Source organism: Nicotiana tabacum, chromosome 15 (genome assembly GCF_000715075.1).
Source record: "Nicotiana tabacum cultivar K326 chromosome 15, ASM71507v2, whole genome shotgun sequence".
In the NCBI taxonomy this organism is placed as follows: Eukaryota; Viridiplantae; Streptophyta; class Magnoliopsida; order Solanales; family Solanaceae; genus Nicotiana; species Nicotiana tabacum.
The window spans coordinates 52,351,417-52,423,505 of NC_134094.1; the positions used below are offsets into that span (position 1 = coordinate 52,351,417).

The window sequence follows — 72,089 nt, forward strand, 5'->3', positions numbered from 1 at the left end:
AGGTTTGATGTTAATTAAGGCTTTCATTGATATTATGATAATCTTGTTTGTATTATTTGTCATTCTATTAAGAGGGTGTTTAGTTATACATACTAGTGCTATTCGACAGTACTAACGTCCCTTTTGCCGGGGGCGCTGCATCTTTCAATGGATGCAGGTGGTTCCACAGCAGGAGATATTGGTCAGTGATAGCAGTGCACCTTCTTCCCAGCTGACTTGGTGAGCCCCACTTCATTCCGGGGTCATGAATCTTTTGTACTTTGTGTATTCTGTTTGAGGTATAGCCGGGGCCTTGTTGCCGGCATTATCATTGTACTCTTCTTTATCTATAGAGGCTCCGTAGACATAGTGTGGGTTGTGTATTGGTGCTGGAAAAGACAAATTATGCTATGTTGTGGTTGTATTACTGGTCCATTTGAAACTTTAAAAATGGTGAAATTTATGGTAAGAAATTGGTAATTGCAGACATGACCACTTTATTGTTTAATTAAGAAAAACATATATTCTCTTTATTCATGAATGAGTTTGGGTAGAAGGAATCTAACAGGCTTGCTCGGTCGGGTTCACTTGGTTGAGCGTCGGTCGCTCTCCTCGGTTTTGGGGCGTGACAAACTTGGTATCAGAGCCTAAGGTTTTAAAGTTTCCTAGGATGTCTCGGAGCTGTGTCTAGTAGAGTCCTTATTATCGGTGTGTTGTCGACCACATCTATAATTAGGATGCTACATGGACATTTAGGAATAATACCCTTCTTTCATGAACATTGTCTCCTTTAACTCCTGAGTTGCTCTCATTTTAAGTACATGGCACCTAAGAAGAAGGCAAGAACTGGCCAAAGAGACAATGTCACCCTAGGAGTGACAGTTGATCCTATATTTGATGATGCGGGTGAGCACCCGAGGGGTGAGGATATTCCCCTAGTTACTACACTACCTGACTATACTACAGCTGATCAGACTGCACCTGTCCCTACACCTACTAAAGGTGCAACAGTTCCTCTAACTAATATGCCAGTTCCACCTCCAGTTCCAACTTCTGATTTTGGTGTTTCTGATGTTGATATTAGGGGATTCATATAGATGTTGGCTCAAATAGTGGCATCCCAGGCCCAGAGATCAAATCTTGCACCCACTTCTTCCAGTCAGCCAGGGGATTTTACTAGTTCCAGGGTGAACAGGTTTCTCCAGTTGGATCCTCCGGCGTTCACAGGTACTAACTGATAGCATCCTAGGAAGCTCAAATCTATTCAAGGACAAGAATGAAGCTTTGGAATCTCAAAGAGGGCCTTTAACAAGATGTCACGCTAAAGAGTTTCAATACAAGGTCATTAGACTTCAAGTGCAAATAAAAAAGTTGTTAACTGGGATGGAGAGCTCAAGGATAAAGGATATGAGTTGTCTAGGTATTATAATTATTTTATGTTCCAAATTCATGTCCAAGAAAAGGTGGATTAGATCCCAAGAGACATCCTCTAAAGAAGGTCCAAATCAGTCCACTATTGGGCCTATTTGGTACCTAAAAAATGTGTCCAAACTTGCAGCCCAATAAGTTCTACATGAAGCCACATTTTTATAACATAAAAAGGACTTACTTGCTGCCCAAGAAAGGTTCAATAGGCGTGATAGAAGTTGGGTACAAGTTGGTGCCAAGTTGCTTGCAAGTTGCCTTCAAGATTTCCAAGATCCTATCCATGATTGGTTTGCGACTTTCAAGATTTTATCCAAGATTGGTTTTTAACTTATTTTCATATATTTTGATACTAGATTTATTGCGTTCCTAGGTAGTTAAGGTTATGTTTTCCTTTTCCTAAGATTGTTGGAATTACTTTCCAAGATTGACTTGGTTTTTATTTCCTAGTGTTTTTCCTTTTCCTAATGTATTTGGACTTATTGTCCAAAGTAGTTTAGGACTTTATTTCCTTGTTTTTAGGTAGGAATTTTGTGACCCCCTCTCTATATAAAGGGGTGTCGTCTTTGTTTTTAGATTTTACATTATAGACTATTATCAATAAAAATTGTGAGATTTTTCTTGCACTCTTGTGTGTGGCTACACTTGGATTTATTCTTCAACCTTCAAGACTCAACTTAAGGTGGTAAGATTAAACTATTTCGAAATCTTAGATCACTTCTAGGTATTCAAGAAAGGTGATAAGTTTAGGCTTATTGTTGTTCTTGTTATTCTAAAGGGCCGGGTTTCACAATCTATCTCTTGTTTTTAATTCTCTACCAAAGGTGATTAGTTCTTTGTTAGCTAATTATTGTTGTTAGGATTCAACTTCAAGAATAGACTTCTTGAATTCAAGAAAGAGTTTCTTGAATTCAATCTATCTTTAATTTTCCGTCGTTTTTTTGTTTCTTTATTTTCTTTTAGCTTCCGCACGTTTTTTGATTTTCTTTAGTAATTCTTGGACCCCTATCGTGTTGTTATCAAGTGGTATCAGAGTATAGGCTAATCAAGATTTCAATCTTGATAAATCTTGGGAGGTTCTTGGGCAAAAAACAAAAAAAAAGAAAAAAAAAGCCCAAAAAAACAAAAATCAGCCAAAAGAAAAGCATTATGGCTCATTATTATTTGTAAAATTCAAGTGTTATTTGGTTTTCAAGTCGAGAAAGGAAACAAGAAGAGGGGATCCTAGTTCTTGAAGATTAAGGTAACTTCTTTCCTTATTCTTGTGGGTTTTGGGTTTCCTAAATTCTTTCCTTATTTTTTCTACATAACCAGTTCCTATTCTTCCAAGGTTTGGTCCTTCACTTTCTTTTTCTTTTTCTAACTTCACATTCTTATCACTAAGGGTTGTGACTAGTAAGGTTTATTAATAAATCTAAAGTTTAACGACCAAGAGTTGCTTTGAGTGGAAAAAGGCAAGAGAGGCGAGAACATTAGAGGAAAAAGCCAAAATTTGAGAGATACATAATTCTTCTAATCTTTATTCAAGATGTTTCAAACAGGTAGTTGTAGTGAAAAGAGGCGAGCTATGACTCAACAACTTGAAAAGTCAAACTTATAGTATACTGAATGGAAGGAAGATAATGGTAAAATTATATTTCAAACAAGAGCCAAAGTGATGTCTGCGATTTGTGCCCTTGGAATTGACAAAGAGTTTGGCTATAACTCAATTAGCACTTATATGGTTGAAAAATTGAACTTGCCTTGTGTTGAGCATATTGAACCCTACATGTTGAGAGGAGTAAAGGTAGATAAAAGAGTGTTATTACTATTCTCTATTGGAAGGTATGAGGATGCGATCTGGTGTGATGTGATTCTCATGAATAATTATCATATCTTGTTGGGAAAGCCATGGTATACCTATAGAAGAGATTCATATAAAATGGAAAAAATAAATACTCTTTTGAGGTTAACGGGAAGAAACTTATTCTTAGACCTTTGACTCCCTCACAAATTTATAAAGATGAAAAGACTGTTAAAGAGAATGTGAAAAAATATGAGAGAGAAAAGAATGAGAGGAGTAAGGGAGTACATGTTGATATCCCAAGAGAGAAAAAAGGAGAGGTTGTACTGAGTGAAGAGAATAGGATGTCAATTGAGAAAAAAAAGTGAGCTTGAGGGAAAAGAAAAGAGAGAAGGTAATGAGATAAGAAAAGTCTTTGAGGTAGAGAGAGAGAGAGAGAAAAACAAGAGGGTTTGAGTAAAGAAGAAGAAAAAAAACTTTAGTGAGAGAAAAGAGGCTAAGGGTGAGGGAAAAGTTCGTTTTGTGATAAAAGCCAAAGAGAGTGTAACCAAGAATAAAATTTCTTTACTTCCTAACCCATTAACTCATTCTTGTTTTAGTTCTTGAGATTTTGTGCAACCACGTGTTGAAAGACCTTTTAAAAGGAGAGGTGAGGCCCGAGAAATGGTGGTAAAGGTTCCAATTGGATTCCAACATGAATTAGGCGAAATTAATTCTTGTTGGATGGTGGAAGATTTGCTTGGTTAAATTCTTTGTTATTGAACCTTTTGACTATTTTAATTCTTATTTACAGGTTTATGACATGGAGTTTCCTAAAGCCATTGCTAAGCTGGAATCATTGCACAAAAGAATACAAGGTGATGTTGTTCCATTAGTAAATAAGTCCAAGTATGATATGTATAATTGGTTCATTCACATTCTTGGCCTTCCTAGAACACCTAAGGTATTTTTGGAGGTAATGAACTATACTCTTATTTCTTATGTTGGTGACTTTATAATTTTTGTGGATGATGATATTTTGATGCATATCAAGTCATTAACTGTAATATCTAAGTTAAAGTGCAAGAGTAATTTGCTTCCTTTTGAAATTGAGTATGACATAGATGATTATGCATTCCAACTTGGTGGAAAGAGGCATGAAATTTATGAGAAGAGGCTTGCTAATGAGTTAAATATTCTTTCTTCTCTTATTCAAGTGTCTAATGAGTTTTCATGTGATAAATTGCTAGAATGTGAGTTTTGTTGTTTGATGGGAAGTCATTCCTCTAGGCATGTTGATTGTGAGCCTGTAAAAGTGTTTGCTACTATTAAAGAGGATATGCATGATTATTGTGACGTTAGTGATCAAATACTCTTTCATGAACCTATCTATGACTCTTTCTGTGACAGTTTGAGCAATTATGTAGAATCCATTGATGTTGCGAATATTATTGGGGAAAGTTATAATCATGAGCTTGAATGTATTGAAATTTGTGTTTTGGAATTTATGGGTTCTTCTGACCTTTCTGAGAATTTATATGCTTCTTTGTATAACTTACATGTAGAAGAATCCATGGGATTTATAATTGATACTTGGCTATATCATAAGAGTGTCTTATTTGATACATGTGGCAGAGATACTTGTGTTAAATGGATGCATGGCCAATATTTTGTAATTTCTTTGGCATGCACATGTTTGGACTACCTTATTGACAAGATCGCATTGCAAATTTCATTACATAGTGCATCAAAGAGAGGTTTTTATTGGACAACTCTAAGTAGGCATAAATTTTATTGGGATGATGATGTCCATATGCTTTATAAAGGAGTATTTACACCTATTAGGCTTAATTGGGTTAAGTGGACACATGGTCACTATCTTGTTTTATTCCTACCATTTTTTCAGATTAGTGGATGCCATTTACTGGTGCGTGACTTCTTTTTCTTGCAAGGTCAAAATTCGAGGACGAATTTTCATCAAGAAGATGGGAATGATATCATCCTAGGAAGCTCAAATCTATTCAAGGGCAAGAATGAAGCTTTGGAATCTCAAAGAGGGCCTTTAACAAGATGTCAAGCTAAAGAGTTGCAAAACAAGGTCATTAGACTTCAAGTGCAAATAAAGAAGTTGTTAATTGGGATGGAGAGCACAAGGATAAAGGATATGAGTTGTCTAGGTATTATAATTATTTTATGGTCCAAATTCATGTCCAATAAAAGGTGGATTAGATCCCAAGAGACATCCTCTGAAGAAGGTCCAAATCAGGCCATTATTGGACCTATTTGGCACCTAAAAATGTGTCCAAACTTGCAGACAATAAGTCCTACATGAAGCCAAGTTTTTATAACATAAAAGGACTTACTTGGTGCCCAAGAAAGGTTCAATAGGCGTGATAGAAGTTGGGTACAAGTTGGTGCCAAGTTGCTTGCAAGTTGCCTCCAAGATTTCCAAGATCCTATCCATGATTGGTTTGCGACTTTCAAGATTCTATCCAAGATTGGTTTTAACTTATTTCCATATATTTTGGTACTAGATTTATTGCTTTCCTAGGTAGTTAAGGTTATGTTTTCCTTTTCCTAAGATTGTTGGAGTTACTTTCCAAGATTGACTTGGTTTTTGTTTCCTAGTATTTTTCCTTTTCCTAATGTATTTGGACTTGTTGTCCAAAGTAGTTTAGGACTTTATTTCCTTGTTTTTAGGTAGGAATTTTGTGACCCCCCTTTCTATATAAAGGGGTGTCGTCTTTGTTTTTAGATTTTAGATTATAGACTATTATCAATAAAAATTGTGAGATTTTTCTTGCACTCTTGTGTGTGGCTACTCTTGGATTTATTCTTCAACCTTCAAGACTCAACTTAAGGTGGTAAGATTAAACTCTTTCGAAATCTTAGATCACTTCTAGGTATTCAAAAAAGGTGATAAGTTTAGGCTTATTGTTGTTCTTGTTATTCTAAAGGGCCGGGTTTCACAATCTATCTCTTATTTTTAATTCTCTACCAAAGGTGATTAGTTCTTTGTTAGCTAATTATTGTTGTTAGGATTCAACTTGAAGAATAGACTTCTTGAATTCAAGAAACTCTTTCTTGAATTCAATCTATCTTTTATTTTCCGTCGTTTTTTTGTTTCTTTATTTTCTTTTAGCTTCCGCATGTTTCTTGATTTTCTTTAGTAATTCTTGGACCCCTATCGTGTTGTTATCACTAACCCAGAGGAAGATCCCCAGGATTTCATTGATGAGATGCATAAGACTCTTCGAGTTATGCGTGCTACTGAGATAGAGGCAGTGGAATTGGCCTCATACCGCCTGAAAGAGGTGGCATATTCTTGGTTTGAACTATGGGGCGAGTTTGCTAATGCCTTCATTGATCATTTCTTGCTTGCAGAGACTAAGGCAGCCCGTGCTGCTGAGTTTGAGAACGTGAGGCAAGGTAGCCTAAGTGTGTGGGATTACCATATGAGATTCGCGTACCTGTCTAAGTATGCTATTTATATGCTGCTCACTATGGAGGCTAGAGTGCGCCGATTTGTACAGGTCCTTAGTCCCTTGGTAATTAATAAGGCTGCTACAGTTGCCTTGAATGCTGATATGAACTGTGGAAAGATGGTGGCATTCGCTCAAGCCACAGAGACCCACAAATTAAGGAACAGAATAGAGCGAGAGGGTAGTAATAAGGCCCGGTCTACGGGTAACTTTGGTGGTTCTTCTGGCGGCGGCAGGTCAGCCTTCAGAGGAGGGTCGTCAGAGCCATCACAGTCCTTTGCTCAGTCTTCGGCTAGTGCACCGCCATCAGGGCCTAGTCAGCAGTAGCAGTGGAGCCGTTTTAGGCCCAGTCAGGGCAACAAGGGCTCACATCAGCAGGGTCGTCATGGTGGTAGATTCCAGCAGCAGAGGGCCCCCATGCCCTAGGTGTGGAAAGATGCACCTAGGAATATGCTACATGGACTTACCCATATGCTACGGATGCGGATTGAGGGGTCAAATTCAGAGGGATTGTCGTTCGTCCCACCAGGGTGCGGGCACGGGCACGGCATAGCCAACATGTTCTGCAGCTACTACATCCGCAACACCTCCTCCAGCTCGAGGCACTCCAACACCCGCAGGACGTGGTTAAGCTAGGGGTGGAGCATAGAGTTCAGGAGGATCCGGCTATTTCTATACTATGAGGGGTCGCCAAAATTCAGAGGCTTCTCCAGATATTGTTACAGGTATATTTCCTGTCCAATCTCATGATGTATATGCTCTTATTGATCCCGGTTCCACTTCGTCATATGTCACACCTTATGTTGCTATGGAATTTGGGATAGAACTAGAACAGCTTTATGAGCCGTTCTCTGTATCTACTCCGGTTGGTGAGTTTTTTTTGGCCACACGGGTTTATAGGGATTGTGTTGTCACGTTGCGTGGTCGGGACACCGTGGCCGATCTTATTGAATTAAGAATGTTCGATTTTGATGTGATAATGGGGATGGATTGGCTTTATTCTTGTTTCGCCAAGCTTGATTGCCGAACCAGAACTGTTAGGTTCGAATTTCCAAATGAGCCAGTTATTGAGTGGAAGGGTAATGATGTAGTGTTGAAGGGTAGGCTTATTTCTTACCTTAAGGCCATGAAAATGATCAACAAGGGATGTATTTACAATTTGGTCAGGGTTACGGACATCGATGCTGAGGCACCTACACTTGAGTCTGTGCCTGTTGTGAATGAATTTCCGGGAGTCTTTCCAGATGAACTCCCTGGGATCCCACCAGATAGGGAGATTGATTTTGGTATTGATGTAATGCCAGACACGCATCCTATATCTATTCCACCCTACAGAATGGCACCGGCAGAATTGAAAGAGCTAAAGGAGCAATTGAGAGATTTGTTAGAAAAGGGTATTATCCGGCCAAGTGTGTCGCCTTGGGGCGCACCGGTCCTTTTTGTAAGAAAGAAAGATGGGTCGCTGAGAATGTGTATTGACTATCAGCAGCTTAATAAGGTCACAATCAAGAATAAGTACCCACTGCCAAGGATAGATGACTTGTTTGATCAATTGCAAGGTGCCAGGTACTTCTCCAAAATTGATTTACAATCCAGGTATCACCAATTGAAGATCATGGAGCGGGATATTCCGAAAACAACTTTCAGAACCCGATATGGGCACTTTGAATTTTTGGTGATGTCTTTTGGGCTAACACATTCCCCAACAACCATCATGGATCTTATGAATCGAGTTTTTAAGACATTCCTCGACTCTTTTGTGATAGTGTTTATTGACGATATTCTTGTATATTCACGAAGTCGAGAAGACCATGTCGATTATCTCAGGGTAGTTCTGCAAACCCTACATCAGCACCAGTTATATGCAAAGTTTTCAAAGTGTGAATTTTGGCTTGAATCAGTCATATTCTTGGGTCATGTAGTTTCTAGTGAAGGAATTAAGGTTGATCCTCAGAAAATTTCAGCTGTGAAGAATTGGCCGAGGCCTACAACTCCAACAGAGATTCGCAGTTTCTTAGGCCTAGCTAGATATTACAGGAAGTTTGTGGAGGGGTTTTCTACTTTTGCCTCTCCATTGACTAAATTGACGCAGAAGGCAATTAAGTTCCAATGGTCAGATGTTTGTGAAAAGAGTTTCCGAGAATTGAAAGCAAGATTTACTACGGCACCAGTGTTGACTCTACCAGAGGATATAGATGGATTTGTGGTATATTGTTATGCTTCAAGAATCGGGCTTGGATGTGTATTAATGCAACATGGAAAGGTGACAACTTATGCTTCTAGGCAACTAAGGAATCATGAAAAGAACTATCCAACACATGATTTAGAACTTGCGGCGGTGGTATTTGAATTGAAAATTTGGTGTCATTATTTATATGGGGTCCATGTGGATATTCACGGACCATAAGAGCCTTCAATATATTTTCAAACAAAAGGAATTGAATCTGAGGCAGAGAAGATGGCTTGAATTACTCAAGGATTATGACATTGATATTTTATACCATCCGGGGAAGGCTAATGTTGTGGCAGATGCTCTTAGCCAAAAATCTATGGGTAGCTTAGCACACTTGGAGGCATATCAAAAGCCATTGGCCAAAGAAGTTCACTGATTGGCTAGTTTGGGAGTTCGTCTTGCGGACTCTAGTGAAGGAGGGATAATTTTGCAAAATAGGGCTGAATCATCGCTTGTTGTGGAAGTCAAAGAAAAACAATACAACGATCCATTGTTGGTGCAATTGAAAGAGGGGATTCATAAACATAAGACCATGGCCTTTTCTCTTGGCATGGATGATGGTACACTAAGGTACCAAGGGCGACTATGTGTTCCAAATGTGGATGGTCTCCGTGAAAGAATTTTGACTGAAGCTCACACTTCTAGGTATTCCGTGCACCCAGGTTCTACAAAAATGTATCATGATCTTAAGGAAGTCTATTGGTGGAATAATATGAAGAGGAATGTGGCGGACTTTGTGGCAAGATGTCCGAATTGTCAGCAAATGAAGGCTGAACACAAAGGCTTGGTGGGTTGGCACAAAACATAGAAATTCCAATGTGGAAGTGGGAAATGACTAATATGGACTTTGTGGTAGGATTACCGCGCACTTCGCGCAAGTTTGACTCAATTTGGGTGATTGTGGATTGACTCACGAAGTCATCGCACTTTTTGCCGGTTAAGTCTATCGTCACAGCGGAGCAGTATGCTCAGTTGTATATCAAAGAAATAGACAGGCTGCATGGCACCCCAGTTTCCATCATTTCTGATCGGGGGGCATAATTCACTGCTAATTTTTGGAAGAAATTTCAGCAAGGTTTGGGTACTCAGGTGAATCTTAGTACATCCTTTCACCCGCAGACTGACGGGCAGGCAGAGCAGACTATTTAGACGCTTGAGGATATGTTGCGTGCTTGCGTTCTAGACTTCAAAGGTAGTTGGGATGATCTTTTACCACTCATAGAATTTGCGTACAACAATAGCTATAACGCTAGCATTCAAATGGCACCGTTCGAGGCTTTATATGGTAGAAGATGTAGATCTCCCATTGGGTGGTTTAAAATTGGGGAAGCAGAGTTGATAATGCCAGACCTCGTTCATCAGGCCATAGAAGAAGTTAAAATCATTAAGGAGCGGTTGAAGACTGCTTAGAGTCGTCAGAAATCCTATTCGGATATTCATCGTAGGGATTTGGAGTTCAAAGAAGATGATTGGGTATTCTTGAAAGTTTCCCCCATAAAAGGGGTAATGCAATTTGGTAAGAAAGGGAAATTGAGTCTGAGGTATGTCGGACCGTACAAAATCATTCAGAGGATCGGTGAGGTGGCGTACAAGGTTGAGCTACCACCTGAGATGTCATTAGTACACCCGGTGTTTCATGTGTCTATGTTGAAGAAAGTAGTTAGAGATCCGACACTCATTATTATGGTTGAGACTATTGAGGTAAATGAAAAATTGACTTATGAAGAGATTCCGGTTTCTATTATTGATCGGCTAGTCCGAAAATTGAGAAATAAAAAAATTGCCTACGTGAAAGTGTTGTGGCGAAACTAACAGGTTGAAGAGGCTACTTGGGAGGCCGAGAAAGAAATGAAGAAAAAGTATCCTTATTTGTTTGAATAACTATGTATTTATAAAGTTATGATCTAGGAAAATTATAAGACTTACTTTCTATGAATTTTGTATCAACTATACAATTGGCGTTAAGAGTGTTCCTTTCTGGAAATACATTGCTTGTGAGGCCACAATTGGTGTTGTTTTGTATTATGTTACATTTTTAGATTACCTATATGTTGTTAGGATGTGTTTCCGAGGCTCTCTAATAGGTAGATAGGCCTAGTTACAAAGGAAACTCTGGCGAAAGTTTTGGAAATTTAGGGAGTTAGTCAAATTTGGGGCTGCTGGTGTGTGGTATGAAAAACTGAGTTGCATAAGATGCTAATAACAGATTTTGACCCTCATCGAGGACGAATGATCCTAAGTGGGGGATAATGTAAGGCCCCGTAAAATTTTGCAAAAGAAAATAATATTTCGTGGTGCCGAATTGGTTTTACGTGTTGAGTATTATAGGAAAATAAAGGAAAACTTTTGGCGGAAAAGTGCATTTCTGCGGCCCATTATGCGACCGCAGAATCACTCTGCGAACCGCATAATGGCCGCAGAGTGAGGTAGTTAATTGGGTCAGTTGGAAGCAATTATGCGGTCGACTATGCGACCACATAACTGTTATGCGGTGCACTATGCGACCGCAGAATAGTTATGTGGACCGCAGACTCAGGCAGATTTTTGGTCATTTTGGACACCAATTATGCGACCGATATGCGGTCCGCATAACCATTATGCGATCGCAGAACCTGTTCCGGAGCTTCATTTTTGGATTTTTAAAACCCGACCCCACTTCATTAAATACACGTTTTGGGCCATATTTGAGATATAATCTGACACTTTTGAGTGAGAGAGAGTACCCTAGAGTGAGAAGGTGTTCTTCAATAATTGCTCTTCAATTCTTGCTCAAGTTTTGGAAGATTAAGAAGGCAAGCTCACTAGGTTTTCATCCTAGAGGTAAGATTCTACACCCTAAACCCTAATTTCGAAATCATCTAAAAATGGGTAATTAGCAAGATAATTTTTGGATATGAGAGTTGATTATTTTACATGCATGTGATATCAAGGGGTGTAGGAAGATTGTTGAACTAAGAATGGTAAAGATTGGGTTGTGGGATGATAGAATCCTCCATAAAAGGACCTAGAAACCTTGTGCACACCTAGTGTTTGATAAAATGCTCAAATGAGCTTGAACCATGATCATCTTCCTAATTTTGATTCAATTGTTATATTTCTAAAATAGATTGAAGTTGCTAAGAATTCCGGAACATTTTAGAGTTTAAAGAAGCTCAATTGAGGTATGTTGGCTAAACTCTTCTCTTAGAATTGAATCCCATGATATTCATGTAAATTATGTAAGTCCCGAGTGATTCATTATGAAATTGGCTATTCCGAGTAAGATTGGGTTGAAAGATATATGTTCAACAAGCATCCCAAATGCTCTATTCGTGTTATGTTACCAATTGAGGATGTGTTAAAATATGGGTTGTGCATTAATAATGTTTCGACTTTAAGTCAAGTTCAAATGAAGGCTATTATGCCTCTTTTATGTGCATTAGACTCTATGTGCATTAGACTCTAAATTGCTCACATGTGTACTACACACTTTGATTTGAATTGTGTTTGTTGTTGATGATGAGGATGATATTTGAAAGTGATAAGATGAGCATGAAATACTGAATATGGTTAACGTGCCAAGAATGATCTTATAATTATGGCTACTAGTGCCAATGAAATGAAAAGATGTGAAAGTATTATGAAATGCGATGGTTGATATAAAAAGGTTGATGTCTCAAATAAGACAACCTAGCCGATCGGGTCGTGATCGGACACCATGCCGTACACATGGTGGTGATTGTGCTGGAAATTGTAATTGAAATTGTGATTGTGGTCGATGTCCCTAATGGATAGCCTAGCCGATCGGGTCGTAATCGGACTCCGTGTTAAAAACGGTGGTATTGATATTGAGAGTAATTGTGGTTGATGTCTCTAATGAGATAACCTAGCCGATCGGGTCGTGATCGGACTCCGTACTGAGAATATGGTGGTACTGGTATTGTGGACAATGGTATATCGATACTAAAAATCTCCTAATGTGAGATATGAAAATTAATTTGAATATTGTCTTGATCCTAAATTGAGGTTTGATGTTAATTAAGGCTTTCATTGATATTATGATAATCTTGTTTGTATTATTTGTCATTCTATTGAGAGGGTGTTTAGTTATACATACTAGTGCTATTCGACAGTACTAACGTCCCTTTTGCCGGGGGCGCTGCATCTTTCAATGGATGCAGGTGGTTCCACAGCAGGAGATATTGGTCAGTGATAGCAGTGCACCTTCTTCGCAGCTGACTTGGTGAGCCCGACTTCATTCCGGGGTCATGAATCTTTTGTACTTTGTGTATTTTGTTTGAGGTATAGCCGGGGCCTTATTGCCAGCATTATCATTGTACTCTTCTTTATCTATAGAGGCTCCGTAGAGGCATTATCATTGTGTACTCTTCTTGTTGTAGGTTGTGTATTGGTGCCGGGAAAGACAAACTATGCTATATTGTGGTTGTATTACTTGTCCATTTGAGACTTTAAAAATGGTGAAACTTATAGTAAGAAATTAGTAATTGCAGACATGACCACTTTATTATTTAATTAAGGAAAACATTTATTCTCTTTATTCATGAATGAGTTTGGGTAGAAGGAATCTAACAGACTTGCTCGGTCGGATTTTCTCGGTTGAGCGCCGGTCGCGCTCCTCAATTTTGGGGCATGACAATTAGCACCCGTGAATATCGGAGGATCCAACTGCAGAAACCTGCTCACCCAAGAACTAATGGAATCCCCTAGTTGGCTAGAAGATGTGGGTGCAACATTCGATCTTTGGGCCTGAGAAGCCACTATCTGAGTCAGCATTTGAATAGCTCCCCTAAGATCCCCATCAGAAATACCAGAACCGGAAGCTGGGGTTGGAGGTAGAACGGGAATATTAGATGGAGGAACCGTCCCACCCTCAGTAGGTGTAGGGACTGGTGTGGCCTGGACAGGTGCAGTGGAATCAGGTAGTGTAGTAGTCCGAGGATTATCCTCACCCCTCAGGTATTCACCCGCCTCACCAAGTAAAGGGTCAACTGCCACTCCTAAGGCGGCATAGGCTCCTTGGCCAGTTCTTGCTCTCTTTTTAGGTGCCATGTACTGAAAGTAAAAGGAATGCACGAGTTAGAGGAGGAACAGTTTCACAATCAGTTTCATCGCACGATCTAGAATATCAAAGAAGGGTATTATTCCTAAATGTCCAAGTAGCCTCGAACTTATAGATGTGGTCGACAACACACCAATAAGAAGGACTCTACTAGACACGGCTCTAAGACATCCTAGGACACTTTAAAACCTTAGGCTATGATACCAAGTTTGTCACGCCCCAACCTTGGGGAGCACGACCGGCGCTCAACCGAGTGAACCCGGTTGAGCAAGCCTATTAAATACTTTCTACCCAACTCGCTTATGATAAGAGAAGGCATGTTTTTATTAGCTAAACAGTAGAAGGACCATATAAGACATTACTAAACCATTTAATTTTTTTGCTACTTCCCTGTTATGTTCCAAAATACATACATTTTGTGATTTAGTGGAACAAAAATCCAAAATATAACATAATCTGTTTAACCTTTCTAGCACCCATATACAACCCACATAGCGTCTACGGAGCCTCTAAAGATACAAAAGAGTGTAAAGAAGGTGCCGGCAACAAGGCCCCGACTATACCTCAAAAAGTACAACAATATAAACAAAAGATATATTACATGACCCCGAAATGAAATGGGGCTCACCGAGTCCGCTGAGAAGAGGATGCAGCACCTATCTGTGATCAACACTGTCTGCTATGGAATCACTTGTATCCATTTAAAGATGCAGCACCCCCGGCAAAAGGGACGTTAGTATTGTCGAATAGTACTAGTGTGAAAACTAAACACCATTTCAATAAAATGAATAATTATACAAGGGGAACAGTCAAGGATACAATACGCGCTTCAAATAACATTAAAACATCAAGTTAAGGATCATATAGATTTTTAAGTCAACTCCCGCATTATTAGGTTGGATGGTTTTTTGTGTCAATATACCACAGTCCACAATACCACAGTGTTCTTACACGGAGTCTGATCTCGGCCCAATCGGCTAAGCCATCTCATTTGAGACATCAACCATATTCACTATTTCACTCACAATACCACAGGGTTTTTTAACCTCTACGCCTATTTGGCATCATGGAACCCGGGTTTTTTTAGGAATTTTTTTTTACGGGGCCTTACATCCTCCCCCACTTAAGATCATTCATTCTCGAATGAGGATCAGAGTCCATTATTAGCACCTTGTGCAACTCAGTTAACATATCCTACACTAGCAACCCCAAATTTAACTAACTCTCTAAATTCTCAAAAATTTTGCCAGAGTTTCGTTTTGTAAATAGGCCTATCCACCTGTCAGAGAGTCCTAGAAACACATCTTACAAACATGTATAGAACCCAATGATGTAACATAACTCATAACAACACCAACTGTGGCCTAATGTAAACAACATATAAACAAAAGGAACACCTTTACATTAACTGAACAAGTGATACAAAATTCTTAGGCGACAGGTTCATAAAAGAAAGGATTACACAACTATTCAAACAAGTGAGGATACTTCTTCTTCATCTCTTCCTCGGTCTCCCACGTGGCCTCTTCAAACTGCCGGTTTCGCCATAACACTTTCACGGAAGCAATTTCTTTATTCCTCAACTTTCGGATTTGCCTACCAAGAATGGCAACTGGAATCTCTTCATATGACAATGTTTCATTAACCTCAATGGTCTCAACTGGCACAATAGCTGACGGATCTCCAACTACCTTCTTCAACATAGACACATGGAATACCGGGTGTACTAATGACATCTCAGGTGGTAGCTCAAGCTTGTACGCCTCCTCACCGATCCTCTAAATGATTTTGTACGGCCCAACATAACTCGGACTCAATTTCCCCTTTTTCCCAAACCGCATAATACCCTTCATGGGGAAACCTTCAAGAACACCCAATCATCTTCTTTGAACTCTAAGTCTCTGCGACGAACATCTGAATAGGTTTTCTGATGACTCTAAGCAGTTTTCAACTGCTCCTTTATGATTTTAACTTTTTCCATAGCCTGATGTACAAGGTCTGGCCCTATCAACTCTGCTTTCCTAATCTCAAACCACTCAATGGGAGATCTATATCTCCTACCATATAATGCCTCAAACGGTGCCATCTGGATACTTGCATGAAAGCTGTTGTTATAAGCAAACTCTATGAGTGGAAAATGATCATCCCAGCTACCCTTGAAATCAAGAACACAAGCACGCAACATATCCTCGAGTGTCTGAATAGTCCGCTCTGCTTGCCCGTCGGTCTGTGGATGGAAAGTTGTACTAAGATTCACCTGAGTACCCAAACCTTGCTGAAATTTCCTCCAAAAATTGGCCGCGAACTAAGCCCGTCGATCGAAAAGGATAGAAACTGGAGTGTCATGTAGCCTGACTATTTCCTTGATATACAACTGAGCATATTGTTCCGCTGTGTCGGTAGATTTAACTAGCAAAAAGTGTGCTGATTTCGTGAGTCAGTCCACGATCACCCAAATTGAGTCAAACTTGCACGGAGTGCGTGGTAATCCTACCACAAAATCCATATTAATCATCTCCCACTTCCATATTGGAATTTCTATGTTCTGTGCCAACCCACCAGGCCGTTGATGTTCGGCCTTCACTTGCTAACAGTTCGGACACCTTGCCACAAAGTCCGCCACATTCCTTTTCATGTCATTCCACCAATAGACTTCCTTGAGGTCGTGATACATCTTCGTAGAACCTGGATGCACGAAATACCTAGAAGCGTGAGCTTCGATCATGATTCTTTCCCGGAGACCATCTACATTCGAAACACATAGTCGCCCTTGGTACCTTAGTGTACTATCATCCATCCTAAGAGCAAAAGCCGTAGTCTTATGTTTTTGAATCCCCTCTTTCAATTGCACCAAAAATGGATCGTTGTATTACTTCTCTTTGACTTCCACAACAAGCGATGATTCGGCCCTATTTTGCACAATTACCCCTCCTTCATTTAGAGTCCGTAAGACGAACTCCCAAACTAGCCAATCGATAGACTTCCTTGGCCAATGGCCTTTGATATACTTTCAAGTGTGCTAAACTACCCATAGATTCCCGGCTAAGAGCATCAGCCACAACATTGGCTTTGCCCGGGTGATATAGAATATCGATGTCGTAATCCTTGAGTAACTCAAGCCATCTTCTCTACCTTAGATTCAGCTCCTTTTATTTGAAAATATATTGAAGAATCTTGTGGTCCGTGAATACATCCATATGGACCCCATACAAATGACACCAAATTTTCAATGAAAAAACCACCGCCACAAGTTCTAAGTCATGTGTTGGATAATTCTTTTCATGATTCTTGAGTTGCCTTGAAGCATATGCTATAACTTTGCCGTGTTGCATTAATACACACCCAAGCCCAATTCTTGAAGCATCGCAATATACCATAAACCCTTCTGTACACTCTGGCAGGATCAACACCGCGCCGTAGTCAATTTCGATTTCAACTCCTGGAAGCTTCTTTTACAAGTATCGGACCATTGGAACTGTCACGACCCAAACCGATGGGCCGCGATGGGCACCCGGTACCTTACTCATCCGAGTACCAACATAACGTATCTTTCTTATTACATCATCATAGGTAAGTGGGCCAGAAGGGGCATCATGAGATAAATAGAGTAAACATGAGGGAATTACCCGATATAGAATGACCCAATCTGATATAAAAACCCATACACATGACATACGGGCCTATAAGGCCAACATGATCATTTATAAACACAGAACATAGGCAGACAAGGCCATACAAATACCCGTACTCATGACATCAGTCTACAAGCCTCTAAGAATACATAATTGTCATAAAGGTCGGGACAGAGCTCCACCATACCAAACAATACACATCTAAATCATACTAACCAAACAAGCAACTCCGGAGCAAATGGAGTGCACCAATATCTTCCGCTGAGCTGATCGCCTACTGGGAGGACTCTCGACCTGCCTATCGAGACCTGCGGGCATGAAACACAACGTCCCCAGACAAAAGAGACGTCAGTACAAATAATGTACCGAGTATGTAAGGAATAAAAATTAGTAAATAATAGACATGAGAGAAACATGGAGTAAAAGACTCGACATGTATGTCTGCATAGCTCTGTGAATCATTTCATTTTTATAACGTCATGCATATGCATATAAATGTCATACCATACATAGGTATATGTGTTCATAACATCATCAAGCCTCTGAGGGCATTCCATCATATCATTTCGGCCACTGTGGGCAAATCATCAACGTATACCAGCTGATCAGGTGGTGGTGCATATATAATGCCATAACCTTTTCCCATATCCCATATACATATAATATATGCGTATATAACGTCATCTGATCATGGGTCAATGTACATGTATAAATGCATGTAATGCATAAGAAATACGTTAATAAGATTTCTCGGAATGTCATAAAATCAATATGTCTTTCGGATAAACTTTATCAAATATGTATTTTTTTGAGACCCATGAACAGAAGATATAATAATAATTCACATGGGGAATCAAGAATATAGACACCCCTAGTATTTCTATGAATAGAGTCATTTATGAAAGTTGTGTATTTTGCTCATTTCATTTGTATCATTTGGACCATGCCAAAAGAAAGAAGGGATAGCCTTAACATACCTGAACCGATTCTCTTAGAATTTGCAATTCAAGCTTTACTGAATCAACAACCAACGTTATCTAATTTTGGTATGGAATTGTTTTGTTCTTTGAAGAACTCACGGCCAGCCACTCTCTAAAGCGTGAATTGCACACATGAAGAACTCATTTGATTTATAATGTACAAATGAATTCATTTTAAGAAACTCGCGTTCTTATGACTTAAAATTGCTCTCTTTCATTAGATGTATACGTAACTCATATGCTTAAGACTTGCCAAATATCACCTCTCTAATCTTGCCACATAACATAATAACTTAAGAGTCACACTTCCTTGGGATGGCTTGTTGCCACGTGGGGGAGGGTCTTATCTTACCCAATTCTTTAATTTATTGTTAATCTCCCACTAAAATTAATAATTACCCGATTATCCACATAATTAAGAACTATCTCAAATTACTTAAAATACTACTCACTTTTAACATAGCTTATACACCTCACTATCATAGTCATATGGTACCTTGTATGGCACTAGTCCATAAATACCGGGTATTTTAGCTCGGGCCGTATTTTATCCCAACAAGTTAAACTTTGACGAAAATTTATTTTCTTTGATTTGCTTACCCTCTCACCTTAACGAATTTACTCATCACTGGTTTGAAATAGTATAATGCTTATAATCTCAAAATAATCTCATTCTTGAACTTACGTCGATTAGCTTATGACGAAATTTTAACATATGAAAATGCGGGATGTACCATCTCATTTCCGAGCTTCTATCAATTTACTTATGGCGTACTTTCACGTACGAAAATATGGGGTGTAACATGAACTTAACTGCTTTATGAGTCAATTTAGTCAACGGAGAGGCAAGAGTAGAGAACCCCTCCACAAACTTTTTGTAATACCCTGCTAAGCCCAAGAAACTGCGAATCTCGGTGGGCGTTGTAGGTCTAGGCCAATTCTTTACTGCTGAAATCTTTTGAGGATCAACCTTGATTCCTTCTCTAGAGACAACATGACCCAAGAATGTGACAGATTTGAGCCAAAATTCACACTTTAAAAATTTCGTATACAATTAGTGCTGATAAAGAGTCTGCAACACTGCCCTGAGATGATCGACATGGTCCTCCCGACCTCGTGAATACACAAGAATGTCGTCAATGAACACTATCACAAAGGAGTCAAGGAAAGGCTTGAAAACCCAATTCATAATATCCATGAAAGCTGCTGGGGCATTTGTTAGCCCAAAAGATATCATCAGAAATTCAAAATGCCCATACCAGGTCCTAAAAACTATTTTCGAAATATCCTGCTCCCTGATCTTCAATTGGTGATACCTGGATCGTAAATCAATTTTGGAGAAGTATTTAGTACCCTGTAATTGATCAAACAAATCATATTTTCTTGGTAGTGGGTATTTTTTTTTGATTGTGACTTTGTTGAGCTGCCGGCAGTCAATGCACATCCTCAATGATCCATATTTCTTCCTCACGAAGAGAACCGGTGCGCCCCATGTCGACACACCCGGTCAGATGAAAACCTTCTCTAACAAATCCTTTAACTGTTCCTTTAGTTCCTTGAATTCTGCTGGTGCCATTCTATAGGGCGGAATAGATATAGGATACGTGTCTGGCATCACATCAATCTCAAAATCAATCTCCATGTCTGGCGGAATCCCAGGGAGCTCATCAGGAAAGACCTCCGGAAATTCTTTCACAATTGGCACTGACACGAGTGTAGGTGCCTCAGCATCGGTGTCTGTAACCCAGACCAAGTGATAGATACATCCTTTGTTAATCATCTTCGTGGCCTTAAGGTAAGAAATAAACCTACCCTTTGGCACCACATTATCCCCCTTCCACTCAACAACTGGCTCACTTGGAAATTCAAGCCTCACAGTTCTAGTTCAGCAGTCGAGTTTAGCAAAACATGAATAAAGCCAATCCATCCCCATAATTACATCAAAATCAACCATCCCCAATTCAATGAGATCGGCCATGATGTCCCGACCATGCACTGTGACAACACAACCCCTATAAACTCGTGCGGCTACAATAGACTCGCCAACCAGAGTAGATACAGAGAACGGCTCAGGAAGTTATTCCGGTTCTATCCCAAATTCCATAGCAACATAAGGGGTAACATAGGATAAGGTAGAACCAGGATCAATAAGAGCATATACATCAAGAGTCTGGACAGTTAATATACCTGTAACAATATCTGGAGAAGCCCCTGCATTCTGGCGACCGCTTATAGCATAGAAATGGCCGGGTCCTCCTGAACTCTGTACACCACCCCTAGATGCACCACGCCCTGCTGGTGCCGGAGGGCCTCAAGCTGGAGGGGGTGCGAAAGATGTAGCAGCTGCAGAACTGGATGGCTGTGCTGTGCCCCTGCCTGCACCCTGGCGGGATGAACGACACTCCCTTTGAATATGACCCCTCAATCCACACCCGTAACATATAGGTAAGTCAATGTAGCAAATCCCCGAGTGCATCTTCCCACACCTGGGGCATGGGAGCCTCCGCTGCTATGGGAATCTCCCTCCTGATCGGCCCTGATGGTGGGGTCCCCTGCTGCCCTGATTGGGCATGAAGCGTGTCACGTCCCAAAATCGAGGAGCGCGACCGGCGCTCAACCGAGTGAACCCGACCGAGAAAGCCTGTTACATTTCCTTCTACCCAAACTCATCCACAAATGAAAATAATACATATATTCATAAGTTAGACAAAAACGTGATCGTGTCTACAATACCAATTCATTACCAATAGTTTTCATCATTTTTAAAGTCTCAAATGGAACAAGTAATACAACCACAACATGACATAGTTTGTCTTTCCTAGCACCAATAGACAACCCACACTATGTCTACGGAGCCTCTATAGATAAAGAAGAGTACAATGATAATGCCGGCAACAAGGCCCCGGCTATATCTCAAACAAAATACACAATGAACAAAAGGTACATGACCCCGGGATGAAGTGGGGCTCACCAAGTCAACTGGGAAGAAGGTGTACTGCTATCACTGATTAATACCTCCTGTTGTGGAACCACCTACATCTATTTAAAGATGCAGCACCCCTGACAAAAGGGGCGTTAGTACCGTCGAATAGTACTAGTATGAAAATCAAACTCCAATTTAAGAATTTAGAAATACAATATGAATATGATGAACCAGGGCGGCAATAGAATAATATAGATAACTGTTTAAACCAGAGCAAGCTTATTAAAAGCTATCAATAACATTATAGGATTTAAGATGAGATCCTCTGTAACCATCTTCACACAAAGCGGCCCTGCTGCCTCACCCGATGTATGCAGGTGGAGGTGTACGTACAATACCACAACTCTACTCAATCGGCCATGCTGCCTCACCCCAATGTATGCGGGTGGATGTATAACCACAGTACCAAGAACCTACACAAAGCGTCTATGCCGCCTCACCCCAATGTATGCGGGTGGAAATACATCAACGATACCAATACCAACACAAAGCGGCTATCCCGCCTCACCCCAATGTATGAGGGTGGAAATGCATCAACGATACCAATACCAATACAAAGTGGCTATGCCACCTCACCCCAATATATGCGGGTGGAAATGCATCAACGATACTAATACCAACACAAAGTGGCTATGCCGCCTCACCCCAATATATATATGCCGCCTCACCCCAATGTATGCGGGTGGAAATGCATCAACGATACCAATACCAACACAAAATGGCTATGCCGCCTCACCCCAATGTATGCGGGTGAAAATGCATCAACGATACCAATACCAACACAAAGCGGCTATGCCGCCTCACCCCAATATATATATGTGGGTGGTGGTGCAACATATATGGGTGGTGGTGTCACAAGAATACCAAAACTATACACAAAGCGGTCGTACCGCCTCACCCCAATATAAGTGGGTGGAGGTGCAGTCCCACAATACCATAATCCCTACACAAAGCGGTCATACCGCCTCACCCCAATGTATGTATGTGGGTGGTGGTGCCACAATAATACCAATACTATACACAAAGCGGTCATACCACCTCACCCCAATGTAAGCGGGTGGAGGTGTATCACAATCACAATCTCTACACATCTTGGCATAAATAACCTTCGCATAAATCATGACTTAAAATTATAACATGTGGATACACAATCCATAGTTTAGAACACATCCCCAATTTATAATGCAATATGATAAGAGCATTTGAAACACAAATTGAACATATATCTTTATCACAAGACTTATCGGAATACTCGATTTGTAATCAACATCTTGGAACTTACAAGGATAATGGGAATTCCAATTCTTAAATAAGAGTTTAGCCAATATACCTCACTTGAGCTTCCTTACACTCTAAATGTTCTGGAATTCTTAGCTACTTCAATCTATTTTAGAAATATAACAAGTTAAACCAAAATTAGGAAGATGATCATGGTTCTAGCTCATTTGAGCATTTTATCAAACACTAGGCGTGCATAAGGTTTCAAGGTCCTTTTATGGAGAATTCCATCATCCCACAATCCAATCTTTACCATGCCTAGTTCAACAATCTTCCTACACCCCTTTATATCACATGCATGTAAAATAAACAACTCTCATGCCCAAATATTATCTTGCTAATTACCCATTTTCAGAAAATCTCAAAATTAGGGGTTAGGGTGTATAATCTTACCTCTAGGATGAAAACCTAGTGAGTTTTCCTTCTTAATCTTCCAAAAGTTGAGCAAGAATTGAAGAACAATTATTGAAGAACACCTTCTCACTCTAGGGCACTCTATCTCACTCTAAAATGTCAGATTTTAGGCCAAAATGACTTAACCCCTCTCTCTACCCGGCCTTGGGGTTATTTAATAAGTTCCTACGTGTGCGGCCGCGCACCTGGGCAAGTACCACGCACCTGAGGCAGAAACTCTCAAATATGCACGGTCGCGCATCCGGGCACGCATATGACACAGGTCCAGTAAAATTATCATAACTTTCTGTATACATATCCAAATGACAAACGGTTTGATGCGTTGGAAATTAGACTCAAAGAGCTTTAATTTGATAGGTTATACACCATATAAAGCTTCATATGTTGAGAGTTATGCTCGTTTGAAGTTAAGTCTTGTGCGAACTCACTTGAAACTTTATCCCATCATATAATTTTCGACTTGACTAAACCATTCTTAATATACCACATACATATATTATCATGATAAATTGATATCATTCAAATTATTAGTCTTGTTCATACTTGAATTAATATAATTAGCACTCGCCAATCTTCTTAATGGTCTTAAAACACTTCAAAACTTTTCGGGGTGTTATAAAATGACTCCCCAGCTACTGACTATGCCCCGCTGGCAGTGCACTCGCTCCATCATATTCTTTAACTTTCGGGCGTCTGTAGCTTGAGCAAATGCCACCATCTTACCATAGTTCATATTAGAATTTAAGGCAGTTGTGGCAGCCTCATTAATAACCAAAAGGTTAAGGCCCTGCACAAATCGATGCATTCTGGCTTCCATCGTGGGTACCATGTGAATAACATATTTCGACAGGCGCGCGAACTCCATTTGATACTCCCACACACTCTTACTCCTTTGCTTAAGATTCTCAAACTCCGCAGCACGGGCTGCCCTAGTCTCGGTAGGCAAGAAATGGTCTATAAAGGCATCAGCAAACTCACTCCACCTCGCTGGAGGGCTCCCCTCCTCCCGATAGTCCTCCCACAGCTCAAACCAAGAATATGCCACCCCTTTCAGGCGGTAGGCGGCCAACTCCACTCCCTCCATCTCAGTAGAGCGCATAACTCGGAGAGTCTTATGCATCTCATCAATGAAGTCCTGTGGGTCCTCCTCAGGATTAGCACCCGTGAACACCGGAGGATCCAACTACAGAAACCTGCTCACCCTAGAACTAGTGGAATCCCCTGGTTGGCTAGAAGATGTGGATGCAACATTCGACCTTTGGGCCTGAGAAGCCACTATCTGAGTCAGCATTTGAATAGCTCCCCTAAGATCCCCATCAAAAATACCAGAACCAGAAGTTGGGGCTGGAGGTGGAACTGGAATATTAGATAGAGGAACCGTCCCACCCTCAGTAGGTGTAGGGACTGGTGTGGCTTGGACAGGTGTAGTGGAATCAAGTAGTCTAGCAGTCCGGGGATTATCCTCATCCCTCGGGTATTCACCCGCCTCACCAAGTAAAGGGTCAACTGCCACTCCTAAGGCGGCATTGGCTCCTTGGCCAGTTCTTGTTCTCTTTTTAGGTGCCATGTACTGAAAGTTAAAGGAATGCACATGTTAGAGGAGGAACAGTTTCACAATCAGTTTCATCACACGATCCAGAATATCAAAGATGGGTATTATTCCTAAATGTCCAAGTAGCCTCCAACTTATAAATGTGGTCGACAACACAGCGATAAAAAGGACTCTACTAGACACGGCTACGAGACATCCTAGGACACTTTAAAACCTTAGGCTCTGATACCAAGTTTTTCATGCCCCAACCTTGGGGAGCGCGACTGGCTCTCAACCGAGGGAACCCAGTCGAGCAAGCCTATTAAATACTTTCTACCCAACTCACTTATGATAAGAGAAGGCATGTTTTTATTAGCTAAACAGTAGAAGGACCATATATCTAGACATTACTAAACCATTTCATTTTTTACTACTTCCCTGTTAAGTTCCAAAATACATACATTTTGTGATTTAGTGGAACAAAAATCCAAAATACAACATAATCCGTTTGACCTTTCTAGCACCCATATACAACCCACATAGTGTCTACGGAGCCTCTAAAGATACAAAAGAGTGTAAAGAAGGTGCCGGCAACAAGGCCCCGTCTATACCTCAAAAAGTACAACAATATTAGCAAAAGATATATTACATGACCCCGGAATGAAATGGGGCTCACCGAGTCCGCTGAGAAGAGGATGCAACACCTATCTGTGCTCAACACTATTTGCTATGGAACCACCTGTATCCACTTAAAGATGCAGCACCCCCAGCAAAAGGGACATTAGTACTGTCGAATAGTACTAGTATGAAAACTAAACACCATTTCAATAAAATGAATAATAATACAAGGGGAACAGTCAAGGATACAATACGAGCTTCAAATAACATTAAAACATCAAGTTAAGGATCACATAAATTTTTAATTAAACTCTCGCATTATTAGGTTGGATGGTTTTTAGTGCCAATATACCACAATCCACAATACCACAGTGTTCTTATACGGAGTCCGATCTCGGCCCGATCGGCTAAGCCATCTTATTTGAGACATCAACCATATTCACTATTTCACTCAAATACCACAGTGTCATTGCACGGAGTCCGATCTTGGCCTGATCGGCTAAGCCATCTCATTCGAGACGTCAACCATTTCAATCGATCATCTTACTTCATGTTTCTTTTCCATCTTTTCCGCACATTGGCACAAGTGGCTTTAATTATAAAGTCGTTCTTGGTACTTGGCCTTATTTCATAATTCAAGTTCTTTTCCACAATCCAACATTATTACTTCATCAATAACAACACGATTTTCATTCATGACTTCTTGATTCCACATGTGAGCAATTTTAGAATTCAAGGCACATAGAGGCTTTTTACACAATTTGGCATAACAGTCTTTAATCGAATTTGACTTGAAGTCTAGGCATATTAGCACATATTCTAAGTCTTGAACATTTCCTCAGATGACGAGATAACATGATGAAAGCATGGGAATACATTTTACACATATATTTGCCAAGCAAGCACATTCGGGATAGCAATTTCTAGGACGTTCAATTGGGACATACGTCGATTGCATGAATACCGTGGGATTCAATTCTAAGAACATGGGGTTTAGCCAACATACCTCAATTGAGCCTCTTAAAACTCTAAGATGTTCCGGAATATTAGCAACTTCAATCTATTTTAGCAATATAGCAAAATTGAACCCAAAATTAGGAAAATGATAATAATACTAGCTCACTTGAGCATTCTATCAAGCACTATGTGTGTATTAAGGTTTCATGCCCTTTTTATGAAAGACTCCACCAACCCACACCCCATTCTCTTCTCTCTTTAACTCATAACCTCCCCACATACCTTAGGAACACATGCATGCAAGGTAAGCACTCCCATCCCATGAATTTCCTTACTAATGGCCCATTCTAGTTACATTTTGAAATTAAGAGTTTGGGTGATAGAATCTTACCTCTTAGGAAGAAGACCTAGGTGCCTCTCTTGATAATCTTCAAGGTTTTAAGTGAGAATTGAAGAGCAATTTGATGAAGATCACTTCCTCCCTCTAGGACCCTCTCTCTCATTCTAAAAATACCAGAAAATAGGTTCAAAATAACCCAAGGTAGGTATTTTAACGGAATATGGTCGGGTTTAAAAACCACAAAAATGAAGCTCCGAAACAGGTTCTACGATCGCATAATTGATATGCGGTCCGCATATCGGCCGCATAATTTGGCCTCCAAAACTGGGCATGTCTGACCCGGTCTGCGTCATTATGCAGCCTGCAAACCTGTTCTGCGGTTGCATAATGCACCGCAGAACGATTCTGCGATTGCATAGTGCATCCCAGAACCTCCCTCCGAAAAATCGCAAAGCAGGATATGCGACAAGAGTGCAACCCGCGAAGTGGTTATGCGGTCGCATAATGGCCGCAAAATTTGAAATCAAAATGACCCAGAAATCTGACCCACTCTGCGACCATTCTGCGGTCCACATAGTGGTTCTACGGTCGCAGAATAGGCCGCAGAAATGCCTACTTCTGCCCAACATTTTCTTCAACTTCCCAATGCATTATTTAATCCAATTTCGGCATTTTGGTCATCACGGCATGTTTCTACTACTATTAACCTCTACGCCTATTTCGGCATTACGGAAAACCCGATTTTTAGGAAAAATTTTACGGGGCCTTACAGAATGTTCCAAAGGGGGGAATGATAGCTCCACGGACAAGGATAAGGCTTTAGAAGCACCAAAAAAGTCATTCACAAGGTCTCAAGCTAAGGAGAAGCAAGACAAAGGTTGTTGGGCTTCAATGGGAGATCAAGAAGGCGCTAATGGTGGAAGAAGAGCTCAAGAATTATGGAGAGGACTTAGCTAAGTGCTACACTCATTTCATGGTCCAAGTCCAAGTCCAAGAGGAGGTAGATTAGGGTCCAAGCACCAGCCAAGGAGGGTCTAAATTAGGCACCTAAATCAACCTACAAAGGAGCTAACTTGGCGCCCAAGTCAGCTCAAGGAGGGGCGGCCAAGACATAGGAGAAGGAGTCAAAGTTCCTTATTTTGTTTTCTAGTTTGTTAGGACATATTTGATGCTTTCCTAGGTAGTTAAGGCTTTGTTTTTATTTTCCTAAGATTATTGGAATTACTTTCCAAGATTGACTTAGTTTTTATTTCCTAGAGTGTTACCTTTTCCTATGATAGTTGGACTTGTTGTCCAAAGTAGTTTAGGACTTTATTTCCTTAATTATTAGGTAGAATTTCGTGACCCCCTCCCTATATAAAGAGGGGTGTCTTCTTTGCTTTTAGACTTAGACTACAATAAAAATTGTGAGATTTTTCTTGCACTCTTATATGTGGCTACTCTTGGATTTATTCTTCAACCTTCAAGACTCAACTTAAGGTGGCAATATTAAACTCTTTTGAAATCTTAGATCACTTCTAGGTATTCAAGAAAGGTGATAAGTTTAGGCTTATTATTGTTCTTGTTATTCTAAAGGGTCGGGTTTCACAATCTATCTCTTGTTTTTAATTCTCTACCAAAGGCGATTAGTTCTTTGTTAGCTAATTGTTGTTGTTAGGATTCAACTTCAAGAATAGACTTCTTGAATTCAAGAAAATCTTTCTTGAATTCAATCTATCTTTAATTTTCCATTGTTTCTTTTGTTTCTTTATTTTCTTTTAGCTTCCGCACGTTTCTTGATTTTCTTTAGTAATTCTTGGACCCCTATCGTGTTGTTATCAAGTGGTATCAGAGCATAGTCTAATCAAGATTTCAATCTTGATAATCTTAGGAGGTTCTTGAGCAAAACAAAAAGGAAAAAAAAACCAAAATCAGCCCCAAAAAAAGTGTTATTACTGATTATTATTTTAGAATTCAATTATTAGTTGGTTTCCAAGTCAAGAAAGGAAACAAGAAGAGGGGATCCTTGTTCTTGAAGATTAAGGAAACTCTTTCCCTTATTCTCTTGGGTTTTGGGGTTTCCTAAAATTCTTTCCTTTTTCATTTCTACTAACCAATTCCTATTCTTCCTAGGTTTGGTCATTCACTTTTCTTTCTTTTTCTAACTCCATATTTTTATCACTAAGGGTTGTGACTAGTAAGGATTAACGACCAAGAGTTGCATTGAGTAGAAAAAGGCAAGAGAGGTGAGAACATCAGAGGGAAAAAGCCAAATTGAGAGATATATATTGCTTTGTTCAGGATGTCTCATACAGGTAGTGATGTACAAAGGGTTCTTCAAGAAGCCGAAATCAAAGGAAGGAATGATTTCACCTTGCAAGCTATGCACCAACAATTTGAAAGGTGGAATTTACAATTCCAACAGATGAGGGACACCATTACTGAGCAAAATATTACAATAGCTGAACTTAGGAGGGGAAATAACGCTAAACCCCAAGCTAGGAGAAATGCACCCCCTACTCCCATTGTAAATCAAGAAAACCCTATCGATGATATTAATGATGATATTGATTTTGATAGGTTAGGAAGAGATAGGAGGGGACAAAGAGGAAGACTAGAAGATGATAATATAAGTAGTATAAAGATGAAGATGCCAACTTTCAAGGGAACAAGGGATCCGGACTTGTACCTTGATTGGGAGAGAAAAGTTGAAGCCATCTTTGACTGCCACAACTATTCTAAGGGTAAGAAAGTTAAACTTGCTGCTGTTGAGTTTTCTGACTATGCAGCAATCTGGTGGAAAAAGCTTTCTAGGGACAGATTGCAAGAAGGACAAGCACTCGTTGCTACGTGGGCTGAGATGAAGAGGGTAATGAGGAAGAGATTTGTGCCATCACACTTTCAAAGAGATCTACAACAATGTCTTCAAACTTTGAGGAAAGGGTCCATGTCTGTAGATGAGTACTTTAAGGCTATGGATATGGCTATGATCCAAGCTAATTGTATGGAGGAAGAGGAGGCTACAATGGCTAGGTTTTTGAATGGTTTAAATAGGGAAATAGCTGATGTAGTTGAATTACAATAATATGTAACTTTAGATGAGTTAGTTGAATTAGCTGCAAAGGTAGAAGGACAAAACAAAAGGAGACAACATTCTAGCTCATGGAAAAGCCGGCCAACTACTATTCCAAAGAAGCAATGGCCGAAATCTGAGGAGACACCTACTCTTAAATTCCATGAAGACAAGGGCAGGAGCAAATTGGAATCCAAGGATGGGGGTAAGCCTTTTACGCCTAAAACTTCTACTCCTATTTCTTCTATTCAATATCTCAAGTGCCAAGGGAGAGGGCATAAGGCTTATGAATGCCCAAGTAGAAGAAACATTCTAATCAAAGAGGATGGGGGATATGAGAGTGAAAAAGGTGAACCAAGTGAAGAACAAGAAGAAAACTTTGTAGAGAGTGAAGAAGGAGAAGAGATGGAGTACATTGATAGTGGGGTGAATTTTGTGGTTAGGAGGCTTATGCACATTAATTTGGGTCACTCTAATGAAGAACAAAGGAAAAACATATTCCATACTCGGTGTGAGATTAAAGATAAAATTTATTCTATGATAATTGATAATGGGAGTTGTGCTAATGTTGTGAGTGCATATTTGGTGAAAAAGTTAGGGTTGGAATGGATGAAGCACCCTAGACCTTATAGGTTACAATGGTTCAATGATAGTGGAGAGGTCAAGGTGAATAAGCAATGCATGGTCTCTTTCAAGATTGAAAGGTACGCTGACGAAGTTCTATGTGATATAGTACCCATGCAAGCTTGTCATATCTTGTTGGGGCACCCGTGGCAGTATGATATGAGTGCTTTTCACGATGGGAGGAAAAATAGATACTCTCTTGAGCATAATGGCAAGAAGTACATTCTTGCACCTTTAACTCCTTCCCAAGTGCACGAAGATAAAAAAAGATGAAAGAATCAATGGGGAAACATGAGGAGGGATCAAAACGAGAGACTGAAAGGAAAGACAAAGAGGGAAAATATGAAGTGAGGTGTGAGGAGAGAGAGGGCAGCAAAGAGAGAAAGGAAAAGGTGGGGAAGAGTGTAAAAAAGAAAGCATTGGTGAGAGGAAAGAGGCTAAGATTGAAAAAAAAAATGAGCCTTGCAAAAGCGAAAGAGTGTTTAATTGCAAAAAACAAGAAGGGTTGCCTATTATCTTGCTCGCTTATAAGGAAGTTCTTCTTAATAATGGTTCGCTAACATCCTCTTTGCCTAGTGTTATTTCTAATCTTTTGCAGGATTTTGAAGATATTTTCCTGAGGACCTTCCTAAAGGTTTACCACCTTTTAGAGGAATAGAGCATCAAATTGATTTTATGTCGGGATCAGTAATTCCAAATAGGCCTGCTTATAGGAGCAATCCCGAAGAAACAAAAGAATTGCAAAGACAAGTAGAGGAGCTGCTTGATAAGGGATTTGTAAGAGAAAGCATGAGTCCTTGTTCTGTGCCCGTGCTTTTGGTGCCAAAGAAGGATGGCACTTGGAGGATGTGCGTGGACTGCCGCGCCATTAATAAAATAATGGTAAAGTATCGCCATCCTATTCCCCGTTTAGATGATATGCTTGACCAATTGCATGGTTCTCAAATATTCGCTAAAATTGATTTGAAGAGTGGATATCACCAAATTAGAATGAATCCTGGAGATGAGTGGAAAACTGCCTTTAAAACTAAATATGGATTATATGAATGGTTAACTAATGCACCTAGTACATTCATGAGGTTAGTGAACCATATCTTTAAGGATTTTCATGGAAAATTTGTAGTCGTTTATTTTGATGATATTCTGATCTTTTCTAAATCTTTAGAAGAGCATGTCGAACATTTGAAACAAGTTTGTAATGTGCTTAGGGAGCAACAATTATATGCAAATTTATCCAAGTGCACTTTTTGTGTAGATAACGTAGTTTTCTTGGGTTTTGTCGTGAGTTCTAGAGGTGTAGAGGTAGATGAAGATAAAATCAAGGCGATTAAATATTGGCTTACACCTAAGAGCATTACTGAAGTTAGAAGTTTTCATGGACTTGCTAGCTTTTATAGGAGATTTGTTAGAGATTTTAGTTCAATTGTTGCACCTTTAACTGAAGTCATTAAGAAGGATAAGGTCTTTAATTGGGGAAAAGAACAAGAGCATGCATTTAATATTTTGAAGGATAAATTATGTTCTGCTCCTTTGTTACAATTGCCTGATTTTAATAAGTCCTTTGAAATTGAATGTGATGCATCTGGTAGAGAGGTATTGGGGCTATTTTAATGCAAGATTCTAAACCAATCGCTTATTTTAGTGAGAAGTTGAATGGGGCTGTATTGAATTATTCTACTTATGATAAAGAATTATATGCCTTGGTAAGGGCTCTTGCTACATGGCAGCATTATTTATGGCCAAAGGAGTTTGTGATAAAAACTGACCATGAGTCTTTAAGATACTTGAAAAGCCAAGGTAAATTGAGTAGAAGACATGACAAATGGGTTGAATTCATTGATACATTTCCTTATGTGATTAGCTACAAGCAAGGTAAAGACAATATACTTGCTGGTGCGCTTTCAAGAAGGTACGCTCTTGTTTCTACTCTTATTTCTAAATTGATGGGATTTGATCATATTAAGGATTTATATGTTGATGATTCTGATTTTGATGTAGCATTTTCGGCATGTTTAAATGGGCCTTTTGAGAAGTATAATCTGAAAGATGGGTTTCTTTTTAAAGAGAATAAGTTTTGTGTCCCTAATTGTTCTTTGCGAGAAGTTTTTGTGAGGGAAGCACATTGTGGGGGGATTATGGGACACTTTGGTGTGCCTAAAACACTTGACATCCTTGCTGAAAATTTCTTTTAGCCTAATATGAGAAAAGATGTAGAAAGATTTTGTGCTCAATGTCTTGAATGCAAACAAGCTAAATCTAAAGTGTTGCCACATGGTTTATACATGCCATTACCTGTGCCTATTTCACCTTGGATTGATATTTCTATGGACTTTGTGTTAGGATTGCCTAGAACAAGGTATGGTAAGGATAGCATCTTTGTTGTGGTAGATAGGTTCTCAAAAATGGCTCGCTTTATTCCTTGTTTAAAGACTAATGATGCTTCTCATGTTGCTGATTTATTTGTTAGAGAAGTTGTTAAATTGCATGGTATACCTCGAACTATTGTTAGTGATAGGGATGCTAAGTTTCTAAGCCACTTTTAGCGTGTGCTTTGGGGAAAATTGGGAACAAAATTATTGTTTTCTACTTCTTGTCATCCACAAACTGATGGGCAAACTGAGGTAGTAAATAGAACCTTAGGAAATATGTTAAGGGTTGTTCTAAAAGGAAAATTAACTTCTTGGGAGGATCACTTGCCTATGGCAGAATTTGCTTACAATCGAACTGTTCATTCATCTACTGGTTATTCTCCTTTTGAAGTTATTTATGGCTTTAACCCCCTTACACCCCTTGATTTATTGCCTTTGCCTACTAATGAGATGGTTAGTCTTGATGGAAAAAAGAAAGCTGATTTGATGAAGATTATTCATGAGCATACGAGACTTGCAATTGAGAGGAAGAATGAGCAAACAGCTTTACAATGAAATAAAGGTCGAAAACCAGTTATCTTTGAGCCTGGTGATTTGGTTTGGGTTCATATGAGGAAGGAGAGATTTCCTTCAAAAAGGAAGACAAAATTGCACCCTAGAGGAGATGGGCCATTTAAAGTACTTGAAAGGATTGGAGATAATGCTTACAAATTGGACCTTCCAGGTGAGTTTCAAGTAAGTGCTACTTTCAATGTTGCTGACTTATCCTTATTTGATGTAGGTTCAAATTTGAGGATGAATTCTTTTCAAGAGGAGGGGAATGATAGCTCCACGGACAAGGATAAAGCTTTAGAAGCACCAAAAAAGCCATTCACAAGGTCTCAAGCTAAGGAGAAGCAAGACAAGGTTGTTGGGCTTCAATGGGAGATCAAGAAGGCGCTAATGGTGGAAGAAGAGCTCAAGAATTATGGAGAGGACTTAGCTAAGTACTACACTCATTTCATGGTCCAAGTCCAAGTCCAATAGGAGGTAGATTGGGGTCCAAGCATGATAGCATCAAAGACAAGGATAGAGTTTTGGAAGCTCCAAGGCCATTTACAAGATCTCAAGCTAAAGAGTTTCACTCTAAGGTTGCTGGACTTTAATGGCAAATAAAGAAGCTTTTAATTGTAGAGGAAGAGATCAAGCCCAAAGTAGATGAATTATCCAAGTTTTACAATTATTTGGTGATCCAAATTGAAGTCCAAGAGGAAGAAGATTGGGCCACCAAATCAGCCCTTGAAGTCCACCAAAGGGGCTCAAAATGAGCTTAAAAAGAGGTCCAAAAGGGGGTGTTTCAAAAGGAGCCCAATTGGAGTCCAAATCAATGGCCCAAACTAGTAGTTTTAAGGTCCAAATCTGCCCTAAAGAGATTTGGCCGCCCCCCACCTAATTTTAATGACTTTTCTTACTCCTTAGCAACCACCCTACCTAATTGTAATGACTTTTTATGCCTTAGCAACCACCCTACATAATTTTAAGGACTTTTTGTGCCTTAGTACTCCTATAAATAAGGAGTTCTTCTCATTCATTGAGACACTTCATTATTGATTAAGTATATCATACTTTGAGAGTTCTTTTGAACCTTTGTTACTTGTGCTTTGAGATTTACCTTTCAACCTTTACTAGTTCATAGTTCAAGGTAGTAAGATTACTTCTCTATTGTGATATCTTTGATTCCTTTATGGTATTCTTAGAAGGCGATTAATACTAGTTATTAATTATTGTCTCAAGTTACTCGTAAAGCGGTCAAGATCCGAATCTATTATTTTGATTTGCTTTTAAGTAAAGGCGTTTGATTTCTTCAATAAATCAAGACGTTGTTGCTTTGATCTTGTCAAGGCTATAGAACTTGCGTTCTTGGAAGTTCTTGGAATTCTTTCCTTGAATTTTTCCATATCCTTTATTTTCTACCCTTTAGTGCTAGTTGTTCAATTCCTTATTGTTATTGCTTCCGCATTTACTTTTCAAATTCTTACTCTAGTTTGGATTCCCGACCTTGTCGTTATCAAGTGGTATCAAAGCGGTTCTATCAAGGTTTTGTTCTTGATAATTCTGGGAATTTCTTGAATACTAAGAGCAAAAAAAAAACAAGTTAAAAAGAAAAACAAAAAAAACAAAAAAAACAAAAATCAATTTTAAAAAAAAATAATTGCTTGCTCTCCAGGAACTTTCTTTTGTATCTAATTTGTTTCCAAAAACTATCAAAGGAAACAAGAAGAGGGGATCCGAGATTTCAAAGATAAGACAAAAATTTAATTTTTCTTACACTTTCTAATCTAAATATATAATCATTTCCTTTTTGTTCGTGTCTTGTTTCAACCGCGCCTAATAGTTCTAGGATTTGGTTCTTCTTTCATTTGTTCCCCAAAAATCTATATTTTACTACTAAGAACTTTATACGAGTTGGGTTTAATTATAAATCTACAAAGTATTTTGTTCAAAGGTTATTTCGAGAGAGAGAAAAAAAAGGCAAAGTGTGTGTCAGAACAATTGAGAAAAAAATTCAATTTGTCTGATACAGTTTAATTATTTAAGATCTCACATACAGGTAGTGATGATGAACGAAGGGTTCTTTAAGAAGCCGAAATCAAAGCAAGAAATGATTTTACCTTGCAAGCTATGCATCAACAATTCGAAAGGTGGAATTTGCAACTCCAAGAGATGAGGGACACAATTGCTGAGCAAAATGATACAATAACTTAACTTAGAAGGGAAAATAATGTTAGGCCCCAAGCTAGGAGAAATGTACCCTTTGCTCCCATTGTAAATCAAGAAAACCCTATAGATGATTTTAATGATATTGATTTTGATCGGGTGGGAAGAGATATGAGGGGACAAAGAGGTAGAGTAGAAGATGATAATATAAGCAGTATAAAGATGAAGATGCCATCTTTCAAGGGAACAAGGGACCTAGAGAAAAGTTGAAGCCATCTTTGACTGTCACAACTACTCTAAGGGTAAGAAGGTTAAACTTGCAATTATTGAGTTTTCTGACTATGCTGCTATTTGGTGGAAAAAGCTTACTAGGGACAGATTACAAGAAGGACAAGCACCAATTGCTACTTGGGCTGAGATGAAGAGGGTGATGAGAAAGAGATTCATACCATCACACTTTCAAAGAGAGCTACAACAACGCCTTCAAACATTGAAGCAAGGGTCCATGTCTGTGGATGAGTACTTTAAGGCTATGGATATGGATATGATCCAAGCTAATTGTATGGAGGAAGAAGAGGCTACAATGGCTAGGTTTTTAAATGGTTTAATTAAGGAAATAGCTGATGTAGTAGAATTACAACAATATGTAACAATAGATGAGTTAGTTGATTTGTCTGTAAATGTAGAAAATCAAAATAAAAGAAAGCAAACTAGCTCATGGAAAGGTCAGTCAAACACCATCTCCAAGAAGCCATGGTCAAATCAAGAGATGAAGAGTTCTTCTAGACCTCAAGAAGACAAGGATAAAGGTAAATTTGAGAACAAAGAGGGAGGTAAAACCTTTAACCCTAAACCTTTTACACCTTCTAGTTCTATTCAGTGTTATAAATGTAAAGGAAGGGGACATATGATGCATGAATGTCCAAGTAGAAGAAACATCATTCTTAGAGAAGATGGAGGATATGAGAGTGAAAAAAGTGAGGGAGAAGAAGAGGGAGATGTGAGTAATGATGATGATATAGAACTACCTAATGATGGCATGATTGGGGTAGTTAGGAGGATTATGACTATCAATTTGGGAAGCAATAGTGAAGAACAAAGGGAGAATATATTCCATACTAGGTGTGGGATAAAGGGGAAAACTTGTTCTATGATCATTGATAGTGGTAGTTGTGCTAATGTGGTGAGTTCATACTTTGTGGAAAAATTGGGACTTGCATGCATGAAACACCCTACTCCCTATAGACTCCAATGGTTAAATGATAGTGGTGAACTAAAGGTAAACAAACAATGCATGATTTCATTCAATGTTGGTAGATATGAGGATGATCTTCTTTGTGACACAGTCCCTATGCAAGCTTGTCATATCTTACCGGTTCGTCCTTGGCAATATGATAGGAATGTTTTTTATGATGGAAGGAAGAATAGATATTCTCTTGAGCTAAATGACAGAAAATTTACTCTTGCACCTTTATCTCCTTCTCAAGTGTTTGAAGATCAAAAGAGATTAAGGGAAACAATGGAAAAACCAAGGGGAGGGATAAAAAGTGAGCTTGTGGAAAAAGAAAAGAAAGAAGGCCAAGAGTTAGAAAAAAGAGAGATGGCCGAGAGAAAGAGAGAGAGGTCAACAATATGAGAGAAGAGATAAAAAGGGGCTTGAATGAAAAAAATAAAAGTCTTGGTGCAGGCTAAGGAAATAAAAAAAAGAGTTTTTATATAAAAGCCAAAGAGTGTTTAAATGCAAGAAAAGAGGGGTTGCCCATAATACTACTTACTTACAAAGAAGCTTTGATTAATTCTGAGTTACTAACTTCTTCTTTGCCAAGTAGTATTTCTTCTCTTTTGCAGGATTTTGAAGATGTCTTTCCTAAAGATATTCCTAATGGATTGCCACCTTTACATGGCATTGAGCATCAAATTGATTTTGTGCCTGGATCACAAATCCCAAATAGGCCTACTTATCGGAGTAATCCAGAAGAGACAAAAGAGCTTCAAAGGCAAGTTGAGGAGCTGCTTGAGAAAGGCTTTGTGAGAGAGAGCATGAGCCCTTGCTCTTTTCTCGTCCTATTGGTACCCCAAAAGGATGAAACTTGGAGGATGTGCGTGGACTGTAGAGCAATCAACAAGATAACGGTAAAGTATCGCCATCCTATTCCTTGTCTTGATGACATGTTGGATCAATTACATAGATCCAAAATCTTTTCTAAAATTGATCTAAAAAGTGGTTACCATCAGATTCGAATGAATCCTAGAGATGAATGGAAAACTGCTTTTAAGAACAAATATGGGCTTTATGAGTGGTTAGTTATGCCTTTTGGCTTGACTAATGCACCTAGCACTTTCATGAGATTAATGAATTATATCTTTAAGGATTTTCATGAAAAATTTGTTGTGGTGTACTTCGATGATATCTTGATCTTTTCTAACACTTTAGAAGAGCATGTAGAACACCTAAAACAAGTTTTTGAAGTTCTTAGAAAGCAACTCTTATTTGCTAATCTTAAAAAGTGTACTTTTTGTGTGGATCGTGTGATTTTCTTGGGTTTTGTGGTTAGTTCTAAATGAGTTGAGGTAGATGAAGAGAAAATTAAAGCAATAAAAGAATAACCAAAACCTACGAGTGTAACTGAAGTTAGGAGTTTTCATGGACTTGCTGGTTTTTATAGGAGGTTTGTGAGAGACTTTAGCACCATTGCTTCTCCTTTAACTGAAGTTATGAAAAAGGATAAGATTTTTACATGGGGAAAAGAACAAGATGATGCTTTTAACTTGTTGAAAGAAAAGTTATGTTCTGCTCCATTGTTACAATTGCCTAATTTTCTAAATCTTTTGAAATTGAATGTGATGCTTCTGGCAAAGGAATAGGTGATGTTTTGATGCAAGATTCTAAACATATTGCCTACTTTAGTGAGAAGTTGAGTGGAGCCACATTGAACTATTCCACTTATGACAAAGAGCTATATGCTTTGGTAAGGGCTTTAGCCATGTGGCAACATCACTTGTGGCCAAGAGAGTTTGTCATTAAAACTGACCATGAATCCTTGAAATACTTGAAGAGTCAAGGTAAGCTTAGTAGAAGGCATGCTAAGTGGGTTGAATTCATTGAAACTTTTCCTTATGTAATTTCTTACAAACAAGGGAAAGAGAATGTTGTTGCGGATGCACTTTCAAGAAGGTATGTCTTAGTTTCTACCCTGACTTCTAAATTGATGGGTTTTGATCAAATCAAGGGACTTTATGCTAATGATGTTGATTTTGGCAAGATTTTTGCAGATTGTAAGTTGGGTCCTTTTGAGAGGTTTAACCTCCAAGATGGGTTTCTCTTTAAGAAAAATAAGTTGTGTATCCCTAATTGCTCTTTACGTGAAGTATTTGTAAGGGAAGCACATTGTGGAGGGCTTATGGGTCACTTTGGAGTTCCAAAGACGCTAGACATACTTGCTGAAAATTTCTTTTGGCCTGGAATGAGAAAAGATTTGAAAGAATGTGTGCACAGTGTTTGGAATGTAAACAAGCTAAATCTAAAGTGTTACCACATGGTCTTTACACGCCATTACCTGTTCCTACCTCACCTTGGATTGATATTTCTATGGATTTTGTGTTAGGTTTGCCTAGAACAAGGTATGGTAAGGATAGTATATATGTTGTGGTAGATAGGTTCTCCAAAATGGCTTGTTTTATTCCTTGTTTAAAGACTAATGATGCTTCACATGTTGCTGATCTTTTTGTAAAAGAAATTGTCAAATTGCATGGTATACCTAGAACTATTATTAGAGGGATGCTAAGTTTTTGAGCCACTTTTGGCGTGTATTTTGGGGTAAGTTAGGCACTAAATTGTTGTTTTCTACTTCTTGTCACCCACAAACTAATGGACAAACTGAAGTAGTTAATAGAACCTTAGAAAACATGTTGAGGGCTGTTTTGAAAGGTAAATTAACTTCTTGGGAGGCTCACTTACCTATGATTGAATTTGCTTACAATAGAACAATCCATTCTTCTATAGGTATGTCTCATTTTGAAGTTGTTTATGGTTTTAATCCCTTCACTCCCCTTGATTTATTACCATTACCTACTAATGATATTGTTAATCTTGATGGTAGGACAAAGGCTGAGATGATGAAAAAATTCATGAACAAACAAGGCTAGCAATTGAGAAGAAAAATGAGCAAACTGCCTTGAGAAAGAATAAGGGTCGAAAACAAGTTATTTTTAAACCTGGAGATTTAGTTTGGGTTCACTTTAGAAAGGAGAGATTTCCCTCCAAAAGGAAGTTAAAGTTGCACCGTAGAGGAGATGGCCCATTTCAAGTCCTTGAAAGGATTGGAGACAATGCTTACAAGCTGGACCTACCTGGTAAGTTCCAAGTAAGTGCTACATTTAATGTTGCTGATTTGTCTTTGTTTGATGTAGGATCGAATTCGGGGACGAATTCTTTTCAAGAAGAGGGGAATGATAGCATCAAGGACAAGGATAGAGTTTTGGAAGCTCCAAGGCCATTTACAAGATCTCAAGCTAAAGAGTTGCACTCTAAGGTTGCTGGACTTCAATGGCAAATAAAGAAGCTTTTAATTGTAGAGGAAGAGCTCAAGCCCAAAGTAGATGAATTATCCACGTTTTACAATTATTTGGTGATCAAAATTGAAGTCCAAGAGGAGGAAGATTGGGCCACCAAATCAGCCCTTGAAGTCCACCAAAGGGGCTCAAAATGATCTTAAAAAGAGGTCCAAAAGGGCGTGTTTCAAAGGGAGCCCAATTGGAGTCCAAATCAATGGCCCAAACTAGTAGTTTTAAGGTCTAAATCTGCCCCAAAGGGATTTGGCCGCCCCCACCTAATTGTAATGACTTTTCTTACTCCTTAGCAACCACCCTACCTAATTGTAATGACTTTTTATGCCTTAGCAACCACCCTACCTAATTTTAAGGACTTTTTGTGCCTTAGTACTCCTATAACTAAGGAGTTCTTCTTATTCATTGAGACACCTCATTATTGATTAAGTATATCATACTTTGAGAGTTCTTTTGAACATTTGTTACTTGTGCTTTGAGATTTATCTTTCAACCTTTACTAGTTCATAGTTCAAGGTAGTAAGATTACCTCTCTATTGTGATATCTTTGATTCCTTTGTGGTATTCTTAGAAGGCGATTAATACTAGTTATTAATTGTTGTCTCAAGTTACTCATAAAGCGGTCAAGATTGGAATCTATTATTTTGATTTGCTTTTAAGTAAAGGCGTTTGATTTCTTCAATAAATCAAGACGTTGTTGCTTTGATCTTGTCAAGGCTATAGAACTTGCGTTCTTGGAATTCTTTCCTTGAATTTTCCCATATCCTTTATTTTCTGCCCTTTAGTTCTAGTTGTTCAATTCCTTATTGTTATTGCTTCCGCATTTACTTTTCAAATTCTTACTCTAGTTTGGATTCCCGACCTTGTCGTTATCAAAGCACCAGCCAAGGAGGTTCTAAATTAGGCACCTAAATCAACCTACAAAGGAGCTAACTTGGCGCCCAAGTCAGCTCAAGGAGGGGCAGCCAAGACATAGGAGAAGGAGTCAAAGTTCCTTATTTTGTTTTCTAGTTTGTTAGGGACATATTTGATGCTTTCCTAGGAAGTTAAGGCTTTGTTTTTATTTTCCTAAGATTATTGGAATTACTTTCCAAGATTGTCTTAGTTTTTATTTCCTAGAGTTTTACCTTTTCTTATGATAGTTGGACTTGTTGTCCAAAGTAGTTTAGGACTTTATTTCCTTAATTTTTAGGTAGAATTTCGTGACCCCCTCCATATATAAAGGGGTGTCTTCTTTGCTTTTAGACTTAGACTATTGTCAATAAAAAATGTGAGATTTTTCTTGCACTCTTGTGTGTGGCTACTCTTGGATTTATTCTTCAACCTTCAAGACTCAACTTAAGGTGGTAAGATTAAACTCTTTTGAAATCTTAGATCACTTCTAGGTATTCAAGAAAGGTAATAAGTTTAGGCTTATTGTTGTTCTTGTTATTCTAAAGGGTCGGGTTTCACAATCTATCTCTTGTTTTTAATTCTCTACCAAAGGCGATTAGTTCTTTGTTAGCTAATTGTTGTTGTTAGGATTCAACTTCAAGAATAGACTTCTTGAATTCAAGAAAATCTTTCTTGAATTCAATCTATCTTTAATTTTTCATTGTTTCTTTTGTTTCTTTATTTTCTTTTAGCTTCCGCACGTTTCTTGATTTTCTTTAGTAATTCTTGGACCCCTATCGTGTTGTTATCAGGGAATGATGTTACACCCCATGTTTTCGTACGTGAAAGTACGCCATAAGTAAATTGATGAGAGCTCGGAAATGAGATGTTACATCCCGCATTTTCGTACGTTAAAGTTTCGTTGTAAGTTAATCGACGTAAATTCGGGAATGAGCTTATTTTGAGATTATAAGTATTATGATATTTCAAACAAGTGATAAGTAAATTCGTGAAGGTGAGAGGGTAAACGAATCGAAGAAAATGAGTTTTATCGAAGTTTGACATTTTGAGATAAAATACGGTCCAAGCTATAATACCCCGTATTTATGGACTAATGCCATACAAGGTACCACATGACCATGATAGTAAGGTGTATAAAGTATGTTAAAAGTGGGTAGTATTTTAAGTAATTTGAGATAATTCTTAATTATGTGGGTAATTGGTTAACTATTGGTTTAATGGGAGATTAACCATGTAATTAGGAAATTGTGGATAATTAGTAGTTGGGGACAAAGCTCCCAGCGTGGCTGCAAGTGACATTCATAATCAAGCAAAATAGTGACTCTTGGTTTAGGTAATTAGGTGGCTTATTTAGGGGATTTTTGGACAAAAATAATCCATAAAGTGGGACCCACACCTATGATAAAGACACCTACATATTCATATATCAGTAGGGAAATGTTTATAGCTTATCAAACGTTCTTATGACCCACAATTATTGTCAAGGCCCAAAGCCGAGGAGCGCGACCGACGCTCAATCGAGTGAACCCGGCCGAGCAAGCCTATTAGATTTTCTTCTACCCAAACTCATTCATGAATAAAGAGAATATATATGTTTTCGTTAATCAACCAATAAAGTGATCATGTTGCAATACCAATTCCTTACCATCAGTTGCTTTATTTTAAAGTCTCAATTCCAAACACATTTTTCATAATCTGAAGTGGAAATAGTAATTCAAGCACAACACATGAGTTTGACCTCCCCAGCACCATTATACAACCCACACTATGTCTACAGAGCCTCTATAGATAAAGATGAGTACAATGATAATGCCGGCAATAAGGCCCCGGCTATACCTCAAATAGAATACACAAAGAACAAAAGATGCATGACCCCGGGATGAAGTGGGGCTCACTAAGTCAGTTGGGAAGAAGGTGTACTGCTATCACTGATCAATATCTCCTGCTGTTGAACCACCTATATCCATTTAAAGATGCAGCGCCCCCGACAAAAGGGACGTTAGTACCGTCGAATAGTACTAGTATGAAAGCTAAAGACCAATTTAAAAATTCAGAAATACAAGATGAATATGATGAACCAGTGCAACAATAGAATAATATAGATAACCGTTTAAACCAGAGCAAGCTTATTAAGAGCTATCAATAACATTTATTGGATTTAAGATGAGATCCTCTGTAACTATCTTCACACAAAGCGGCCTCGCCGCCTCACCCGATGTATGCAGGTGGAGGTGTACGTACAATACCATAACTATAATCAAGCGGTCCTTCCGCCTCACCCCAATATATGCGGGTGGATGTATAACCACAGTACCAAGAACCTACACAAAGCGGCTATGCCGCCTCACCCCAATGTATGCGGGTGGAAATGCATCAACGATACCAATACCAACACAAAGCAGCTATGCCGCCTCACCCCAATGTATGCGGGTGGTGGTGCCACAACAATACCAAAACTATACACAAAGCGGTCGTACCGCCTCACCCCAATGTAAGCGGGTGGAGGTGCAGTCCCACAATACCATAATCCCTACACAAAGCGGTCATGCCGCCTCACCCCAATATATATGCGGGTGGAGGTGTATCACAATCACAATCTCTATACCATAATCCCCACATAAAGCGGCCATGCCGCCTCACCCCAATGTATGCGGGTGGAGGTGTATAACAATCACAATCTCTACACAACTTGGCATAATAACTTTCACATAAATCATGACTATAAATTATAACATGAGGATACATAATCCATAGTTTGGGACACATCCTTAATTTATAATGCAATATGATAAGAGCATTTGAAGCACGAATTGAACATATATCTTCATCACAAAACTTATCGGAATACTCCATTTATTAGCAACATCTCGGAACTTATAAGGATATTGGGAATTCCAATTCTTAAAGAAGAGTTTAGCCAACATACCTCAATTGAGCTTCCTTAAACTCTAAAACGTTCTGGAATTCTTAGCAACTTCAATCTATTTTAGAAATATAACAAATTGAATCAAAATTAGGAAGATGATCATGGTTCTAGCTCATTTGAGCATTTTATCAAACACTAGGTGTGCACAAGGTTTCAAGGTCCTTTTATGGAGGATTCCATCATCCCACCACCCAATCTTTATCATGCTTAGTTCAACAATCTTCCTACACCCCTTGATATCACATGCATGTAAAATAATCAACTCTCATGCCCAAAAATTATCTTGCTAATTACCCATTTTCAGATGATTTTAAAATTAGGGTTTAGGGTGTAGAATCTTACCTCTGGATGAAGACCTAGTGAGCTTACCTTCTTAATCTTCCAAAACTTGAGCAAGAATTGAAGAACAATATTCAACATGTAAAACCAATTCGGCACCACAAAACATTATTTTCTTTTACAAAATTTTACGGGGCCTTATATTGTCTCCCACATAGGATCATTCGTCCTCGAATGAGGGTCAAAATCTGTTATTAGCATCTTATGCAACTCAGTTTTTCATACCACATACCAACAGCCCCAAATTTGACTAACTCCCTAAATTTCCAAAAAATTTGCCAGAGTTTCCTTTGTAATTAGGCCTATCTACCTGTCAGAGGGCCTCAGAAACACATCCTAACAACATATACATATTCCAACGACATAACACAATACAAAACAACACTAATTGTGGCCTCATCAGCAATATATTTCTAGAAAGGAACACCCTTAACGCCAATTGTTCAAATGATACAAAATTCATAAAAAGTAAGTCTTATAATAATTTTTTTCCCTAGATCACAACTTTATAAATACATGGTGATTCAAACAAATAAGGAAACTTTTTCTTCATTTCTTCCTCAGCCTCCCAAGTAGCCTCTTCAACCTGTTGGTTTCGCCACAACACTTTCACGGAGGCAATTTCTTTATTTCTCAATTTCCGGACTTGCCGATCAATAATAGAAACCGGAATCTCTTCGTAAGTCAATTTCTCATTTACCTCAATAGTCTAAACCGGAACAATGAGTGTCGGATCTCCTACTACTTTCTTCAACATAGACACATGAAACACTGGGTGTACTAATGACATCTCAGGTGGTAGTTCAAGCTTGTATGCCACCTCACTGATCCTCTGAATGATTTTGTATGGTCCGACATACCTCGGACTAAATTTCCCTTTCTTACCAAATCGCATTACACCCTTCATGGGGGGAAACTTTCAAGAATACCTAATCATCTTCTTGGAACTCCAAATCTCTACGACGAACATTCGAATAGGATTTCTGATGACTCTGAGCACTCTTCAACCGCTCCTTAATGATTTTAACTTTATCCATAGCCTGATGCACAAGGTCTGGCCCTATCAAATTTGCTTCCCCAATTTCGAACCACCCAATGGGAGATCTACATCTCCTACCATATAAAGCCTCGAACGGTGCCGTTTGAATGCTAGCATGATAGCTATTATTATACACGAATTCTATGAGTGGTAAACGATCATCCCAACTACCTTTGAAGTCTATAACACAAGCGCGCAACATATCCTCAAGCATCTGAATAGTCCGCTCTACCTGCCCGTCAGTCTGCGGGTGAAAGGCTATACTAAGATTCACCTGAGTACCCAAACCTTGCTGAAATTTCTTCCAAAAATTAGCAGTGAATTTTGCCCCCAATCAGAAATGATGGAAACTGGGGTGCCATGCAACCTGACTATTTCTTTGATATACAACTGAGCATACTACTCCACTGTGTCGATAGACTTAACCGGCAAAAAGTGTGCTGATTTCGTGAGGCGATCCACAATCACCCAAATTGAGTCAAACTTGCGCGGAGTGCGCGGTAATCCTGCCACAACGTCCATATTAATCATTTTCCACTTCCACATTGGAATTTCTATGTTTTGTGCCAACCCACTGGGCCTTTGGTGTCTGGCCTTCACTTGCTAACAATTTGGACATCTTGCCACAAAATCCGCCACATTCCTCTTCATATCATTCCACCAATAGACTTCCTTAAGGTAATGATACATTTTCGTAGAACCTGGGTGCACGGAATACCTAGAAGTGTGAGCTTCAGTCAAAATTCTTTCTCGGAGACCATCCAGATTTGGAACACCTCCCTTGGTATCTCAGTGTACTATCATCCATGCCAAGAGAAAAGGCCATGGTCTTATGTTTATGAATTCCCTCTTTCAATTGCACCAACAATGGATCGTTGTATTGCTTCTCTTTGACTTCCACAACAAGCGATGATTCAACCCTATTTTGCACAACTACCCCTCCTTCACTAGAGTACGCAAGAGGAACTCCCAAACTAGCCAATCGATGAACCGCCTTGGCTAATGGCCTTTGATATACCTCCAAGTGAGCCAAACTACCCATAGATTTTTGGCTAAGAGCATCAGCCACAACATTGGCCTTTCCCGGATGATATAGAATATCAATGTCGTAGTCCTTGAGTAACTCAAGCCATCTCCTCTGCCTCAGATTCAATTCCTTCTGCTTGAAAATATATTGAAGGCTCTTATGGTCCGTGAATATATCAACATGGACCCCATATAAATAATGACGCCAAATTTTCAATGCAAATACCATTGCCGCAAGTTCTAAATCATGTGTTGGATAGTTCTTCTCATGATTCTTTAGTTGCCTAGAAGCATAAGCTATCACCTTCCCATGTAGCATTAATACACACCCAAGCCTGATTCTTGAAGCATCACAATATACCACAAATCCATCTATACCCTCTGGTAGAGTCAACACCGGTGCCGTAGTCAATCTTGCTTTCAATTCCTAGAAACTCTTTTCACAAGCATCTGACCATTGGAACTTAATTGCCTTCTTCGTTAATTTAGTCAATGGAGAGGCAAGAGTAGAAAACCTCTCCACAAACTTTCTGTAATATCAAGCTAAGCCTAAGAAACTGCGAATCTCTGTTGGAGTTATAGGCCTCGGCCAATTTTTAACAGCTGCAATTTTCTGAGGATTAACTTTAATTCCTTCATTAGAGATAACATGACCCAAGAATATGACCAACTCGAGCCAAAATTCACATTGTGAAAACTTTGCATATAATTTGTGCTGATGCAGGGTTTGCAGAACTACCCTGAGATGGTCAGCATGGTCCTCCTGACTTCGTGAATATACAAGAATATCGTCAATGAACACTATCACAAAGGAGTTGAGGAATGGCTTAAAAATGCGATTCATAAGATCCATGAAGGCTGCTGGGGCATTTGTTAGCCCAAAAGACATCACCAGAAATTAAAAATGCCCATACCGGGTCCTAAAAGCTGTTTTCGGAATATCCCGCTCCCTGATCTTCAATTGGTGATACCCGGATCTTAAATCAATTTTGGAGAAGTACCTAGAACCTTGCAATTGGTCAAACAAGTCATCTATCCTTGGCAATAGGGTATTTTTGACTGTTACCTTATTAAGCTGCCGATAGTCAATACACATTCTTAGTGACCCATCTTTCTTTCTTAGAAAAAGGACCGGTGCGCCCCAAGGCGACACACTCGGCCGGATGAAACCCTTTTCTAACAAATCTCTTAATTGTTCCTTTAGCTCCTTCAATTCTGCCGGTGCTATTCTGTAGGGTGGAATAGATATAGGATATTTATCTGGCACCACATCAATCCCAAAATCAATCTCCCTGTCTGGTGCGATCCTAGGGAGTTTATCCGGAAATACTCCCAGAAATTCATTCACAATAGGCACAGACTCAAGTGTAGGTGCCTCAGCATCGGTGTCCGTAACACGGACCAAATGGTAAATACATCCCTTGTTGATCATCTTTGTGGCCTTAAGGTAGGAAATAAACCTACCCTTTGGCACCACATCATCACCCTTCCACTCAATAACTGGCTCATTTGGAAATTCGAACCTAACAGTTCTGGTTCGGCAATCAAGCTTGGCAAAATATGAATAAAGCCAATCCATCCCCATAATCACATCAAAATCGACCATTCTCAATTCAATAAGATCGACCATAGTGTCTCGACCATGCAATTTGACAACACAATCCCTATAAACCCACGCGGCCAAAATAGACTCACCAACTGGAGTAAATACAGAGAATGGCTCATAAAGCTGTTCTGGTTCTATCCTAAATTCCATAGCAACATAAGGTGTGACATATGACAAAGTGGAACCGGGATCAATAAGAGCATATACATCATGAGATTGGACAGTCAATATACATGTGACAACATCTGGAGAAGCCTCTGATTCCCGAAGTCTCCACATAGCATAAAATCTGCTGGGTCCTCCCGAATTCTGTGCACCACCCCTAGCTGCACCACGCCCTGCGGGTGCTGGGGTGCCTTGAGCGGGAGGTGCTGTGGATGTAGTAGCTGCAGAATTAGCTGGCTGCACCGCACCTCTGCCCATATTTCGGCAGGACGAGCGGTAATCTCTCTGAATGTGACCCCTCAAACCACACCCATAGCATACTGGTAGGTCCATGAAATAGGACCCAAAGTGCATCCTCCCACACTTAGGGCATGGAAGCCTCCGCTGCTGAAACCTCTTGTCGGGCCAACCCTACTAGTGGGGTCCCCTATTGCCCTGACTGGGTTCAGATGATTGTGCACCCATCGAAGACTGGGCGAATGATTGGGATGGTCCTAATGACGCTCCCCTGAATGCCGACCTACCACCACTACCATCGGAAGAACTACCAAAGTTGCTCGCGGACCGAGCCTTGCTGCTACTCTGACGCTCCATTCTATTCTTCAATTTGCGGGTCTCTGTGGCTTGAAAAAATGCCACCATATTACCATAGTTCATATAGGAATTCAAGGTAGCTCTAGAGGCCTCATTGATAACTAAGGGGCTAAGGCCCTGTACAAACCGGTATACCCTAGCCTCCATAGTGGGCAACATATGAATAGCATACTTGGACAGGAACGCAAACTCCATATGGTACTCCCACACATTCATACTACCCTGCTTCAGGCTTTCAAACTCAGCGGCACGAGCTGCCTTAGTTTCGGTAGGCAAGAAATGATCCATAAAGGCATCTGTGAACTCATCCCACCTTGTCGGAGGGCTTCCCTCCTCATGGGATTCCTCCCACATCTCAAACCAAGAATAGGCCATCCCTTTCAGGCGGTAGGAGGCCAACTTTACTCCCTCCGTCTCTATAGCATGTGTAACCCAGAGAGTTTTGTGCATCTCATCGATAAAGTCCTGGGGGTCCTCCTCGGGATCAGTACCCGTAAACACTGGAGGATCTAACTGAAGAAACTTGTTCACCTTGGAACTAGCAGATTCCCCTGGATGACTGGAAGAAGTAGGCCCAACACTCGATCTCTGGCCCTGAGAAGCCACTATCTGTGTCAACATTTGTATGGCTCCCCTAATATCAATATCAGACATACCAGAATCGGAAGCTGGAGCTGGAGGTGGAACTGAAATATCAGTTAGAGGAACCGTTGCACCTTTTGTAGGTGTAGGGACAGGTGCGGTCTGATCAGTTGTAGTAGAGTCAGGCAGTGTAGTAACTGGAGGAATATTCTCACTCCTCGGGTGCTCACCTGCATCATCAATTATAGGGTCAACTGTCACTCCTGGGGTGACATTGGCTTTTTGGCCAGTTCTTGCCTTCTTCTTAGGTGCCATGTACTGAAAATTAGAGCAACGCCGGAGTTAAAAGAGGAACAATCTTACAACTAGCTTTATCGCACGATAAAGAACATGAAAGAAGGGTATTATTCCTAAATGCCCATGTAGCATCCTAATTATAGATATGGTCGACAACAAACCGATAATAAGGACTCTACTAGACACGGCTCCGAGACATCCTAGGATACCTTAAAAACTTAGGCTATGATACCAAGTTTGTCATGCCCCAAAGTCGAGGAGCACGACCAGCGCTCAACCGAGTGAACCCGACCGAGCAAGCCTATTAGATTTCCTTCTACCCAAACTCATTCATGAATAAAAAGAGTATATATGTTTTTGTTAATCAACCAATAAAGTGATCATGTTACAATACCAATTTCTTACCATCAGTTACTTTATTTTAAAGTCTCAATTCCAAACACATTTTTCATAATCTGAAGTGGAAATAGTAATTCAAGCCCAACACACGAGTTTGACCTCCCCAGCACCAATACACAACCCACACTATGTCTACGGAGCCTCTATAGATAAAGATGAGTACAATGATAATGCCGGTAACAAGGCCCCGGCTATACCTCAAACAGAATACACAAAGAACAAAAGATGCATGACCCGGGGATGAAGTGGGGCTCACCAAGTCAACTGGGAAGAAGTGTACTGCTATCACTGATCAATATCTCCTACTGTTGAACCACCTGCATCCATTTAAAGATGCAGCGCCCCTAGCAAAAGGGACGCTAGTACTGTCGAATAGTACTAGTATGAAAACTAAACACCAATTTAAGAATTCAGAAATACAAGATGAATATGATGAACCAGTGCAGCAATAGAATAATATAGATAACCGTTTAAACCAGAGCAAGCTTATTAAGAGCTATCAATAACATTTATTGGATTTAAGATGAGATACTTTGTAACCATCTTCACACAAAGCAGCCCCGCCGCCTCACCCGATGTATGCCGGTAGAGGTGTACGTACAATACCACAACTCTAATCAAGCAGGTCCTGTCGCGTCACCCCAATGTATGCGGGTGGATGTATAACCACAGTACCAAGAACCTACACAAAGCGGCTATGCTGCCTCACCCCAATGTATACGGGTGGAAATGCATCAACGATACCAATACCAACACAAAGCGGCTATGCCGCCTCACCCCAATGTATGCGGGTGGTGGTGCCACAACAATACCAAAACTATACACAAAGCGGTCGTACCGCCTCACCCCAATGTAAGCGGGTGGAGGTGCAGTCCCACAATACCATAATCCCTACATAAAGCAATCATGCCGCCTCACCCCACAATATATATGTGGGTGGAGGTGTATCACAATCACAATCTCTATACCATAATCCCCACATAAAGCGGCCATGCCGCCTCACCCCAATGTATGCGGGTGGAGGTGTATAACAATCACAATCTCTACACAACTTGGCATAATAACTTTCACATAAATCACGACTAGAAATTATAACATGAGGATACATAATCCATAGTTTGGGACACATCCTTAATTTATAATGCAATATGATAAGAGCATTTGAAGCACGAATTGAACATATATCTTCATCACAAAACGTATCAGAATACTCCATTTATTAGCAACATCTCGGAACTTACAAGGATATTGGAAATTCCAATTCTTAAAGAAGAGTTTAGCCAACATACCTCAATTGAGCTTCCTTAAACTCTAAAACATTCCGGAATTCTTAGCAACTTCAATATATTTTAGAAATATAACAAATTGAATCAAAATTAGGAAGATGATCATGGTTCTAGCTCGTTTGAGCATTTTATCAAACACTAGGTGTGCACAAGGTTTCAAGGTCCTTTTATGGAGGATTCCATCATCCCACAACCCAATCTTTACCATGCTTAGTTCAACAATCTTCCTACACCCCTTGATATCACATGCATGTAAAATAATCAACTCTCATGCCCAAAAATTATCTTGCTAATTATCTATTTTTAGATGATTTCGAAATTAGGGTTGAGGGTGTAGAATCTTCCCTCTAGGATGAAGACCTAGTGAGCTTGCCTTCTTAATCTTCCAAAACTTGAGCAAGAATTGAATAATAATTATTGAAGAACACCTTCTCACTCTAGGGCACTCTCTCTCACTCTAAAATGTCAGATTATATCTCAAAAATGGCCCAAAATGTGTATTTAACGAAGTAGGGTTGGGTTTTAAAAGCCAAAAATAAAGCTCCGGAACAGGATCTGCGGTCGTATATGCGACCGCATAATGGTTATGCGGACCGCATATGTCGCATAATTGGTGTCCAAAATGACCAAAAATCTACCTGAGTCTGCGGTCACCATGCGGTCCGCATAACTGTTCTGCGGTCGCATAGTATACCGCATAACAGTTATGCGGTCGCATAGTCGACCGCATAATTGCTTCCAACTGACCCAATTAACTGCCTCACTCTGCGGCTATTATGCGGTCTACAGAGTGATTTTGCGATCGCATAGTTGACCATAAAAATGCACTTTTCTGCCAAAAAATTTCCTTTACTTTCCAGCGCATTGTTCAACCCAAAAAGTCCGAGCCGCAACCAATTCGGCACCACGAAACATATTCTTTTGCAAAATTTTACAGGGCCTTACAAGTATAAGAGATTTTCCTTACATTGTTAAGTGAGATGCTTATGTTGCTAAGCAATGAGTGAAATCTCAAACAAGAGTTTATACGAAACTGCATAATACTATAGCAACGTGAGATTTGCGATTCAAAGGAAGTACGGTGCAATCTTTCTCAAGAATATCATACGGATTTTTCCCTACTTCGATCTTGCTATCACGTGTTTTGTCGCGATTGTCGTGTGTTAGAGGAATTGTCAAGAGAACCAGCTCAGGTATGTTAAGTTATCCCTTCTTTCTTTTTGGCATGATTCATACGATAGAAATGAAACGAGCAAACACACAGATTTCATAAATGACTCTATTCATAGAAGTACTAGGGGTGTCTATATTCTTGATTCCCCATGTGTCTTATTATTATATCTTCTGTTCATGGGTCTTAGAAAAAGACATAGTTGATAAAGTTTATCCGAAAGGCATATTGATCTTATAATATTCCGAGAAATCTTATTAACGCACTTCTTATGCATTTATACATGTACATTGACCCATGACTAGATGACGTTATATACGTGTATATTATATGTATATGGGATATGGGAAAAGATTATGGCGTTATATACGCACTACCACCTGATCAGCTGGTATACATTGATGATTTACACACAGTGGCTGAGATGATATGATGGGATGCCCTTAGAGGCTTGATAATGTTATGTACGCATACACCTATGCATGGTATGATATTTATACACATATGCATGGCAGTATAAATATGAAATGATTCACAGAGCTATTCAGACTTACATGTTGAGTCTTTTACTCCATGTTTCTCTCATGTCTTTTATTTACTGATTTTTCATTCCTTACATACTCGGTGCATTACTTGTACTGACGTCCCATTTTCCTAGGGATGCTGTGTTTCATGCCCGCAGGTCCCGATAGACAGGTTGAGAGTCCTCCAAGTAGGCTATCAGCTCAGCAGAAGGTGTTGGTGTGCTCCATTTGCTCCGGAGTTGCTTATTTGGTCAGTATGATTTGGACATGTATTGATTAGTATGGCGGGACCCTGTCCCGACCTTTATGGAATTTATCTACTCTTAGAGGCTTGTAGACATATGTCATGTACGTGAAAGATTGTATGACCTTGTCGGCCTATGTTCAGTATACGAGTGATCATTTTGGTCTTATAGGCCCGTATGTCATATGTATAAGTTTGTATTACATGTTGGGTCGTCAAACGTTGAGTATTCCCTCATGTTTTATTCTAATTATCTCACGGAAACCTTTCTATCTCATTTATCTATAATGGTATGATACGAAAAGATACATTACGTTGGTACTCGGTTGAGTAAGGTACCGGGTGCCCGTCGCGGCCGATCGGTTTGGGTCGTGACACATAATGCTTTCACGGACCGCACAATCCATTGCATATCCAGCATGAAGATTTCCAAAGGGGAGTTTTGTAGCACATTATGCTACCGTAGAACTGGACTACGGACCGCAAACCTGCCGCAAACCTCACCCGAATAGCCCAGTTCTTGACATCACTTCTGCGGCCCATTTTGCGGACCGCATATCCGTTTTGCGGTCCACTCTACGACCGCAGAGCTGTGTTCGGAGGGTCCATTTTTTGGTTTTTATAACCCAACCCTACTTCGATATATAGACGTTAAGGACCATTTGTTAAGTAAAAATCTGATATTCTGAGTGTGGAATTGCTCTAGAGTGAGAGGGTGTTCCTAAACTATTGTTCATCAATTCATGCTCAAGGCTTGGAGAATTAACAAGGAAAACTCACTAGGTCTTCATCCTAGAGGTAAGATTCTACTCCCTAGCCCTCAATTTCGGGATTTAACTAAAAATAGGTAATGAAAAAAGCAATTCTTGGGTGTGGGAGTTGTTCATTATGTATGCATATACTATCAAGGTTTGTGGGAAGATTGTTGAGCTCAATTGGGTAGACTTTGGGTAGTGGGATGAAGGAATCCACCACAGGAGGACCTTGAAACCTTAATGCACACCTAGTGCTTGATAAAATGCACAAATGAGCTGGAACCATGAGCTCCTTCCTAATTTATGTTAAATTTTGTTATATTTCTTAATAGATCGAAGTTGCTAAGATTTTTGGAATATTGTAGTGATTTAAGGACGCTCAAGGCGAGGTATGTTGGCTAAATTTCTCTCTTAGAATTGAATCCCACGTTGTTCTTGTAAGCCCCGGGTTGATCATTATAAATGTGACTTTTCCGAATGCTTTTTATCTTATTATGTTATCCTTCGGGAACGTGATCTAAGTATGTGTCGTGTGTTAACATGTTATAACTTCAAGGCGTGATTCTAATGAAAGTTATTATGTCGAATTGTGTAAGAAATCTCATTGTGCCTAAGTCTCTGATTTCCTCACATGTGTACTTAAAGTCTTAAATAGAAATGCCTTGTTTTGAGCACCGGTCGCGCTCTACGAGATCGGGACGTGACATTTTGACCGGGCGGGCCCAGGATTGACTTTTGGGGAATTGTGTAAAGATCTTAGCTTTACTAATCGAAATTGATTTCTCTTGTATTGTTTGATGATATTAAGTCATTTCTGGTTAGATTTGAGTCGTGCAAAGACGAATTTTAAGGGAAAAGCCGTTTTGAGTGTTGATTTGGCCTTGTTGAGAGTATCTTGCCTAACTTTGTGTGAGGGAGCTACCCTTAGGATTAGGTTTAATTGTACTATTTAAATTATGTTGAAGGTGTGTACATGAGGTGACGAGTGTGTGCAGGGCTTATATGTGAAAATTGACCGGTTTAGACTCTTAGGTTACTTATAAGCACTTAACTGAAGTTGTTATTATTTACTCTATCTTTCATTCTCAAGTTTAGTCTTGTATGTTATAATTGAGGTTTTTAATACATGTTCTATATTTCATTGTCGAGGTCACTCTTGTATGCATTTAGGCGTAGTTGTTATTACATGATATCTCTTCCATTGTTGAGCCGTTCTCATGCATTTAGTCGTAGTTGCTATATTACATGCTATCTCTTTTATTGTTGAGTTTATGCTATGCATTTGAATTTAAGTTGCCATTTCATGGAAATATCTTTCAATGCTAAGTTTATCCTTATGCATTTAATTGAAGTTGTAGTGTTTAGAGCTATTAACATATTTGTGGTTGAAGTTGTTGGTTATTGGAATATCTTTTCTTATTGAGTTATTTCGCGTTTCCATTTGTTGCTATTGAGATTCTTGTGTACATTGTAGTTGAGCCATGGGCTATGTGTTGTGGTGATATTGGTATTATTGATTTTGGTAATGTTGTGGAATATGGGCACGTGTGGTGCGAGTTTAGGGTTGTGTTGTGCTATTGATGCGCATGTGGCGATATAAGGATGGTATATTGATACACATACGGTGAGATAAGGTGGGATTTATGCGCGTGTTTCTAGTAAGGGAATTACTCGAAGCCACGCAGCGAGATAAAAGGGCTAAAGCGTATGAAGCTATTTCGGAAAAAATATTTTAAAAATAAAAGCAAGGATCACGCGGCGATATAAGGAAGATTTGTGATTTGTGACTTGTGGATTGTGATTATGAGGTGTGGTACCTCAGGGTGACTCTTGTTGTTATTTTGTGTGGGAATGATTGTGACTTCTTGTGTGAGTCATGTATTTTACGTGATTTCCTGTGTTGCTTTAATGTGATTATCTATGCCACCGTTGTTACTTGGTGAATTGATTGTCTAGATGAATTTACTTGCATAGAGTCATTATCTCATATTCTATTGAGTTGTTGGTAACATAATGGTTTTAAATAAAGACATTGTTAACATGCTTTATTTTATGCAACTCTTAAGGTGTTATCGTTGTCTCACTCGATGCTTTACTATTATCATACTTTATTTTAATTGATTCTCAAATTAAACTCATTACCATATTTGATGCTTTACTTTACTTAAATTGTTATCCCACATTACTTTAACTGATTCTTATATTTAATTCGTTAACTTATTTGATGCTTTACTTTAATTAAATATAATATTTTACTTTACCTTATGTAAGGCCCCATGAATTTCTATAGCTAATTCGAGCAATTTTGAGCTCAGGAATATAATTTAATTTAGACCCAAATTTCATGAGAATTTACTGGAGTGGATAATGTCATTTGGATACTTGGGGATAATTATTTTATTAATCTTTATAATCTTTAAGTGTTGGATCAATGGGACACACTTGGATGTTAATTTCAAAGCCATAAAACTAAAGAAAAGACAGTGAACTATCTCCCCATAGCATAGTTATAGCACAGGAGGGAAGCAGGAATTTTAGCAAACCAATGGGCTAAAGCTCTATAGCACAGCTATAGCACCAATGAAAAAATACTGTACATGGACATATTAATACATGAGCGGGGAGAGAGAAACAAAAGGGATTTTAAGGCTAGGGTTTTTCTCTCCACTACCCATCCGACTAAGGCTTCAAGTACACACATAGGTAAGGCTTTAAGTGTATTTTTATGATAATTTCACTTCTTAATCACTAGTTACAATAGGGTTTTGTCTTGGATTCCATAGGACTTCATCAAAATCTCAAAAACACCCCAAAAGTTGGCTTTCACAATTTAGTCTACAAGAGGTAATTCTTCACTCTTAAACCTACATGCATGGATTGTTAGTGAATATTTGAGCAAGAAATAAGTATTAGCACTTATGAGATGATGATTGGAAGCAATAAGTGCTTAACCTAGATTATTGGGTGTTGTAGAGATTTTATAATGAGTTAATTAGTAAAATTTGGTAGATGTGAGTTCATTGATGATTATAATGGTTCTAAAGAAGGCAGTTAATAGTCAAAGGATGTTGTAGTATCACTTGTTTGTGAGAAGGAGGGGTTGTTGGATAAAGAAACACCATTACTAGAGGTACTAGAATGCTACGCACTCTAGGTGTTTGCTAAAATGCCAAAATAACCTAAAACCTAGAAAATTTTACTAAGAGTTGTTTGATGTAGATTGAAGTTGTAAGAGTTGTGGGAGGTTTTAGTATCACTAAAGAGCTAAATTGAGGTATGTTGGCTAAACTCCTTTTCTAGAATCGGAATCCATGAGTTCCTCGTAAGTTCTAAATGTGGTTTGTTCAAACTCCTATCCCAACTATTTCAAATTGCTTCCGAAGATTGATTTACCTAAATGCTTATGTACTCAAGTCACATTTGAATTACCCCTATCTTATAATGCTTCCCCTTCGTGGGAAATTGTTCAAATATGGTTGTTATAACTAATGCATAAGATTTGAATCCATGTGTCAATTGTAAATCACCATGCTCTCCCTTGTAAGTATTTCCAATGTGTTTGAGTTCTTACACACTGATGAGATGAAGCTATAATACACCTTTTTGGGAAAAGCATTCCAAGAATAAATGGTGTATTAATCGCTTATGATTTTAACTTGTGTTTCGATTGCCAATCATTATGCTCCACTCTTTGAAAGGAATTCAATGTGTATAAGGTATTCATTACTAATGAACTTAAAGCTATGATTTCTAGAATGTTCTATATATTTATGTTTACGATAATGATCCTTGGAAGTAAAAAAATGAAAGTGTGAAATATAAAATGCGGCCATCGTGCCATGAATGAGGAACATTAGGTATGGCCAAGAGAGCCAATGAAATGAAGATGTTGTGAATGGTTAAAAGTTCTAATGAAGCGATAGATGGTATGAAAGGCCATGAGATGAATACATTTATATTTCTATTTCCTTTATATACAAAATATTTTTTGGAGTATCATTAGCGCACCGAGGAAGGGTGGATTGTAAAGGCCCACACCCGAAACTACACGTGCCGGTGTAGGAGACGATTGAGAGACATAAATTTTCTTGTACTATGATGAGATTATTCCCCTTAATTGAGATGATTTTGTTGCTAACACCTATTCATATCACCATGTCGACCCACACGACATTGTGGGGAGACAATTTAGGTGATCGGGTGTTGATCGGACACCATACTGCGTACATGGTGGTTCCTCCTTCTTATCATTATATTTGATTCATATCACCATGTCGATCCATATTCATTCATGGTGAGACAGCTTAGCCGATCGAGCGGAGATCGGATTCCGTTACATGTGCATGGTGGTATTGGGTATCTATGTCCACCCGCCTACATTGGGGTGAGATGGATTAGCCGGTCGAGCAGTGATCAGACTCCATTCCTCGTGCATGATGTGACGATCCGTGGGTAATGATCTCCCAACCAAAAATGTTAACGCTTATTTGAAAATTGGTTATGTTTTAAATTGGCATTTAGATATTATTGGTTTTCCTTGCCGCTTTCATGATTCTCTCCTTCTTATGCTGGCATTCTATTCCATGAGAGGGTATTTGGCATTACATACTAGTACTATTCTATACGTACTAACATTTCTTTCGTCGGAGACGCTGTATCTTTAATGGATGCAGGTGGCTCCGCAGCAGGTATCTCAGGTTCTTAATAGGTGGCCCTCTTCTCAGCTCACTCGGTGAGCCCTACTCTATATCGGGGCCGTATGTTTGTACTGATACTTTTATATTATTTTGATGTATAGCCGGAGCCTTATCACTGGCATCTCCATACTATTCTCATGTCATTTGGAGGCTCCGTAGACATATTGTGGGTCGTGTTTTGAATGGGGGAAAACTATAAACATTGTTCCTGTCAGTTGATCTCACTTACAAACTATGAACTTGTATTATTTTGCCTTCTAGAAATGAATCTAGTTTGTGAAATTGGAAGTGTACATTTTACCCTATGATTTGACTATCTGTTCATATTTATTCGTGAGTTATTTATAGGCAAGGTTGAATGGTAGGCACTAAGTAGGTTTGCTTGAGTGAGGTAACTTGGTTGAGAGCTGGTCCCGCTCCCCAAGGTCGGGGCGTGACACCTTATTTGATTTCTAAACTAAATTCATTATCTCAGAAGGAGGCAATTCTGCGATCCGGACCGCACTTTCGTCATTGATTCAGCATGAGAAATTCTTGAGGGTGATTCTGCGGTCCATTTGGCGGCCGCATAACTGGTCTGCGGATCGTAGACTTGCCGCAGACCTAACCCGACCAGCCTAGTTTTGGAGGATGATTTCGCGGTCCCTTATGCGGACCACATACCTATTCTGCGGTGCATTATGTGACTGTAGAGTTGAATTCGGAGGGTCTATTTTTTGAATTATATAACCCGACCCCATTTTGATTAAAGCCATTGGGGCTCATTTTGAAGGCAAAAACATGTTGTTTTAGAGAGGTGAGAGTACCTTAGAGAGAGAGGAAGAAGCTCCAACAACTTTGCTCATCAATTCTTGTCCAATTTTGAAGATTTAAGGGAAGTCACACACTAGACCATCAATGTAACGACCCGGTCGGTCATTTTGAGAGTTAGAGCCCCGATCCCCTATTAATTGCTTCTCCCGTATCTTTTTCTGCTATTATGACTTGCCGGGAGGCTTCATTTTGGTTTCTGAAAGTGTTTAGGACACTTAGTCCCTAAATGGAGGTTTAAGCCTTAGGATTGGAATCGTGGTCAAAACTGTGTAAAGACGACTCCGGAATAGAATTCCGTCGATTCTGTTAGCTTTGTTGAGTGATTTTGGGCTTAGGGGCATGTCCGGATTGTGTTTTGGAGGTCTGTAGCTCATTTAGGCTTAAAATGGCGAAAGTCGAATTTTTGGAGTTTTGGGCCGGTAGCGGAATTTTTGATATCGGGGTCAAATTCCGATTCCGGAAGTTGAAGCAGATCCGTAATGTTGAATATGACTTGTGTGCAAAGCTTGAGGTCAATCGAACGTGGTTTGGTTGGTTTCGGCATCGGTTATCAAATTTGGAAGTTTCAAGTTTCTTTAAGTAAGAATTGGAGGGTGATTCGTGATTTTAGCATTGTTTGATGTGATTTGAATGGTGTGTTAGGACTTGTTGGTATATTTGTTTGAGGTACCGGGGGCCTCGGGTGTGTTTCGGATGCTCAACGGATCATTTTGAACTTTGGAAAGATAGCAGATTTTTCTGGTTTTTGTTGCAGAAGTTTGTTCTTCACGTTCGCGAAGAAGCGCTCACGTTCGCAAAGGTGTGTCCAGTGGAAGCATCGTGAACGCGAGGAGTAGAACGCATTCGCATAGAGGAAAAATGGAACAGTTGGGACCCCAAGGATTTGTTCTATGCGTTAGCATAGAGGAGAACGCGTTCGCGAAGGGTCTGGCAGGTGAAGCTACGCGTTCGCGAAAGAGGAATTTCGATCAGTGGATTTTTTTTCTATGCGAACGCGAGGAGATGGACGCGTTCGCGAAGAAGGATTACCTGGGCAGTACTTAAACATTTCAAAATCGAGGGTTAGCCATTTTTATCAAAACTTGAGTTTGGGAGGTCGGATTTGGACGAGATTTTAAGGGATATTCAGAGATATCAATTGGGTAATGATTCTTAATTTGATTTTGGTTATAACCCACTAATCTATCATTAATTTTATCATTTAATTTCGTATTTAGGGTGAAAAATTGGGAAAAATTGAGAAGAGTTCTTAGACCAAATTTTGGGGTTTTGATCGAGATTTTGGTATCGGATTTGAGTGAATTTTGTATGGTTAGACTCAGGAGTGAATGAGTGTTTGTATTTTATGACTTTTACCCGATTCCGAGATATGGGCCCGGGGAGGCGTTTTGGGCGATTTTTCCAATTTCTTGCCTTAGCTTTGATTTCAATAGCTAGATTAGTTTCTTGTGGTTATATTTATGCTATGTAATTGGTTTTGGCTAGATTTAGGCCATTCAGAGTTAGATGTTCGTGGAAAGAGCATTGTGACAGATTGAATTGAGCTTGGTTCGAGGTAAGTGGCTTGCCTAACCTTGCGTGAGGGAACTCCCCTTAGGATTTTGTATTGTTTGATATGTGAGCACAGTGTACGTGAGGTGACGAGTACATACACGGGCTATTTATTGTAAAACCCCATTTTTTACTAAGTCGTAACCTCGGAGTCCCCCTCTATCCCCCTATGTTCATTTTTTCCTCTTTCTATAGAAATGATGTATAGAACAGTTAAAACTTCTTAGTAGCTTGTGACTTGCGAGTTTCCAGGTTTTGGGAATTATTTGGTACATTTGAAAGGTGATAATTGTATATGCCGAGTGGCATTCAGTTGCTTATTAGATATTTCTATTGTTAAAGTGGTTTATGTTCATGTTTTTATCTTATTTCTGCAAAGTGTTAGGCTTACCTAGTCGTAGAGACTAGGTGCCGTCACGACAACTCACGGAGGGATAAATTGGGTCGTGACAAGTTGGTATCAGAGCTCTAGGTTCATAGGAGTCATGAGTCACAAGCCGATTTATTAGAGTCTCGCGGATCAGTACGGAGATAATGTACTTATCTTTGGGAGGCTATGGAACTATTTGGAACAAACATACTTCTTTTGATTCCTTATCGTGCGAGTTATTGACATCAAATTCTAAAAATTCTCTATTCTATTCTTTCTGATGACCAGGCACCTGCGCCCCCTGCTAGAGCCGCCAAAGGCCGGGTCCGAGGTATAGTACGACCACGCGGTGCAGCCAGAGCACCGCACGAGCTGCGATAGAAGAGCCCCCAGCAGTTCCAGCTGGAGGGCAGGCACCGAAGGTTCCTATTGCTGCACCAGCCCTCCAGGAGGCTCTAGCCCAGTTCATGAGCATGTTCAGCACCTTAGCTCGGGCTGGATTGATTCTGTTAGCTCCCGCCACATCTCAGGCTGGGGGAGGGGCACAGACTCCTACAACCCGTACTCCTGAGCAGAGGGTCCAGGTTTATCAGGCCCCAGAGTTCATTCCTATGCCGCCGGTAGCTCCGGTTCAGCACGAGACTAGGACAGCCGCTTCTGAGGCGGAGCAGCTTAGACTTGAGAGGTACAAGAAGTACCATCCACCTACCTTCAACGGATTGGCTACAGATGATGCTCAGGGTTTTCTGGAGGAATGTCATCGTATTCTCCATACTATGGGCGTAGCAGAGACGAGTGAGGGTTCTTTTACCACTTTCCAGCTTAGAGGAGCAGTCTATCAGTTGTGGTGTGCTTATGAGTTGAGTAGTCCGGATGAGGCAGCTTCACTTACATAGACTCAGTTCTCGGACATATTTTTGAGAGAGTATGTCCCTCAGAGCCTCAGGGACTTATGGCGCGTGGAGTTTAAGCAGCTGCGCTAGGGTGCTATGACTGTGTCAGAGTGTGCGCTTCAGTGATTTGGCCCGACATGCACCGGCCTTGGTTTCCATAGTTTGAGAGAGGGTTTGACGATTTATTAAGGGACTCCACCCCAGTATCAGGATTAGTATGGTCAGGGAGTTGTAGATGGATATCCCTTACCAGCAAGTTGTGAGTATTGCTAGGAGATTGGAGGGCATACTTGTCCGAGATCGAGAGGAGAGAGAGGCCAAGAGGTCTCGAGAGACTGGTTCTTATTCTGGAGTTCATGCCCCAGCAGCTCGCCATGGTAGGGGTTATGTGAGTCACCCCATTCATTCAGCTTTTCCAGCCACCAGTGGTGTTCCAGCCCCTTCTAGGCCCCAAGAGCCTTATTATGCACCGCCAGTATCTAGTGTGCCTCCTGCTCGAGGTGATTTTAGCGGCCAGTCCAGCAGACCTGGTCGGAGTGAGTTGCAGCAGCCATGCCCTCCGAAGGGTTGCTTTGAGTGTGGAGACACCCGCCATATGGTTAGGGATTGCCCCATACTTAGGAGGGTTGCACCTCCACAGACTTCTCAGCCACCACGTGCTCCACCGGGTCCTCAGGCCATGATTCCAGCACCAGCTATCGCCCCACCTGCTCAGCTAGCTCGAGGTGGAGGTCAGGGAGGTTGAGGTCTCCCTAGAGGGGAGGCCAGGCCAGGTATTATGCTCTTCCGGTTCGTATAGAGGCAGTTGCTTCCGACTCTGTCATTACAGGTATTGTTCTAGTCTGTCATAGAGATGTGTCGATATTATTTGACCCAGGCTCTACATATTCATATGTGTCCTCTTAATCCACGCAGAGTTATTTCATTTCTTAAGGCTCAATGAATGGTTGAGAAGGGGTGCGATGCGTATTTAGCTTATGTGAGAGATGTCAGTATTGATACCCCTACAGTTGAGTCAGTTCCAATAGTGAGGAATTTCCCAGATGTGTTTCCAGCTGATCTTCCGGGAATGCCGCCCGACAGAGATATTGATTTCAGCATTGATTTGTTGCCGGGCACTCAGCCCATCTCTATTCCTCCATACCGTATGGCTCCTCCTGAGTTGAAGGAGTTGAAGGAGCAGTTGCAAGAGTTTCTTGATAAGGGCTTCATTCGGCCCAGTGTGTCACCTTGGGGTGCTCCTGTCTTGTTTATGAAGAAAAAGGATGGTTTTATGCGTATGTGTATTGATTATCGCCAGTTGAACAAAGTCACAGTGAAGAACAGGTATCCCTTGCCTCGTATTGATGACCTATTTGATCAGCTACAGGGTGCCAAAGAATTTTCCAAGATTGACTTGCGTTCAGGTTATCATCAGTTGAAGATTCGGGAGCCAGATATCCCGAAGACTGCTTTCAGGACTCGGTATGGCCATTATGAGTTCCTTGTGATGTCATTTGGGCTGACCAATGCCCCAGCAGCCTCTATGCACTTGATGCACAGTGTGTTCTGCCCCTATATTGATTGTTTCGTCATCGTATTCATTGATGACATTCTAGTGTATTCCCGGACTCAGGAGGATCATGAGCAGCACCTGAGGACAGTGCTTTAGACTTTTAGAGAAAAGAAGTTTGTTACACCCCGTGTTTTAGTACGTGGAAGTACGCCATAAGTAAATTGATATAAGCTCGGAAACGAGATGTTACATTCCGCATTTTCGTACATTAAAGTTTCGTCGTAAATTAATCGACGTAAGTTCGGGAATGGGATTAAATTCAGATTATAAGCATTATGCTATTTCAAACAAGTGATGAGTAAATTCATGAAGGTGAGAGGGTAAGCAAATCGAAGAAAATAAATTTCATCGAAGTTTGACATTTTGGGATAAAATACGGCCCGAGCTAAAATACCCGGTATTTATGGACTAGGACCATACAAGGTACCACATGGCGATGATAGTAAGATGTCTAAAGTGTATTAAAAGTAAGTAATATTTTAAGTAATCTGAGATAATTCTTAATTATGTAAATAATTGGATAATTAATGATTTTAATGGAAGATTAACTAATTAATTAGTTTAGTGGGATAAGGATAATTGGTCTTTCACGTGGCAGCCCCTTTTTTATTTAGTGACTCTTATGTTATAATGGAAAGGTGGCACAATTGAGTAAGATTATAAGGATGTGGGACCCACTCCATTTAAGGCATAAAACCTCTCTAAGTCAAAGAGAGGTCTTATAGCAAAGTGTTAGACAACGTTCAGCAAAGATTCAACCAAATTTCATATCATCTTAGCAACGTGAGTTGCTTCAATATTTCCTTCAAAACGTGAGATTGGCACCTTAAGAACATATATCAATTTAAAGAGAGATTTGGCATGTTAAGAGAGATACATATATCAGTTTCAAACCAGATTTCATGGCATCTTAAGAACGTGAGATTTGGCAAATTCTAAGGGAGTACGGTGCAATCTTTCTCAAGAATATCATACGTATTTTTCCCTACCTCGATCCGCCATTATGTGTTTCGTCGCAAAAGACGTGTGTTAGAGGAATTGTCAAGAGAATCGGTCCAGGTATGTTAAGGCTATCCCTTCTTTCTTTTTGGCATGATCCAAATAATACAAATGAAACGAGCAAAATACGCAACTTCCATAAATGACTCCATTCATAGAAATATTAGGGGTGTCTATATTCTTGATGCCCCATGTGAATTATTATTATATCTTCTGTTCATGGGTCTTAGAAAAATACATATTTGATAAAGTTTATCCGACAGGCATATTATTTTTATGACATTTCGAGAAAATCTTATTAACGTATTTCTTATGCATTTCATGCATTTATACATGTACATTGACCCATGACCAGATGGCGTTATATACGCGTATATATATATTATATTTATATATATATGTATATTATATGTATATGGGATATGGGAAAAGGTTACGACGTTATATACGCACCACCACCTGATCAGCTGGTATACATTGATGATTTGCCCACAGTGGCCGAAATGATATGATGGGATACCCTCAGAGGCTTGATGATGTTATGAATGCATATACCTATGCATGGTATAGCATTTATACACATATGCATGACATTATAAAAAATGAAATGATTCACAGAGCTATGCAGACGTACATGTCGAGTCTTTTACTCCATGTTTCTCTCATATCTATTATTTACTGATTTTCATTCCATACATACTCGGTACATTATTTGTACCGATGTCCCTTTTGCTTGGGGACGCTACGTTTCATGCCCGCAGGTCTCGATAGATAGGTCGAGAGTCCTCCAAGTAAGCGATCAGCTTAGTGGAATATGTTGGTGCACTCCATTTGCTCCGGAGTTGCTTGTTTGGTCAGTATGATTTAGATGTGTATTGTTTGGTATGGCGGGGCTCTGTCCCGACCTTTGTGACAATTATGTATTCTTAGAGGCTTGTAGACAGATGTCATGTACATAAAAGATTGTATGGCCTTGTCGGCCTATGTTCAGTGTACCTGTGGTTATTTTGGTCTTATAGGCCCATATCTTTTATGTATAGGTTGGTATTACATGTTGTATTCTACCTATCTCACAGCAACCTCTCCGGCTCAGTTATCTATGATAGTATGATACGAAAAGATACGTTATGTTGGTACTCGGTTGAGTAAGGTATCGGGTGCCCGTCGCGGCCTATCAGTTTGGGTCGTGACAAAAATGGTATCAGAGCAGTTCTGTCCTAGGGAGTCTACAAGCCGTGTCTAGTAGAGTCTTGTTTATGGGTGTGTTGTGCACCGCACTTATAAGCAGGAGGCTACAGGGCATTTAGGACTGTCACTCTTTCTTCTTACTCTAGATCGTGTGGTAGAGCTCAGTTGTAAGAACTTAATTTCCTAAACTCTGTCTTATTCATAATACGATGATGCCTACATCCAGAAAGACGGTTGATAAGAGATATAGCTGTGGAAGAGTTGAGTGAGAGGAACACGATTTTGCACCATGGTTATGATGAGTAAATGTGAAGTCTTCATCAGATCTTATGTGTATTAAGACGTGTAAGCTTCTTGATAAGGATCCCTAAGGAAAAAATGTCTATCCACTCTTATGGTAAAAAGGAATAAGAGAATCGGAAGATATATACAAGTTTTAGCAAGTAAAAGAAGCAAGATGAAAAAGGGTACGAGCTACCTAGCTAATGAAGATTTTCGTAGAGGAATATAAGCCTTTTGAGTTACCTTCAACAATAACAGAGGTATGTACAATTGGCCACACCTATCTCATTTATGCCATATGGGGGCTAACAGAAGTAGTATAAGAGAAGGCAGGATATCAAGATCTAGCTGGGGTTAGGGTAACCCAAAATGGAGGATGGATTGTTAGCATTAGCTGACATTTCCGAAGGATATTGCAAACATGCTAATAGATCTCCTTGTGAGACGCCCAGATGGTGCACTCTAAAATAGTACAACTAGATACGAGTACTACAAAGATAGGCACTAGAAGCCTGGAAGGGATAGATATTATCTTAATGTGGCTCCCGTCCCTATTAAAGAAAGAATGTTAGGCAACTCGAAGAGCTAGTAGGTAGAGCAAGGTGAGCTAGAAGCAAAAGAATGTCTTGTTCGAATTTTCCGGAAAAAAAAGTGAAAGACATAAATGTTCGCGGGAAATAAGAAGAGAGTTAATGAATCATTATGAGTAAGGTGTGATACATGGATGACAAAGGTAAATAAAAAGCAATGACAGTATTACAGAGTCTATAGTCAAGGGAAGAAAAAGATGAGAGGTGACAGGCCTTGAGACAAAAAAAGAGTATAGGCCATAAAGTCATATCCTCATTTCGAGAAATAAGTTCGTGACTCTAACGTGACTACCAGTAGGAAAAGTTGGACCCCAGAGTAATACAAATCAGTATGGAGTGGTGAACAAGATAAACTAAACATGAATTAGGGACTGAGTGATTTGATAATACTCAGCATCATGGGAGATTCAAAGATTGCATTCCGGCAATAATAGAATGGATGACAGAAGAATAACCTTTAAAGGTCATTCAGGAAGACGTTTTTCTAAAGCAAGAAAGTTGAGCAAAGTTAAGCTTAAGGGACTATATGTGCCAGTTACACCCTCGCAAGTAAGGAAATTTATTGTCCTTGGTCCAGAAGGATTACCGCAAGGCGAGTAAGGGTCATCGATTATATGAAAAGACGCCAAAGATGAAGAAATAAAATATTTATACGTAGATCATCATAGCACTAAATCTTAGTACTCCCCTAAAGGGGGGAATATGGAGTGATATGGCATTAAGTCATAATTAAGTGGTTTTAGTAACTATGGAATGGTAAAGGGAGAATGCGATAAAAATGAGAAAGGAAGTAAGGGTTCCTGCCCGAGATTTTATTGATAGATAAGGAGCTAGTGCGAGACGTAAGTTAAGACAAAGGGAATAACCCAAGAGGGATTACGTGGAATATAGGTATGAAAATGGACCAACGAGTAGTTAGTAGTTGATTCAGGAAGAGCCTAGTTATGGCTAGACAAGAGGATACAGACAAATCAACAAATTGTGCAAGATGAACATAGTGAACCCCAACATGGGGAATTCAGTCTCGCAGATAATGATATCGTGACCCTTGAGAAATATTCAGATAAGAGTTGAGGTAGTTAAAGGTACTGTATGAGTATTAGGGAAATAAAAGAGAGTACCATTGGGAAGACAGTCAAAATATCAGCTCAGAAGCAACCCTACAAGCACAAGGGCATGGAAGTAAGTAACTATGGATAATTATAGGCGAGGAAGGACATCAAAAATTCTATCGGGTATACGACGTAATAAGCTCGCAGCTTTACAAAAGTCGGAGGGTCTTCCCTAAGTACTACAGCGAAAGACCAGCTGAGGAAATAAGGAAGAAGGCTTCAACCTAAGCACAGTGACCTAAAGAGGAAACGATCTTGTAACAACAGTCTCACAACAATATTGTATGCACTTCATAAGAAAATGGCACCTATCATGGCTAATAAACGGGAAGAAGAAAAAAAATCAAAAGGTGATATTCAAGATCATATGGGTTGTATGGAATTCCAATATGTGTGGACACTAAGATAAGCCAAGTATTCATGCAATAAACGGCAGAACGACCAGGAAAAGTAATTGCTTACATTTAAAGAAAGCTGAGAAGGAACGGAATGAATTATTCGATCAAAAATCTAGAGTTAGTTACATTATGAACGCACTTAAGATTTTGGAGTATTATCCATGCAGCATATATGTTGCCAATCATACAGCCATAGAAGACTCCGGTATAAGTTAAAAGAAAGAACTAAGTCCAGATCATAGACAGGGGACTGAATTGTTAAAAGATTGTATCCTGGATATTCCATAGCGTCCATGAAAGGCTAAAGTAATAACTAATACCATGAGCCGCAGATCGGAAGATAGCTTAAGCCTACATAAAGGCTGATCAGAAGGAGGAGGAAACTAAAGAGTTACATCAACCAAGTAAATCAGGAGTCTGATTATTGGACCCAGAAAATTATAGACCTCGTGATTGAGAACATTGCAGGATCACTCTTAAATATCAGAGGTACAAGAGAGATAGTGCAGTAGCCATATTCTATAACGGCTCTATGATAAAGCCAGTTAGAAGAGTACCAGCCTCATAAGAAGTCAATATGGAGCTACCACCGGGTTGTGTATGCACCAGAGGTATAAGTAGTATAATAGAGCTTCAAGTTGTGGATGTAAATTATACCTGTGTGAAAGCAAGGTCATGAAAGACATAGAAGATGTGATGCAAGATTTTAAGGTAAATAAGGTAAAGGTGAATAACGTACGAGATACTCAAATGCAAAAGGTTGTGAATAGTCCATACTTCGGATAAAAGGCTAGAAGCGCTGGGATTCAGTATCCAGAAATGATAGCGGCGTCGTCAGTGGCATATCTTCCAACCTATGGTTTCTAAGTATCGAGAGATCTAGTCAAGAGAGTAAAGAAGAGTTAGGGACAATGTGATGTCTCGCTTGATGATCCAGAATAACATAAGGAAATCTATGGTGCAAGCAAGTTGAAGGAAGGTTGCGAGTACGACAAGGTTTTAGGAAGACATGAGTAAGGATAAGGAAAGGCAAGTGGGAAGGTGACGAGAATGGATAAGTCCTCGGGATTAAGCCCATGAAAACAAGAGAGCTAATAGTTTCTCTAAGTTATGGAAAGCTTAGTATAGCCTGAATGAACTCAAAGGAGTCTAAGACTAATAGCATTTAGAAGAAATGGAATGCTGGCCTGGTAGTAGAATGAAGGTGTAATTCTATTAGATGAAGAATGACGTTTGGGCCTTCGATTGAGTAATGACTTGAAAAGGGATTTCAAGAATTATACAGGATTAAAATACCCACGTAAGTGAATCACATTGGGAAGCTATGAAATACGGTTATGGAAGTATAGTATCGCCCCTAGGTGGATCAGTCTAATTACTCCAGATGTCCCCGATGAGACATGAGCCCTAGCGGCAGTTTTACATAAGAGATCAAGTTATCAGTGGTAGACGATAGATCAACATTAAGGTGAATCAATAATGGATGGACAAAAGTCATAAAATATGAGGTGAGATTAGGTCGTCATTCTTAAGATGAATAGTAATGAGGAAGCATTAAAGGACATAGATTTATACATATGGGATAAGCAACGAACGTAACCTGGAATTTGGTAGCAGACCTCAGTAATGATAAATCGAAGTAAGAGTTATGGTATAATATGACCTACCTAGATGCAGTAAAGTCATACTAATGGATAACCGGGTCTATGAAATATGATATAGCAATATTCGTAAGTTCAACAAAGTATCGAGCAGAGAACTTCAATGTACTTATAGATGCCTAGAGGGACATCTTATCAAGCTCTGTAAATGTTCACAAAATGAGGCCTGGGGATTGGCTAAAAGCTGGAGGAAAAAGGAGAGAAGAGTCGCATAAGCGCACTTACAAAGTCAGAGTCGTACAGGCTGCATGATAGAAGGTAACAACAGTTAGGAGATTGGAAGGATTCCGACCATAAGTCGTGGTGTGAGAAAGAGGCCTAAAGGGGTGAATACCCTGGCCTTTGGAATTATTCACATAACAGATGCCTAGATGGCAAGCAGAGTACTAAAGTATTCGTAAGACATAAGTCATGAAAATGATAAGTGCATCAGTCAACATTCGAGGACGAATGTTCCAAAGGGGGGAATGATGTTACACCCCATGTTTTAGTACATGGAAGTACGCCATAATGAGCCAAGGAAATATTGTCGTTGTGAATGACTAGGAATACTAATGAGAATTTATACATTGTGAAAGATGTTGAGGTGAGTACAATTGTATTTATGATATTTCTATTTGCAAATCAAATCAAAAATGTTTTTGGGAGCATCATTAGCAAAATCGAGGAAGGGTGGGTCATAAGACCCATACCTGAAACTATACGTGCCGGTGTAGGGGTGGATTGTGATTATTCCCCTTATTTGGGATGAAATTGGAACCTTTGGGAATTTGTGATATTATTCCCCTTAATTGAGATGAAATTGGAACCTTTGTGGATTGGAAAAGTCAACCCGCACGGCATATGTGGGAAGGCGGCCTAGCTGATTGGGTGGAGATCAGACGCCATATTGCGCATATGGTGGTACCACTCTTGGTAACAACTTTCTTTCGCATCACATGTCAAACCACATTGTTCGTGGGGAGATGGCCTAGCCGATCGGGCGTGATCGGACTCTGTGCTAACAAAGATGGTGGTATATCGGTGCTAATGATCTCCCAACCAAAATTGTATATGAAGTTCGTATTTTGAAAATTATTATGTTTTAACTGAACATTTAGATATTGTTGATTATGACTTGTTGTTTCTATGTGTTGCCTTTTCTTATATGGGCATTCTATTTTGAAAGAGGACTTTTAGCTATGCATAGTGCTATTCGACAGTACTAACGTCCCTTTTGCCGGGGGTGCTACATCTTTAGTGGATGCAGGTGGTTCTACAGCAAGCGGCATTGATCAGTGATAGCAGTGCACTCTTTTCAGCTGATTTGGTGAGCCCCACTTCATTTCGAGGTCATGTATCTTTTGTTTCTCATGTACTGTGTTTTGAGGTATAGCCGGGGCCTTATTGCCGGCATTTCCATGTTACTCTTCTATTGTATTTAGAGGCTCCGTAGATAGGTTGTGGGTTGTGGCTAAAGTTGAGAATTGAACTAGAAATGTTGGTATTTGAAAATCATGTTTTTCATTAATTCTATAAACTCGTAATATTTTGGAAATTATGAATGAAGCTGCTAATGAGAATGAAAAAGGAAGTTGTTAAAAAAAAAATTTCAGTGAATTTGAATGATTAATGGAGTACATCTCCTCTTTATTCATGGATGAGTTTGGGTAGAAGGAAATCTAATAGGCTTGCTCGGCCGGGTTCTCTCGGTTGAGCGCCGGTCACGCTCCCCGAGTTTGGGGCATGACATAAACTTTATGAAATACGTATTTTTCTGAGACCAATGAACAGAAGATATAATAATAATTCACATGGGGAATCAAGAATATAGACACCCCTAGTATTTCTATGAATAGAGTCATTTATGAAAGTTGCGTATTTTACTCGTTTCGTTTGTGTCGTATAGATCATGCCAAAGGAAAAGAAGGTATAGCCTTAACATACCTGAGCCGATTTTCTTGACAATCCCTCTAACACATGTCTTTTGTGAAAACACGTAACGACGGATCGAAGTAGGGAAAAATTTCGTATGATGTTCTTGAGAAAAATTGTATCGTACTCTCTTAGAATTGCAAGTCCCATTGCTATTACATTACGTAGTCTCGTATGAATTTTGTTGAAGCAATTTGCCATAGCAGATCCGTATGATATCTTTCTCAAATGAAATTGA

At 39.6% G+C, this 72,089-nt stretch overlaps 2 pseudogenes; both read left to right on the forward strand.

Moving 5' to 3' along the window:
• The first annotated feature begins 29,219 nt into the window (after nt 1-29,219).
• On the forward strand, nt 29,220-33,744 carry LOC107810788 (uncharacterized; annotated as a pseudogene).
• Nucleotides 33,745-35,586: 1,842 nt separating this feature from the next.
• Nucleotides 35,587-40,124, forward strand: LOC142161750 (uncharacterized; annotated as a pseudogene).
• The last annotated feature ends 31,965 nt before the right edge of the window (nt 40,125-72,089 follow it).